Raw genomic sequence first — 70,115 nt, 5'->3', positions numbered from 1 at the left:
GCTACAGGAGAAACAAAGGATTCCTTGATCACCTAAGTTTGGGGAACATTGCTTTGTTTTGCCCTCCGTTAGGGTCACAGTTCACTTAATTGAATTAAGGGCTTTCAGAAATACTGCAGTACTGTTCCTACGGCTGGTGGCATGTAGCATTTGTTAACACCCAGAAATCTGAGTGATGAAATGTTGGTCTTTGCTGTCCATACAAGAGCGTCTTAGATAATGGTACCCATCCCTTCATTGTGAACTGGGAGGTTACTGGGGTTTGTGTGTGCCTGTGCTTCTTAAAGGCAGTATCTCAAATTGGGCTCTTAGTCATAAGATATGAGAAGTCTTAAGTTGGGAAATTTGATTATAGCGTTTTCACTTCCTAGTGGTTTATCTGATTGCCCATTGTACTTCACTCTTGGTGTTTTTTTCCTGGTACATTAAACCTACCTGGTAGGATGCTGTCTCTGAAAAATCAGTCATTGGATTATTTAGAGATTAAAAATAATTCTGTTGCTTATTTCTTTTGGTTTAGCTGTTAGCAGGATCTTAATTTGCTGAGAAAGAGCAGTTAATACATATCTACGTATTTATTGATACTTAAATGTTTTCTTTCCCTGTTCCTTGAATGAGACCAACTTGGAGGCGGGGATCAACTATTTTGCCCAAGTATTTTGTTCGGTTTGGCAGACATTATTGTGTTGTAAAAAGGCTGTGGGCTCTGGAGTTGGCCATGGAGAAAGCATGGCCTTCAAGCCTGCCGTGTCTGGGTGGAAACCCAGCCGGATTCCATACTGGTCTGGAGCCACACAGCTGAATCCCACCCCCACCCCCCCACCCCTTGCCTTTTGAATTTGCTGTTTCTGAGTTGTCATCGCACGAGCCCATCTTGAGCTGGAACTGATTATGTAGGGTTCCCAGTTCAGTTCTGAAATGGAACAGCCTCTGCCCGTCATTGTGGATTTCTTTCTCTTCCTGCTTTTGAACTTTGCATGATATTTTGATTAGTTGTGCTCCAGTATTCAGAGTAATTTGTAGTTAAATCTTAATTGGTCATTAAGGTTGCCACAAGTTCTTCATAAAATGAGTGCTGTATGTACATAGTACATAAAGGTGTGCCTTTATAGACTTTTCAGTCTGGGGGGGGGAGATCTGCCTGCACGCGGTGAGGGAATGCAGTGCTGAGGGCACCTGGCGGAGAAGGCGATGCCCCACCAGAATCAAGAGTATAGAGCAGGAGAGCAGAGGAGGACACCCGCAGCAGAGGCTCGCAGACGGTGTTCGAGACCCTCCTGGATTTGAGTCCCAGCCGAAGATTGACCCGTGTTAGCATTCACTCCTATGCATGTGTGTGTCTGTTAGACGGGATGAGAACACCTACCTCATCAAGTGTAATCTTCTAGGGCCCTGTAGCAAGTGCCCTGTGGGCACCAGTGCTGGTGATAACGACGTTACCACTGCTGACAGCACCTGTAATTTGGCACGGCCATTCTGGGTAGCAGGAATTTGGGGCCAGATTTGACGTGATTCTGCACACCGCATCCAGGCAGCTGGGTGTTCACCCTGCCGGTGGGGAAAGCCATTGCAGGGCCGCAAGCAGCAGGAAAGGTGGACTGAGGGATCTGCCTGTGCAGGATCGGACCAGCCTGTGGGAGGTGGAGGGTGAAGTCATTTGGAACAAGGGAGTCAGTCTGGAGTCACTAGAATGTTAAATGTGATGAGTTCTTGGGTGGAGATGGTGGAGGGAGAGGGATACATTCAGCGTAGATGTTATTTTATCCAAATATTGAGACTGTAAATGAAGATACCAGTGAAGCATTTTTTATACCATTTTAGATGTCTTTAGATTATAGTTATGTCTTTTGAAAAAGGGCAGAACAACTTTGTTTAAACATTCAGATATTATTTATTTATAATAATTTTAGTTTGCTTATAGTTATATTCCTTTTTAAAGATGTTTTATTTTTGAGAGAGAGGGAGAGAGCGCGCATGAGAGGGGGAGGGGCAGAGATAGAGGGAGATACAGAATTGGAAGCAGGCTCCAGGCTCTGTGCTGTCTGAGCTGTACAGGGTTAGATTGTTGTGAATTGTTTCTCTTTTGACCACTGTGACCCATGGGTTTTGGTATAGTCTGTTTTAATCCAGTAGTCCTCATTCTTTTTCATCAGCCTTTCCTAACTTGGGCGTGGTGCCGTCCCTTCAAGCTGGGTCTCTTTGCTTGGTGCCGTCCCTTCAAGCTGGGTCTCTTTGCTTGGTGCCACCCCATTAACTTTAAACCATTTCTTGCTTTCTGATACTAGAGGTTTATGACTCACTTTCTGCTCTTCCTATCAGCCAGTTCTTTCAGCTCCTTTCATTGGAGAGAGGAAGTTAGATACCAAAATCTGGTTCTGTGTTTCCTTATTGCTACTGGGACACCCCTACTTCAATTAGATGCGGGAAATCCATGCAACTTGATTTTGTATTGATGTTTTCAGTTCATACCTAACAACACCTGTGTTTCCTATGAGTTCATCCTTTTTTCTCTAATCTTTTTTAATATATATATATCTTTTTACGTTTTTTATTTATTTTTAATACAGAGAGAGACAGAGCATGAGAGGGGGAGGGGCAGAGAGAGAAGGAGACACAGAACCGGAAGCAGGCTCCAGGCTCTGAGCTAGCTGTCAGCACAGAGCCTGACACAGGGCTCAAACCCACGAACGTGAGATCTGACCTGAGCCGAAGCCAGAGGCTTAACCGACTGAGCCACCCAGGCGCCCCTTTTTTTCTCTAATCTTGAAAGTTTGCATTCTTTGCAACATTACTTCCCTTTGTTCTGCAATGTGAATGATGTTCGAAAACACCATTAACAGCATAATGGTGGTTAGTATTTCATTATAGTTTTTTGGTTCATAAGATGTATCTACATAAGGTGCACAGTCGACATTTGGAATTATAAAATGATCTGAAAATATTTTCTGATTCTTACCAGTTTATTAATTTGGTTTATTTTCACAAAATCGTTAGCGCTTAACAATTGCATTCATTTTGTTTAATGTATTTTTTCAATCTATAAAACATTTATGCAGTTCAGAAGTCAAAGCCATGTTACAGAGGTAAGGTCACATCATTCCATTCCTGTCCCCTGCGCCGTCCCCCAGGTACTCCCTTTTTATTAGTGTCGGTTTATTCTTCCAGTGTCTTGTTTTTGCAAATATAAGCACTGGCATATTTTTATTTACTTTCCTTTTCTAAACCAAAGGTAGAACTCAACACCGTTCTGTTTTTGTTCTTGTTTTTTTTTAGTTAATGTGATATACCCTGGAGATTGCTTCACATGAGCCCTTTTCCATTCCTTTGCATTTGTAGTTTCATAATGATGAACACTGGTTGTTTATATTCTGTTGCTGTTATACATCCCGCTGTAGGGAATAACCTATGTTGTTTTGTGTCTTGCAGGTATAGGTTTAAGATAATGATTGTTGGGTAAAAGGCAAATATGTTTGAAATTTTGTTAGTGTTAAAAAAATTCCAGTTTAAAAAGATAGGTCTGATTATGTCATTTTTTTACTTAAGACTCTCAGTGGCTTCCCATGGCTTTAAGGATGGAACGTCCTAACACGGCCTCACAGGCGTGCGTCATCTTTATCCTTCGGGCCTCGCCTCACCCTGGTCGCATCTCCTGTGTTTCCCTTGCTCCCCTTGCTCCAGCCACGCCCGGCACCTTCTCCATCAGATCACGGGGCGCTGGTTCTTTCCTGCTGCCTAGAATGTTTGGTTTTCGTTCTGGTTTCAGTTCTTCCAGGTCTTTTTTTTCCCCCCTAAGTTATTTATTTTTGAAAGAGAGAGGGAACCCCAGGCAGGCTCAGGGTTCTCAGCACAGGGCCTGATGCAGGGCTTGATCCCTTGAACTTTGAGATTATGACCTGAGCAGAAAATAAGAGTTGACGCCAACTGAATGAGCCCCCCCCCAGGCATCCTTCCCCCCCTCCCCAAGTCTGTCTTTAGCATCTGTCTTAAGTATCACCTTTTCATGAAAGTCTTTGGTGTGAGTTCACAGATTTTTATAATAAAGTTAGAATAGTCCAAAGAACTCTGTGTATCCATTACCTGCTACCACAGCCCTCAATTTTCTGAAGTTTTTGAGTTTTTCCTTGACTCCACTGTAGTTAAGTTCTCCTATTAGAGAGACTGCTGTTCTCACTGCTACTTCTCGAAGTTACACTGTAAATAAATGTAGCTTAATGACTTTTCATTTTCTTTAGAATGTTGAGGTTCATGCAAGAGACTGTTCCTGTTTTTGCCCATGCTTAGTTTTAAAGTATTCAGCTCAGTGCTTGGGTCCCGCCTCCTGGGCAGTTGTTGGCCAGATGCTTTGTGGGTATGCCTGGTCTGCTGTACAGGATGAATTGAAAGTTGTGTCAGTTCTGTTGCCTCTGAACTTGGTGGCGTGGGTGGCCTAAACAAGGTGGGCCCTTGTCCTGGAGCTGACCGCACACTTTGCAGCAGCCTTGCAGGGCCGAGCCTGCCTTGCGTTAGTGAGGGCGACCAGAGGAGCAGCTGGTGCAGGCTGCGCGTGTGCTGCCGCAGGGGCTGCGCGAGGCCCTCCTTCGAGGCCCCAGCCCGAGCCGGAGCCGGGAAAGGAAATTCTGCAGTGTGCTTCAGTCTGGCCAAGTTAAAACAGAGCGAAATGATGAGCTTGGGGTTTTAAAGTCCAGTTGAGGGTCCACGTAAGGGACATAGAAATTTCTGTGACTGCCTTAAAAAATTCATCTTGAATTCCAGATTTGTAAGCAAGAGCATTGATTGACAAGGAATGGGATTCTAAGAATTGGATTAGGGACATATGGTCAGATTCCTATTAAGTTAGAGACTTAAATTCTGCTGGGTTTTCTTTGCTAGTGGAAGCAGCTTTTCTATCCCCTGCGTGAGGAACTTGCTCTCCCTTTGCCTGGAAAACCTGTAATTTCCTTCCCTCCCCTCTGGGTGGTCCTAGCAGGCCCCAAAGTTGGAGGTGCAGAGTGTGACCCAAAAGGTGGTTTGGTTTGCCACTGTGTGGGTAGGAACCTGGGGGAATGGATCTTAAGGAGCGGGACCATGGTGGAAGCGACCTGAAGGCGGGTTAGGCTGAGTCTGTTGATGTGGGCTCATCAGCACACCTTCTGGATCCGTGTTGCAGCTTGAAGGGTGAGATCCTAAGCCAAGCCGAGATGCCAGCGCTGTTGGTGCGCCGTGGAGGAAGAAGGCGTCCGAAGGCTTAGGGAGATTGGACTCTCGTGAAAGGCCTGGTCACCCTCTCCAGGAGGACTCGTGCTCAGGCCCTATCCTGCAGCTGTGGGGGGGGGCCCCAGTGTCCTCGAGGGCTCTGCTCACTCTGCTGTGTCGTCAGAAACCACAGTGGGAACTGCAGGACCGTGAATGCGCTGGGGAGAGTTGGGTCCTGGAGTGGCAGGTCTGTGGAATGGTCTTAATTTAGGATTAATCTCTGTGGGGAGTGCCTGGCTGGCTCAGTCAGCAGAGCATGTGACTCCTGATCTCGGGATCATGAGTTCAAGCCCTACCATTGGGTGTAGAGATTACTTATAAAAAATGTTTTAAAAAAAAAAAGAAAAACTTTAAATTTTGGGTTGCAATTGCTAGTAATTTTAGTTTACCCTGGTGTTGTTTAATCCACACCAACTGTGGAACTACCATTCATTTAATCATGAATTTTATGTGGTCAGCAGAGTTGTTTCTTTATTCATGTACGAATTGTGCTTTTCATGGCTCTTCATTCTGTTTTTGATGAATATTGGGTTCCTGGTTTGATACTGTTGGTTCAAGTCTCCCAAGAGCCAGAAGACAGCAAGTTTGGATCCTATTTAGATGTAGCAGAGGAAATACGTGTGAGGGTGCTATCAGCACTTTGCAGGTCTGTTGCATGTGGAGGAGGAAGGGATAGAGAATGTTTGGTGGGCAAAGTCTGGGGACTGCAGTGGAGTTCTAAGAAAGTTTAATTTCAGCAAGGCTAGTGAGGAGTCTTCCAACCAGAGTTGGGGGTCCCAGGAGTCCCTTGTCCTGCAGGAGTAAGCCTGCTTTCATATCCTGCCTGCGGCTGATCTTTGGCCCGAAACAGCCTTTGGGAAGTGTGGTCCTGGTGGGGGAGGTGATGGTGGGTTCAGAGTGGAGCATCTCCCCATGGTAGGTGATTCAGGAGGCTCATTTTCATGGCTGTCTCAGGACTCAAAGAGTGGACTTGATGTGAACATTCAGGTACATGTTTCTCGCATGCTTTACTGTTGAGAACACTTCGGAGTAGGATTGCTAGGTCATATGTGCTGTCTGCCCAGTAGTAGTAGATAATGCCAAAAATTTCCAAAGTGAACATACCAGTTTATTTTCCTACTACAGTGAATAAATCCTTGTGGGTTTATATCCTCACCAATATTTGGTATTGTTGGTCTTTGTAACTTTAGACATTTCAGTGGGTGTATGGTAGTATCTCATTCTGGTTCCTGAGTTAGATACGGCCATGCATTTATCTTGGTCAGTGAAATGTGAGAAGAGAGTTAGCACATAAACTTTAAGAGCAGTAGTGAGATTTACCACATCCTTTTCTTCCTACCAGTAATCATGTTTCCAGATATAGCTTTTTACAGTGCTGGTCTTTCATGTATCTGTAGTGGACAGAGAGCAGAGGGAAGTACTGGAGAGGTGGGGTGGAGAAAAGAGGAGTTGGAGGGCAGGGGTGGGGAGTGGGAATTATTTTGTGTTAAATTTTCTTAACTAAGGTTTCTGGGGTTTGTAACTAAGGCATACCTAACATATCCTTACAGATTAATCTTTTTAAAAAGTAAACTATATTTTTAAAAGCATTTTAAGTTCACCATAAAATTGAGCAGAAAGTACCGAGTTCTGGATCTCCTGATCTCCCATCCTCTCTCCCCAGCTTTCCCCATTAGCAGCATCCTGCACCTTATTGAACATTTGTTTGTTACAATTACTAAACCTGTGTTAGCATAGCACATCATCACCATTCTGAATCTATAGTTTATGTTAGGATTTACTGTTGATGGCGCATATTCTATAAGTTTTGATAAATATGTGATCTATGTCCATACAGAGTCATACAAGTAGCTTCACTACTGTGAGAATACCGTGTGCTCTACCTTTATTTCTACTTTAATTCCATTGTGGTCAGAACACTAATTAAAAGCTTATAAATATCCAGTGTGTGCTTGAAAAGAATGTGCTTTTGCATTTGGTGAATTTGTCAGTTCAACTTGGTTAGTCATGTTAAATTCTTCTACGTCTTTACTTGTTTTTCCTTTTTGTCTGCTGGGTATATTGGTTTACAAAATAAGTGCATTGATACTCAAATGTATTGCATTTGTCTGTTCCTTCCTAGTTCTGATAGTTTTTGCTTTATATATTTTGAGGATATGTTGTTAGGTGCATATGTGTTTATAGTTGTATATATTCTTCATCAGTTGAGTCTTTTAAAGTCATTAAGTGTTCTTTAAGAAGAAATATTAGAGATGAAGTTTACTTACATGAATATTAATGCAGCTGCACTATTTTTCCTTTGGTTAGTATATGCAGTCTCTTTATTTTCATACTTTCTGTGTACTTATATTTTGAATAATTCTTTTGTCAAATTGTAGTTGAAATTTAAAAAGTCTACTCTGACAATATTTCTTATGTATGTTAAATTTAGTCTGTTGACATTTAACAACATAACTGACATAGTTGGGTTTAAATCTTAATACATGCTTTCTCTTTATTAAACCTGCTTAAAATGCCTTTTTCCCTCTTGTTTTCTTTGGATGATCTTTATTTTTTTCTTTGTTAACTTGGAAGTTTTTTATGTTTATTTAAAAAAATTTTTATCTTTTATTTACTTTTGAAAGACAGAGAGAGACAGATCATGAGCAGGGGAGGGGCAGAGTGAGAGAGGGACACACAGAATCAGAAGCAGGCTCCAGGCTCTGAGCTGTCAGCACAGAGCCTGATGCGGGGCTCGAAATCACGAACTGTGAGATCATGACCTGAGCTGAAGTCGGATGCTCAACCGACTGAGCCACCCAGGCGCCCTGAAAGTTATGTTTAATGTTTATTTGGGGGGTGGGGCAGAGAGACAGAGACAGGATTTGTTTTTATTTTTTGTTTTTTTTTTTTTAATTTTTTATTTATTTTTGATACAGAGAGAGACAGAGCATGAGAGGGGGAGAGACAGAGAGAGAAGGAGACACAGAACTGGAAGCAGGCTCCAGGCTCTGAACTAGCTGTTAGCACAGAGCCCGACGCGGGGCTCGAACCCACGAACGTGAGATCTGACCTGAGCCGAAGCCGGAAGCTTAATCGACTGAGCCACCCAGGCACCCCGAGACAGAGACAGGATTTGAAGCGGGCTCTCTGCTGGCAGCACAGAGCTCTCCCAAACCATGAGATCGTGACCTGAGCTGACGTCAGGTGCTTGACCCACTGAGCCACCCAAGTGCCCAGTTAACTTGGAGATTACTTAAAACCTGCATTTTTGACTTCTCAAACTATAATATTTGCGTATATCTCCCATTTCCTGGGCACTTAAACTTCATTTATCTCATTTTCATTGCCACTGTTGTGCTGCTTTAATTCTGTATCTATTTTATCTTAAAGACATTATTGTATGATCAATAGTCATTTAGAATTTACCCTTTGTATTTTCATTCCTTGCTGTAATTCCAGTCCCCCATCTTTGAACATTTACCTTCTGCCTGAACAACACTCTGTGTTTTACACGTGTTGTATGACTGCTAAGAGTGAATTCTCTGATTATGTTAGCTAAAAATTCCACAAATTGATTTTGAATGATAGTTTTGATGTATATAGAATTTCCTAAGTTGTTGTTTTTCTGAGGTGTTGAAAGAAGTTACTGAATTACAGCTTCAGCTTCCATTTTCTCTATGAGAAGTAAGTTGTCAGTTTAATATTTGCTCCCATGAGTGGAATCTGTGTTTTTTTACTTAAGATTTTTAAGACTTTGTCTTTGGTTTTCTACAATTTTACCATGATGTGTTTAGGTATACAATTATATATATTTTGTTTTTGTAGTTCTTACTGAATCTATCTGAACTAAAGTCTTTTTCATTCTTTGCAAAGTTCCTAGGCACCATCTTTTAATAAAGTATTTCTGCTGCCTGCCTCTCTCCCCTTCTCAGAATCCTTTGAAAGCATATTAGACCCTCTCAATTTCTTACCCTCTGCATGCTTTATTCTGGATATTTTTTCTTAAAACTTTTAATGTCTTATTTATTTTTGATAGAGAGACAGAGCATGAGAGGGGGAGGAGCAGAGAGAGGGAGACACAGAATTGGAAGCAGGCTCCAGGCTCTGAGCTGTCAGCACAGAGCCCGATGTGAGGCTCGAACCCATGAATGTGAGATCACGACCTGAGCCGAAGTCGGAGACTTAACCGACTGAGCCCCCCAGGCGTCCCATTCTGGATATTTTCTTCTCATCTCTCTTTGTTCGTTAATTTTTAATAACATTAGTCTACTGCTAATGTTTTCTGTTGAATTTCTTATACTTTTTTCAATTCTGGAAAATTGGGTTTTTTGATAGTATCAAAGGTTCAAAATAGCCAGAATAAGACCAGTGAATAACTGAAGTAGTAATTAGTAAAAAAAAGTTTGATGCGCACACACCAGAAAGACCGTTTGCACACACTCAGATCAGAACATAGAATGAGGCTTAGGGGTATTTTGTTATAAAGGAGCTTATGTGGTGAGAGGGCAGTGACTGTTCGCAGAGATTAGTTAGAATGTTAGGATTCCCTTCCGTGGTGCGGAGTCGGTCAGTGGTTATCTCATCAACCTTGGGAAACCATTCAAGCTTTGTTTGTGATTTCCAGAGGCACAAGGACGTAACGTCAGGTCAAGTCGCCTGGCCGGTCAGCTGCGGTAAGCTTTGCCTGCACGAGCACCCTGGTTCTGCCCGCTTGGGGAGCCCTGCAGGCTGACCTTTGCCTGTCCCTCATTTTAACAGTTCCATCCTGATCTTTGCCTGTCCCTGTTGCTCCTTGGCTTAGCAAGCTGAGTATGACCGACTATTCTGCTGTTATTCTTGATTACGGCTGCTGAAATCGGCAGAACGATGAGCACATTTGCTGTTTCCACAGTTGAGTCACCAGGCTGGAGGCCGTATAGTCACTGTCTTCCTTATTCATATGGTTGTTGATATCATCCAGTTGTTTGATTCTGACGGATACCATTTGTCATGTGAGTGGCTGCCAACAGGCAGCTAAAACGTTCGAGAGGGGGCGCCTGAGTGACTCGGTTGGTTAGGCATCTGACTCTTGATCTCGGCTCAGGGCATGATCTCATGGTTCATGAGTTCGAGCCCCATGTTGGCTCTGCGCTGACCATGCGGAGACCGCTTGGGATTCTCTCTCCCTCTCTCTCTTCCCCTCCCTCATGTGTATGCACTGTAATGTGCACTTTCAAAAATAAATGTTAAAGCTTTAACATTTTTGAGAGAATATAGTGAGGAGGACAAGCCAAGGATTGAAAAACTCCCCACAGCAGGGGATTCCCAGGAGTTAAGATTTAACCAATCAAATAAATGGGTTATAATCAGATTCAGGTTTTACCTGTCAGTTTGCATTTTAAAAAAAATAGTTACATAGGCACAGCATAATGTCCTAGCAAACACGTATTCTCAAAATAAGCATGACAGGGTGAACAAGAGGACATTATATTGCCGGGGTGTGGTGTTGGAGGCAGGTTTCCACCTAAATGAGGCCTCTAAGATGTGAGCACTTAGGTAATTTCATGAGAGTCATTTCTTTGGTAACAAAAACAAAGGTTAGTAGTTTGAGCAAATTATAAATTCAGTTTTCTGAGTTTTGTGAGCAGCCAGTTAAGGTTCCTAAGTGTCGGGTTCTGAGCACCTTCAGATGGAGTGAGTGCGGGCATGGCGGCCTGACACGCTTTCCTGGTTTGCAGTGCAGCGTTCTGGGAACAGTTCTGAGCAGCCGCATAGCGACAGGTGCGGTGGCGACTGACCACGCGTGAGCAGTTGTAGTCCCTGGAGTTGGTATCAGCTTGTCCCACTTGAGCTTACATGGCTTTGAGGAAAAGTGCATTCTGGTTTCATAGTGATTCCATGTCAGAAAAGTGGGAGGAAGTTGGAAATGTTAGAATTCCAACCGAATAGTGGAGGAAACTAGAATTTGGGAACCAGGCCAGTTTACAGGTAGAAAACACCTTAAAGACCGCAGACTACAAGCTGATACCATAAAAGGTGTATTATTCAGTGTAATTGTTGTCTTTATAACCCTTCTCATTTCCTTTGAAAAAAACAGGGAGGCTGATTTTTCAAATTAAGTCGAGTTTTGATCAACTTGGCTTGATTATTACATAAGTGCAGCAAAAATAGCAAATTGACCATAAAGGCTCTTTTCAAATCCACTTGGTGGAACTGTTCATAAGGAATCTCAGATTGAACTTTGAAAGTCTCTTTCGGGGGGAGCTGGTGGCTCCCTTGGTGAAGCGACTGACTCTTGGTTTTGGCTCAGGTCATGATCCCATGTTTCATGGGTTCAAGCCCTGCATCAGGCTCTGTGCTGACAGCATCGAACCTGGTTGCGACTTTCTCTCTCTCTCTCTCTCTCAAATAAATAAACATTTAAAAAAAACGCTTTTAAGAAAAAAAGGTTTTTTAGGCTAAAACGGTAAGCCGAGGACTTGTTTGTTTCCTGTTACGAGGAGAAGAGATTCTTATTGAAGGTATGCAGAGACATATATTGTCAGCCTCTGTTGTGAAGAGAAGCTTTATGAAGTTGCTGTTAAGCTATAGATAGTTCAGAAGAGAGGAGAAAAGGGAGTCCTTTAAATCAGGAAAACAATATTAAAGAGCCAGCAGTGTTCGAAATGAAGTCATAAAAATTAACGACTGTCTTTATCAGCCTTTTTAGACTTCTGTAATTAATGTTTGCCTTTATTAGCAGTTTCATGAATTGATCAGTTTTCACTTCGGAGTTTCAGAAATTCTTACTCTCAGTTCAGTTTTACGATTTCAAGAGGTTCAGAAATCTTTATTGTGGACTAGTGTCAGGGTCTGTTTCGTGAATCTCAAAGATGGAGCGTCGTGCAGGCACAGGTTTCTGAAAGCATCGGAATGAAACAACTGGGGTAAAAGACAACATTCGGTGACGGTGAAGGTCAGGTGAGACGCTACGATGTAATTTGGTCATTTTTGGGATATGTTATGACTTACAACGTGCCAGGACGTTTCAGATCTTTAAAAGCGTTCATTTATTTTGAGAGAAAGAGAGAGGGAGAGTCAGAGTTAGAGGGGCCGAGAGGGAGAGAGCGAATCCCAGCAGGCTCTCAGCAGGGCCAGCAGACCCCCCCCCGGGGGGCTTCATCCCACCGACTCCCAGGTGACCTGAGCCGAAAGCACGAGTTGGATGCCTGTGACTGAGCTGTCCAGGTGCCATAATGCTTCCCGTACAATTTAAGAAGCCATTCCTGTTTTATTGTGATTTGCTTTATTGTGCTTTGCATATACTGTTTTATTTTTATTTTTAAGTGTGTTTGGTTACTTATTTGTTTTGAAAGAGAGTTAGCTGGGGAGGGGCAGAGGGTCCAAAGCAGGCTCTGTGCTGGTAGTGGGGAGCCTGCTGTGAGGCTCCAGTTCATGAGCTGTGAGATCATGACTTGAGCCAAAGTCAGACACTTACCCAAGCCTGCCGCCCAGTTGCACCTGCTTTTTTTTTTTTAACAGATTGAAGACTTGTGGTAACTCTTTGTTGAGCAAGTTTATTGGTGCCTTTTTTCTGTTTGTTAAAGGCTTTACTTGTTTTTATGTTTTCTAATGCTTTTGTTTATTTTAAGAGAGCAAATGCAAGTTAGTGGGGGAGGGGCAGAGGAGGAGGGAGAAGTCAAGCCCTCCGCCAGCAGCACAGAGACAGAGCCCAGGGAGGGGCCAATCTCCTCAACTATGACCTCATGACCTGAGCTCAAATCAGGAGTTGGACATTTAACTTCTGAGCTACCCAGGCACCCCAGAGAGTTTATGTTTTTAAGCAATCTGTACACCCAACGTGGGGCTTGAACTCCCATTCCTGAGATGAGGAGCCACGTGCTCTACTGGCCACGCCAGCCAGGCTCCCTGGTGTCGCTTTTCTAACAGTGTTTGCTTACTTCCTGTCGCTGCGTCGCACTTTGATAATCCTCACAATACTTAATGTTTGTGTTAGTTGTGGTATCTGTTGTGGTGACATGTGACCGGTAATCTTTGACTTCACAGTTGTTACTGTTTTGGGCACCGTGAACCTCGCCCATGTAAGATGGTCAGCTTTAAAACGTTTTGTGTGTTCTGAAGCTTTAAAAACGTTTTGTGTGTTCTGACTGCTCTACTTGCCGGCTTCCCCTCTCTCCCTCCCTTGGTTCAGGCCTCCCTCCTCCCTGAGACACAGCAGTATTGAAATCAGGCCAGTAAGTAACCCCACAGTGGCCACAGTGACCTCTGCATGTCCATTGGAAAGGAAGAGTGACGTGTTTCTCACTTTCAGTCACAAGCTAGGATTGATGGAGCGGAGTGAGGAAGGCATGTGGGCGCCCAGATGGGCTGAAAGCTCAGGCTCTTGCACCAGCCCGGTTGTGACGCAGAGGAAGTCTCTGAAGGAAATTAGAAGTGCTCCTTCAGTGAGCACACAAACCCAAGCGCAACAGCCATACTGCTGATACGGGGGAAGTGGCCATCGTCTGCACGGATGACCAAAAGAGCCACAGCATTCCTGTTGGCCAAACCTGCACCCTGAGCAGAGCCCTGACTCCTCACTTCTCTGAAGGCTGAGGATGTAAGGAGGCTACAGAGCAAAGTTTCAAGCTAGCGGAGGTTAACTTGATTAGGTCTCAGGGAAGAGGCCGTCTCTGTGACCGTAAAAGTGCAGGTGACGCAGCAGGTGCCGACGTAGAAGCTGCAGCGCATTCTCCAGAGCTTCTGGCTGGGAGAGTTTGTGAAGGTGCCTCTACTGAGCAGCAGATTTTTGGTATGGACGGAACAGCCTCCCAGTGGGAGAAGATGCTCCCTGTGACTTTGGTGGCTGGAGAGGAGTCACTGCAAGGCTTCAAACACACCGACTCACTTGAGGCTACTGGCAGGTGGTGACTTGAAATTGAGGCCAGTGCTCATTTGCCATTTTGGAAATCTTAGGGATCTTAAGAATTATGCTAAATCTCCTCTCCCCGCGCTCTGGAAATGGCACAACAGAGCGTGGGGACAGCACATCTATTTACAGCCGTGTTTCCTATTTAAAGCCCGACATTGCTCTCTCCTCCAGCCATCCAGGATGCCGAAAGGGAAGAAGGCCAAGGGAAGGAAGGTGGCCCCGGCCCCGGCTGTCGTGAAGAAGCAGGAGGCCAAGAAGGTGGTCAATCCCCTGTTTGAGAAAAGGCCCAAGAACTTTGGCATCGGACAGGACATCCAGCCCAAAAGGGACCTCACACGCTTTGTCAAGTGGCCCCGCTACATCCGGCTGCAGCGGCAGAGGGCTGTTCTCTATAAACGCCTCCAAGTGCCTCCTGCGATTGACCCGTTCACCCAGGCCCTGGGCTGCCGGACAGCTACTCCGCTGCTGGAGCTGGCCCACAGATACAGGCCGGAGACCAGGCAAGAGAAGCAGCAGAGATTGCTGGCCCGGGCTGAGAGAAGGCTGCTGGCAAAGGGGATGTCCCCACTAAGAGGCCACCTGTCCTTCGTGCTGGGGTTAACACCGTCACCACTTTGGTGGAGAACAAGAAGGCTCAGCTGGTAGTGACTGCACACGACGTGGGTCCTATCGAGCTGCTCGTCTTCCTGCTGGCCCCGTGTCCTAAGATGGGGGTTCCCTACTGCATCATCAGGGGAAGGCCAGGCTGGGGCGCCTGGTCCACAGGAAGACCGGCACCACTGTCACTGTCACACAGGTCAACTCGGAAGACAAAGGAGCTCTGGCTAAGCTGGTGGAAGCCATCAGAACCAACCAGAACACCAGTTACGATGAGATCCGCCGCCACTGGGGAGGCGACGTGTGGGGTCCGAGTCGGTGGCTCGCATCGCCAAGTTGGAGAAGGCGAAGGCTAAAGAACTGGCCACCAAACCGGGCTGAGCGGGCGCTGTTGAGTTTTCTGTACATAAAAGTAATAAAAGGCTCTCTTTCAGCCAGTGCCAGTCGGCAAAAAAAAAAAAAAAAAAAAAAAGCCCAACATTAAGACCTGCCTAGGAAATACAGTTCCTTTCAAAATATAACTGCTCATTGACCGTACACCTGGTCACCCAGGAGCTTTAATGGAATGTTCCATCAGATTAATGTCTTCATTCTGGTACTAGAATGTTCATCCTGCAGCCCGTGGATTGAGGAGTAATTTTGACTTTATTATTGAAGAAATACCTTTTGAAAGGTTATTGCTGCCATAGATAGTGATTCCTCTGGTGGGTCTGGGTGAAGTCAGCTGAAAACCTTTTGGAAAGGATTCACCATTCTGGATGCCATTGAAAAGGTTCTGCTCCACAGCAGAGGCCACAATGTCAGCATGAGCAGGGATTTGGAAGCGGTTCACGCCAGCCCCCATGGATGGCTGTGAGGGGTTCATGAAGTGGAAGTTGTGGTGGAGACAGCAGGGGACCTGGGACCGGAATCGGGGCCTGAAGATGGGCAGGGCTGCTGCAGTGTCCTAGAACTTGAGCAGGTGAGGAGTTGCTGCTCACGGATGCGCACAGAAAGGGGTTTCCTGAGATGCAGCCTGCTCTTGTGCAGATGCCGTGAAGGCTGTTCTCATGACGATTAGAGATTTAGGGTAGGACGTGCACATGGACTCCAAATTTAGAAAGAAGTTCTGTGGGTAAAATGCTACCAAACGGCGTCACGTGCTGGAGAAACTGTTCCTGAAGACAGAGTCAGTTCAGTGTGCCAGACTTCCGAGTGGTCTCATTTTCAGAAATGGCCCCAGCTGTCACCTCCCTGTGGCCATCAACACTGGGGCAAGATCCTCCACTGGCAGAAGATTATATCGTTAATGTTTTTCTTTCTTCATTCAGAATATGATTTGGGGAAGTTTATTAAAAATGCCAAAAGATTTAAAATGTTTGAGCAAGCAGGATTATAGGTCTCTGTGAAGCAGTACTTGGTTGTCCAGTCAGTCAGTGGTGAATAACAGTGGTGAGAATGGACATCCTTGTTTTGTCGTCACCGTGGGGGAAAGGCTCTGTTTTCCCCACTGAGGATACTAGCTGTGAGGTCATGTTCTCTCTAGACCTACTTTGTTGAAGGATTTTATCATGAATGGGTGTGGTTTGTCAAATGCTTTTTCTGCGTCTATTGAAATAATCATATGACTTATTCTTTCTCTTGTTGATACTGTGTTTCACACTGACTATTTGGTAAACATAAACCACCCCTGCGTCCCAGAAGTAAATCCCACTTGACCATGGTGAACAATTCTTTCGACATACTGTTGGATTCAGTTTGCTAATATTTTGTTGAGGATTTTTGCACCTGTATTATTGAGATATTGGCCGGTAGTTCTTTTTTTTTTTTTTTTTTTTAGTATCTTTATCTAGTTTTGTTATCAGGGGGATATTGCCTGCATAGAATGAATTAGGAGATTATCCTTCCTCTTATATTTATTATAGAAATATAGGGCGCCTGGGTGGCTCAGTCGGTTAAACCTCCAACTTCGGCTTAGGTCAGATCTCACGTTCGTGGGTTCGAGCCCCGCATCAGGCTCTGTGCTGACGGCTAGCTCAGAGCCTGGAGCCTGCTTCCGGTTCTGTGTCTCCTTCTCTCTCTGCCCCTCCCCCTCTCATGCTCTGTCTCTCTCTGTATCAAAAATAAATAAAACTTAAAAAAATTAAAAAGAAATATAGGACAACCTCAACAAGCAAGAAAAATGTCAACCTAACCTTATACTTAAAGGAGCTGGAAAAAGAACCAACAAAATGCAAACCCAGCTAATGAAAGACACTAAAGATTGGAGCAGAAACAAATGATGTGGAAACTAAAAAGACAGTAGAACAATAGAACAGGTAAGTGAAGCCAGTAGCTGGTTGTTTGGAAAGATCAACAAATTTGATAAACCTCTAGCAAGGGTCATTAAAAAAGAAAAAAAGAGGACCCAAATAAACAAAATCATTGGGAGAGGAGAAATAGCATTCAACACTACGGAAATACAAACCATTTTAACAGAATATTATGAAAATATATATGCCAAGAAATTGGACAACTTAGAAGAAGTGAGTAAAAATTCCTAGAAACATACAGTCTACCAATACTAAAGCAGGAAGAAATAGAAAATTTAGATAGACTGATTACCAGCAAAGAGATTGAATCAGTAACCAAAACACTGCCCCCACCGCCCCAAAAAAGTCCAAGACCAGTTGGGCTTCACAGGTGAGTTCTACCACTTTTAAAGATGAGTTAATATCTATTCTTCTCAAGCTATTGAAAAAAAAAACAAAAGGGGAAGTATGATCTCCAAATTCATTCTACGCAGGCAGTATCCCCCTGATAACAAAACTAGATAAAGACACCAAAAAAAACAAAAAACAAAAAACAACTACAGGCCAGTATCTCAATAAAACAGGTACAAAAATCCTCAGCCATTTTCACCACTTGTATTCAACATCATACTGGAAGTCCTAGCCACAGCAATCAAACAAAAATAAAGACCTCCAAATTGGTGAGGAAGAAGCAAATTTCTCACTGTTTGCAAGTGACCTAATACTATTCCTAAGACTCCACTGAAAAGTTTTTGAACTGATAAATGAATTCAGTAAAGTTGCAGGACATAAAAGCAGCGTACAGAAATCTATTGTATTTCTGTACATGAGTAATGAAACATTGGAGAGTGTAGCTAAGAAGACAATCTCATTTACAGTTGTACCAAGAACAATTGAATATCTAGGAATAAACTTAACCAAAGAGGCTACTTGTATTCTGAAAACTGTAAAACACTGATGAAAGAATTGGGAGATAATGCAAAGAAAGAAATGGAAAGACATTCCATGCTCATGAGTTGAAAGAACAAATATTGTTAAAATGTCTAACCTACCTTTAAGCAATCTATAGATTCAGTGCAGTCTCTATCAAAACACCAATAGAATTTTTCACAGAACTAGAATAAAGAATCCCAAAATTCATATGGAGTCACAGAAGACCTCAAGTAGCCAAAGCAATCTTGAAAAAGGTAAACAAATCTGGAGATACCTCAATCCTAGATTTCAAGATACATTGAAGCAGTAGTAATTACATTGGTAAGGTGCTGGCTTAAAAAAAGATACACAGATTAGTGGAACAGAACGGGAAACCCAGAAATAAACTCTAAAGTACATGGTCAGTTAATTTTCGACAAAGTAGGAAAGCATATCCAATGGGAAAAAGACAGTCTCTTCAATAAATAGTGTTGGCAAGACTAGACAGCAGTGTGCAAAAGAGTGAACCTGGACCACTTCTGTACAACATACACAAGCTCAGAATGCATTGGGGACCTGAGTGTGACACCTGAAACCATTAAATCCCAGAAGAAGAAACAGGCAGTAAGTTCTCTGGCATTAGCCATAGCGGCGGTTTGTTTTTTTTTTTGTTTTTTTTTTTTGGATACATCTCCAGAGGGAAGGGAAACAAAAGCAAAAATAAACTTTTGGGACTACCTCAAGATAAAAAGTTAGTGCACAGTGAAGGAAACAATCAGCAAAAGTAAAAGGCAGCCTGTGGAATGGGAAAAAAGTATTTGTAAATGACATCTGGTAAGGATTAGTATCTAAAAAATATAAAGGACTGATACAACTTAATACCCAGAAACCAAATAATCCAACTAAAAATTGGGCAGAAGAGGCTGGGTGGCTCAGTCAGCTAAGCGTCCAACTTCAGCTCACATCATGGTCTCAAGGTTCGTGAGTTGGAGCCCTGCACCCTGGGCAGGCTCTTTCCTGACCACTTGGAACCTGGAACCTGGAGCCTGCTTTGGATTCTATGTCTCCCTCTCTGCCCCTCCCTTGCTCGTGCTCTGTATCTCTGTCTCTCAAAAATAACATTTAAAGAAAACTGGACAGAAGATATGACAGTTCTCGAAGAGTACATCCAGATGGTCAGCAGACATGCAAGGATGCTCAGCCTCACTCATCGTCAGGAAAAGGCAGATCAGAACCACAGTGAGGTATCATCTCACACCTGCCAGAAGGGCTCACACACAAAGCACAGGAAACCACAAGTTTTGGTGAGAATGTGGGAGAGAAGGGAATGCTCCTGCACTGTTGGTGGGAATGCAGACTGGTGCAGTCCCTGTGGAAAAGTGTGGAGGCTCCTCAAAATTCAATAATAAATCATAGAATTACCGCATGATCCAGTAGTTCCACTGTTAGGTATTTCCCAGAAAGTACGAAAACACTAATTTGAAGGGGTACATGCACCTAATGTTTAGAGCAGCATTGTCAGCAGTAGCCGAAATGTGGAAGCAGCGCAAATGTCCGATGAAGATGTGTAGATCTACAGCGAAATATCACTCAGCCAACAAAACAGAATGAAATCTTGCCATTTGAACAACGTGGATAGAGGGCTAAAGAGTATTATTTTAAGTGAAATAAGGCAGAGAAAGACAAATATATGATTTACTCATATGTGGACTTTAAGAAACAAAGCAAATGAGCAAAGGGAAAAAAAGACGCAAACCAAGAAACAAGACTTAATTCTGAAGAACCAACTGAACAGACTGATGGTGACCAGAGAGGAGGGCTGGACAGGATGGGGATTAAAGGGCACACTTAGGGTGATGAAAGAAAATTGTATACATCTGTCATGTCCGCCCCGGCCGGCGGGACGGTCGATCCTTGCGGGTTCCTGAGAGAGGGAGAGAGAATTGGGGGGCAGGGAGCACAGAGAGTGGAAGCAAGACAAGTGTTTCTGATCAAGCCCCTTTATTGAGAAAATACCCACACCTATATAGGGTTTAGGGCGGGAAGCTGACAGGGTTGGTTGCTAGGAAACAGGGTCAAGTGATTAAAGCTAGGGTAAAGAAGGAACCAAACGAAAGTTTTTAGCACAGCTCTGAAGGGCCGATACCACCCTGCCTGTAGGCGATTGATCTTTGTTCTTCTGGCTTCTCCTGATAGGAAGTGGCACTTCCCTGCCTATTTTTGTAATTCAGGTAACTCCCCTCAGGGAGTGACATTTCCCACTAGTAACTGGCGGAGCAGCTGAATCCTTGCAGCTTCCCACATCCATCCATCCAATCCATACATGATATTTGTTGGCAGTGCTAACTTTTTAAGTTCAAATGTTCTCGTTTCCCAAACTTAGGACTCTTCTATAGAAAAGAAACTTGCAAGGCAGTTGTTACAGAATAATTGCAGGTTAATTCTTAGATGATAACGAAAGTGTTTATATATTACATTGAATGAATACAGACTCCTTGTACATAATAGAGTTGAAATGAATCAGCTGCTTTTTGAAAATTGCAGTATGAAATGGTGTGTGTGGGTTTCTTATGACACCGCTCTACCAGAGTGGTAGTGACAGGACAGGCAGGGGCCACAGGGTCCCTCGTCATTGCTGAATGGAGATTTGAAAGGGGGAGGGGGTAGCTGAGCTGTACCTATTTGGGGCACTGTCCCCAGAATTCACAGGCTTGCCAGTTCACCTGACCCTCACACAAGTGTGAGCTGCTTGGGTCTTCCACGCAGGTGTTTCCCAGTAAATACAGTACTGTATTGTGAGTGTATTTTTCCTCATGACTTTTAGTGATATTTTCTTTCCCCCAGTTTTCGGTAGTGTAAGAATAGCATATGATATGGGTAGTGTACAAAGTGTGTTAACCAACTGTACGTTATTGGTAAGGCTTCCCGTCAACAGTAGCTAATAGTTAAGTTTTTGGGGAGTCAGAAGTTATATGTGGATTTTCGACGTTGCTGGCATTTGGTGTCCCAACCCCAGTGTTGAAGGATGAATTGTGATGATAAGAAATAGGAGGGGTGCCTGGTTCGCTCAATTGGTTGAGCATCTGACTTCAGCTCAAGTCATGATCTTATGGTTCATGAGTTCCAGCCCCATGTCGGGCTCTGTGCTGACAGCTCCACTCCTGGAGCTGCTTCAGGTTCTGTGTCTCCCTTTCTCTCTGCCCCTCCCGTGCTCATGCTCTGTTCCTCTCAAAAATAAAGACAGTTAAAAAAAAAAAGAAGATTTTCTTTTAAATAAAGATTGTTGCCTGGCTGTAGATCTGGAAACACAAGGCAAGAAAGTCTGAGCCTCTCAGTGACCGCTGCCCGGCCTTGGGGGTTAGCACTGTGTGTGTCACAGGGCTGAGACCGTGGTGGTGCTTGTGCTGGTCTTTTCAGCTGGCTGCACAGCAGCTTCTGTGGCTCAGTGTCCGGTGGTGAGAGGTGGCTTTCAAATAGACTGGGGCAGTCCACAGCAAAACCCACAGTGTTTGGCTCGGCGTGCATATATGTGCATAAATAACTAAAAGCTGACACGTATGAAATAAACTGACACGTATTTCCTTTTTTCAGTGTATGGCATGCCTGCATGCTTGCGCTCTTTTGTTTTAATGTTTATTTTGAGAGAGGGCCAGAGAGGGGGGAGAGAGAATCCCAAGTAGGCCCCGCACTGTCAGCGCCTAGCCGGACACAGGTCTTCAACCCACAGACCATGAGATCATGACCTAAGCTGAAATCCAGAGTCGATCACTCAACCGACTGAGCCACCCAGGAGCCCCAAAACTCTTGCACTTTTTGAAAGTTTTCTATTTGTCCGTGGATAAGTGAGTTCATAATAAATCTGCTTGTAAGTTACAGAGAAATCTAACGTGCGTCCTGCCCATTTGTGGGCATAGGCAGCCACAGTAACGTGCAGATTCTCTGAGTGAGGGATCTGTGACCGCAGTTTGAGAAACAGGAAGTCACAGATTACTTCACAGCAGGCGGAAGCGCTAGGGAGCCCTGCTGCTGGGGGTGGGCGCCCCTCACGCAGCGTGTGCACAGCGTGTGCCGACTGACTTTGTGTCATTCCCTGAGTGTGCTCAGGTTTTGTCTGGTGCGCTTGTGTTCTCAGCCCCCGTCCAGTTTTCAACAGATCCCACATAACCGTCACTCTCCAGGGAAGGCCAGAGGCCATTACGAGCCGTCCTATGTCAGCATCCTGTAGTGCATTAGGGAACCGATATGTTCATCCCAAACTTATAGAGTGTTCTGCCTCATAGCAGATTTCTTTTCAGTGTGGCATAAAATACGTTTATTAAGAGAACCAAGTATTTTTTGTCTCTATAAAAAAAGCCAGTAGTAGATAAACTTATGTTTAGCATTTAATGTTTATGTAATGTGGAAAGTGATTTAGGTATTCAGTGAATAAGCAGTATTTAGTTTAACAGTATAAACTTGATCTTCTTTACATTTAAGTTGCCTGTTTTTAACAATTATCATTGGATTAGATATTAAATAATTAACCATCATCTAAAAAAATGGTTGTTTTGAGAGAGAGAGGAGAAATTAGAGTGGGAGTGGGTTGGGGGGGTGGGGGGAGGGAGGGGGAGGGAGGGGGAGGGAGGGAGAGAGAGAGAGAGAGCGAGCGAGAGAATATGAATGAATCCCAGGCAGGCGCTGTGCTGATGCACCACCATGGGGCTCCATCCCGTGAACCGTGAGGTCATGACCTGAGCCAAAATCAAGAGCCAGACGCTTAACCAGCCGAGCCACCCAGGCGCCCCAGTAATTAACCATCATCCTAAGTGTTTCTTTGTGGGCGGGCACATTCCTGTCATCTAGAGACACTGTGAGCTCACTTAGTCAGAAGCCTGGGAAGCAAGAGTTTTCTGTTTGCCTTATATTCAGTATTGCTGACTCTGATGATGTGCCTGTGTTGTTAAACCAAGAAACTTAAACTATTTAAAAAAAATTTTTTTTAAATCAGAGATGATCTCAGATCAACTGAGCTTGAAGAACATTTGAGTTAGTATGTGTGTTTCTGAAAGTATACTTAATTTAAATAAATGCCTAATTTTCTTTAAGACAATTGAATAGAAGTTCTTAATAAAGTCTTTAAAATTCGGGCAGTACCATTCAGAGGTAAAAATATCACCTTTGTGTCATATGCGAAGACATCGTAAACGTGCCGATAGACACAGAGATCTTACCACTTTGGTTTTGAAAGATTTTATCATGTCTCAGGTGTAAAACTGAAAAGAATAGTTGAACCCAGATTGTATTTTTGGCAGCTGGACAAAGTTAAGGTCACTTGCTCAGATGGCCAAAGATGTTACTGAAGATTTTTTATTTGCGCCATAAGGACCCTTTTAGAACAGCTACCGAAGTCATTTTTGTTTTAGGAGCTTCTGCCTGCCAGTCCAGCAGCATTCCATGGTCTCCTGGGAGTTTGGGGTCCACCCGCCTCTTTTAAGGTTGGACCTCCCCTGAAACAAGAGGTTTCCTCCATTGGCCTGTTAAGTTCCAAATTACCCTAAAGTTCACCTGTTTTTCAGGAAAGGCCCAAGAACCTGGTCCAAGGACTTTGCCTTTGGCTTCCCTAAAATGTCCTAACTATGTCCAACAGCTGTTCCAAATCACTGGGAATCACGTGTTTCCCCCTTTGAACAGAATGGATGACTTACAAGTCTCAACAAAGGGACGTAGAAACCAGAAAGCGCCTATGCGCAAGGCGGAGTGCTCAGAACCCGGGGAGACTTGGCTTAACGTTCTGGGGGCGGAAGCAGGGGCCTCTGCAGGCTCTGAGGGCACCAGCACGTGTGTGCTGCCTGGCCCGAGTCGCTGGGGGCCCTCTTCACCTTCACTCCTGACACCCGAACCGTCAAGACGGAGACGACCAGTGGTCACAGCAGCAGCAAGTAGTAAGAGTTTATTGTGCACTCTCCAAAACTGCGGTTTGCACACCAGGAGACTCAGACCGGAACACAGGGTGAGCCTTCGGGGCCTACTACAGAGACGCGTCGGTAGTGATAGAATGTTCTTAAGTGATAGGGAATTGGTCCCTGGTTACCTCATACCGACTTTGGGAAACAGTTCACGCTTTGCTTTTGATTTTCAGAGGCACAAGTAAGAAATGACCTAGGTCCAATCCTTCTTGCAAAATAATCTAAACTTTGCCTTCATGACTAACTGGTTCTCTTTGCTCAGGGAATCTCCAAGGCCGTTTGCTCTGTCCTTGATTTTAACAGTAGTTTTCTACCGGTTTTTCTGTTAGGCCTTACCCTTTAGAGCATAAAGCTGATAGCTGTTTTCGTCTCCATTTAGTAATTATGTTGATTTCTGTTACCCTTTCCCTGGCCTACTTTAAAGTGTAATTTTTGCAGGGCATCTGGGTGGCTCAGTTGGTTAAGCATCCGACTTTGGCTCAGGTTATGATCTGGTGGTTCAGGAGTTCGAGCCCTGCGTCTGGCTCTGCACTGACAGCTTGGAGCCTGGGGCCTTCTTCAGATTCTGTATCTGTCTCTCTCTCTCTCTCTCTCTCTGCCCCTTTTCTTCTCGTGTTCTCTCTCTGTCTCAAAAATAAACATTAAAAAAATGTAAGGTATGATTTTGCAGCTCCAAGTACCCGAGAGGTCTGTCGGCCTGCGGTTTTCTTTCTTATTCGATGGTTCTGCCAGTCTGTCTCCTTGCCGGCTAGTTTGTACGTGTGCGCACGTGTGGATTGTTGGGAATAGTGTGGGGTCTGGGCTGCTCACTTCTGCCGGGCATCGGAGGGGGCGGGCGTCTGGGCTCCCCTCGGCTCAGCGTCGGGGGTGTGGGTGTTCTTAGCCCGGAGCCCGGCCGCCCCGTTCCTGTGAGTGGTTCGTGGTCCCGGCTCTCGGCACCCGGGTTCTCGGCCCCTCCTCCCTCTGCTGGTCCCCAGGAGTCCTCCAGTTTAGTCTCGGCTCCTCGCCTTGCAAAGTTGTCAGCCTGTCAGCTGCCCCTCAATACGTGGCGCTGCTCTCAGCGGGCCAGGCCGGGGCAGATGTGGGCTTTCCCTCCCTGGACCCTGTGTCGTGTGTGCTGTCCAGTCCCAGTCCTTTACGCTTCGAGCGTGGGCTCCGTGTGTGTGCGTGCGCGCGTGCAGGATGTTGTCATGGAGTCTGCAGTCACACACACAAGAAAACCGCACAAGAAACCCCGTCTCTTGGGTGCCCCTCCAGTGACCGCCTCCTGGCTTCTGGTATGTCCAGATGTCTAGGCTCCTGTGCATTGGCTGCGCCTGACCTGGGAGTGGCCTGGATCCTGATCCTTCTCTTTGGGGTATTCTTCTAGATTTCCTTTTGACTTTCTAGCGTTCAGGAGAATGTTCTCCGTGACTAGGCCCTCCCCACCAGGCCCTGTCCCTTCTCTCCAGAGCACTTGTGTGTGGCCTTTAAGGGGTTCAGAGGTGCTCTGGGCCCGTCGATTCTGCGGGGCTGGCTGTGCTGTGGGCCTCTTGGCAGTCTGCTGAAGCCTGTGGATACCTTTGTGTGGTATTTCTGAATATGAGAATTAAAGTAGGAGGGATGGCAACAGAAACTATATTTATATGGTTAGAAAACTATGAAAACAAATGAAACAGTCATATGGCTTCTTTATTGATAAGTTGATAAGTGGCAAGGTGATATGGGTAACTTACAGATGATGAAGATTTTACATTTTAGGGTACTTACGTGTTGGCTTTTGATGCCCAACAGAAAGTAATTTGAGGTGGTCTTTGACATGTCTTCCTCCATATATTGATCAGCAGATAATCGATGAGAAGGAACACCGGAGAGCAGTGTGGACCTGTGTCCCTGCGGCACAGCCCGGCGCCCCAGCTGCCCTCCCCGCAGCCCCAGGGCCCTGCGCCTCTGACCCGCCCGCTGCAGATTTGTGGGCTCCCACGGCCCTCGGGGCGGGTGACTCACTGGACCGTCTGGCAGAACTCAGGCAAGCCCTGTGCGGGCATCCTTCATCTTACTGAGCGTTCTTCCCTGTGCTCTGCGGGTCCCGTGTCTCCACGCATCAAGGGCTTTGTGGGGGCCTGTCGAGCCAGCAATGCCGGGTTTGCTCACTTCCGTCGCTTTCATAATTTGGTGATTCTTGCAGTATTTCAAATTTTCATTGTATTTGTAAATGGTCATCTGTGTTCAGTGATTATGACTGAGCTGAAAGCTCAGGTGGTGGTTAGCTGTTTCTGCCAGTAAACTTTTAAAATTAAGGTTTTTTTTTAGATGTAACGCTTAGTGAACTACTGCATAGTGTGAACATGGCATTTTTATGCACTGGGAATCAAGATTCCTTTGACTTCCGGTGGCTGGATGGAATCTGCAGGATCTCCAGGGTGGGTCTCTCCTTCTGATTACAGTTCTGTTAGATCCAAATCGGGACCAGCTGTAAGGGGAAACCCACAGGGTGAGGTCTGGGAGGGTCCCAATGGGAAGCTCCTAGTTCTCCTGGGCGACATCAGGAGCATCGCCTACCTTGCCTTTGGCCATTAGTGTGCAAGGTGTTGGAGCACCGCTGGCCAGGGAGTGCAGCTCCACGGCCTGTTTTATTGGGCCGCCATTGTGGAAGCATGGTTGACGGATCGCTGGCCATCAGATTGGATTCAGAACTTAGCCTCTGTCCCTGGAAGTTGGGCTGCCATCATGGGATTCAGAGCCTTGGTCCTGCGGTGCCATGGTTGGTCTTTCTGGTGTGACCAAAGCCATTCTCATGAATCATCTAAGGGCCACCGTGGATCACAGAGACTGCAGAAGCTCCAAGGATTTAAATATTTATTTTAGAGAGAGAGCAAGAGCAAGCAAGTGCTTGAGCAGAGGAGGGGCAGAGAGAGAGGGAGAGAGAGAGAATCCAAGGCAGGCCCTGCACTGTTAGCACAGAGCCTGACACAGGGTCCAGTCCCACGAACTGTGAGATATGACCTGAGCTGAAACTAAGAGTCGGACGCTCAACTGACTGAGTGCCCCCCCCGCCCCCCGGACCCTGAGAAGCTCCAAGGATTTAGAGGGACCTCCCTGAAATTTGGACCAGAAATATTCTATTTCAAGAATAGAATTTAGTAGTCTGCAGCAGCCATGTGGCATACTCCTCTGGGATCTGCAGCCCGTGCACTGGGTGGACAGACAGCTTCCCGGTCACACAGTGTTTGTCACACACATTCAGGGTGGACAGAGATGCTGTCTTTCAGGTGGAGGTTAGCAAACATGTCCCCCATCCAGATTCATGACACCAGTGCATTCTGTCTGTGCTTGCGAGGTCCCGGGTTAGAACACGTTTAGATGTGTGGTGACCGAGGCTGGTCAGTCACTTGGCTTATGTTGAAATATGAGAGTCTGGGGCTCTGGAGGCCTTCAGATGCCCACTCGGTGTTCTAGCTGAACCCTGGGTGCCTCATGGGGCTTCATTCACGTCGAGCCCTCTGTTCTAATCTTGAGGTTCGAGCCAAAGGGACAGACATCCTGCACCAGGGGCCTCTGTGAATGTTGTCTTTAGTGCCGTCCATTGGACTATCTAGTACATTCTAGGAAGTGGATTTCCAGTGAAGCTAGGATGGTTTGTGCTCCAGGGGGTTTCTCTCCACACATACAAAGTCTAAAACTGAAACCACTGACCCTTTTTCTCTCTTAACTTTCTATTGTGAAAATTTCTGGGCATATAATAAAGTTGACTGAGGTTGAACATTAATCTGTTTTTAGAAATCACATTTTAGAAAGTAAGTTACAGACCTTTGAGAGCACATACAGTAAACTTACTGTGTTGTCGCCAGCTCCAAACTTGGCTTTTCGCCTCCCTCTGCAGTTCTTTCCCCCAGACATTTTCAGTGACATTTTCTAGACACGGAAGAGTTGAAGCCGTAGCTGCGTTTCTTCCCAGCATGCACACCTTCCTCTGAGGTCCACTCCCTGTTTTGCTGCACTAATATTTTTGTTGAGCCATTTGAAAGCTTGCGGTAAGTTGCAGATATCATGATAGGTTTCCTTGTAACTATATTGTAACTAGGAAAATTGTTTCTTTCTTCTTTAGTGATTCATCACACAAAACAGTGGTTATCCCAACCAGTGTCCTCCTTAATGCCCCTCGCCCTTTTAGCCCTCCCCCTACCCAACACCCTGCTGGCAACCGTGTTTGCTCTCTTTATTGAAGAGTCTCTTAACGGTTTGTGTCCCTCTCTGTTTTTGTCTTATTATTTTTTTTTAACGTTTATTTATTTTTAAGAGAGAGAGAGAGAGACAGAGCATGAGCGGGGGACAGTCAGAGAGAGAGGGAGACACAGAATCAGAAACAGGCTCCAGGCTCTTAAGCTGTCAGCACAGAGCCCGACGCGGGGCTTGAACCCACCAACCATGAGATCATGACCTGAGCTGAAGTCAGCCGCTTAACCGACTGAGCCACCCAGGTGCCCTGTCTTATTTTTGTTTCAAAAATAATTTCTTCTTTAATATTTAGACTTCGATTTTAGTGATATATCATTTTTCACATAAATATTTGCGGTAATCCACACTTCCTTGCCTGTTGATCCACTTGTGACAGCAGCTCAAGGGCCCCTGTATTCTGGCCGTGAGGGCTCGTGTCTGCTTTTCCAGTAGTGGTCCAGGTGGTTGGGGCCTCTCTGGGAATGAACATCTTCGCTTAAGCAGTTTTGGAGATGTATTTCTCTTTTTACAAATAGCACTGTTGGGTGATGGCAGCTGGCCGCAAATAGTTTGATAATGTAATTTCTAGTTTATGTTTATTGCTACTTCTATACGTGAAATGTGATGGTCATTTCTTACCCTTTTTGGAAAGAGGACATGCTGTCATTGGTTTTGTGGCACTCTGTCTTCCTTTCCGGCAACAGTCCGCCTGTTTGTTGTTAAAATGGGAAGTTTGTCTCTGCAGCACCCCTTGCAGTCTGCAAGCGACCTGTAACTCCGTGCTGCAGTTTTCAGGTTTCCAGAATAGTGTGATCACCATGTGTGCCTCCTGGTGGTTGTGAGGCGTCTGAGCAGGTGCACGCACGGCATGTGCTCTGGGACTTCTGTCCCAGAATATTGTGGCCCCTTCAGGATTAGTACAGAAGGAGAATTTTAAGTTTGAAAACGAAATTAATGGCACATTTTATTTATTAACAATTATTTTAATGTCTATTTTTAAGAGAGAGAGACCGAGTGCAAGCCGGGGAGGGATAGAGAGAGAGAGGGAGACACAGAATCTGAAGCAGGCTCCGGGCTCTGCGCTGTCAGCACAGAGCCCGACGTGGGGCTCGAACTCACAGTGCGGCATCACGACCTAAGCTGATGATGCTTACCTGACTGAGGCACCCAGGTGCCCGCTAGCGGCACGTCCTAAAGACTGTTTAACAGTATTGCAAGACTGGACAGTTGGCTGTATTTACTAGAGATGGATTCAGCAAAAGAAAATCCAGGATTTTGTCTTTCTCAAATTTTTATTATGAAAAATTTCATATTGAAATAAAAGTTCAAAGAGTAAATGCACGTCACTACGTTTCAGAAATTAGTAGTTTGCTATTTTCACTTGATCCTACAGATTTCATTTTGTTCTCCTGAAGCATCTGTAATTCCCTTGCAGACCTGACTGTCCACCTCCAGAAATCTCAGCACGCACTTCCTGCAGGGAACTGCGCTCGGGTGTGTGACCCCAGGTCGCCCGTGTGTGCCCCCGTGGTGTCCTCTCCGCTCGCCCCAAGTGTCCCGTACAGCTTTCCCTTCCCGACCGCGTCCTCGGGGGCCATGCCTCCTGCTGGAGCCGTCCCCGGATGTTCCAGAGCGTCCGGCCTGCTTGTCTCCTGGGCACTTGGTGTGGCTCCCGAGTCACCTGTTTACTGTATACTGCAGACCGGCCCAGAGGCTCCAGTGACCCCGAGGCTGGGGGTGCGCTTGCTCCTGTTGGGCAAGCTGGCCTGGTGCCCCTGTGGGGACGCCCTTCCCCCCGGCCTTCCCCCGGTGGTGCCAGCGCCTGCCAAGCCTCTCCGAACCTAGCATTGCCTTTCCTGTGCCTTTGACAGCATTTCCTGTAAATACTTGCAAGGAACTTTGATAATTCCCACTTTCCTAGAAGTGAGGCTTTGCTGCATCGGCAGGTTTTTTTTTTTTTTTAATATTTATCTTCAACTTGTCTTCTTTATTAAATTAACCATTAATAAGTAACAGTGTAAACGTGGTATGTTTAAAAGTTTTTTTTCCCCCACCAAGTTTTGCCCTTTCCAGTCAAGAGTGAGATTGTGTTTTAGGCAAGTTTTTCGAAGCATTGTACGGCGAGTGTGGGAACAGCACAGTGTTCGTGTTGGTGAGCGCTGGGTCGTGTGCCCCTCTTGCTCGGGCTCCCCGTTTGTCTCTGGATGAGATTATGCAGCTGGAATATTCACTGTTACTCAGAAATGGGAAAGGACTTTGATCTAGAATTTTGCTTCCTTATGTTATTCAGAAAGCCCCTCTGTAACGCCCCCCCCCCCGCCCCCCGCAGCGTGCCTTGCACCTTTTAGAAGAGTGACAGGTGGCACACACTTGTCCCGAGGAGAAGCTTGGACGTGCCTGTGAGGAGGGCGCCCCCGGAGCACGAGCGGGCGTGGTCCCCCGTGTTGGAGGACCCGGGCGGCGCTCTGACCCGCCGATGTGTGTTTGGGGCGGTGTTGGCCGCTCTTGGAAGCAGGTAGTGGGGCACAGCGGGGGTGGGGTGCGTCGGGTGACGGGGAGCGGACGGGGAGCGGACGGGGAGAGCAGAAGAGAGCAGAGGGCCCCCTCAGGGTCGGACGGTGCGTGAGCAGTCCTCTCGTGTGGGGCTGTCCCACTACCGGTGGCCGCTTGCCCGCCCGGGCGGGGACTGTTGAGTACTCACTCCAGGTAGCAGAGTGTTGGCCTTGCCGAATGGCTTACGCCGCGGACACCATAGGCAGGGGGCTGGTTTTGCCGGGAAAGGGACAGGATGAGAAGAGTAAGGAAACAGAGGAAGGCAGGGGAGGCGTCATGGTGGATGTCCAAGGAATCTGAGCGGTGGGGGGGTGCTTTGTCCCTGAGGAGGACCACGGACAGTGGCATGGTGGTTGAGGCCCTGGAGGGAGGGAAGGGTGGCAGCCGGGAACTGTGGGGCCGGTGTGTCCGGGTGGTGATGGAGTTGAGGGTGTTGTGGTCCTGGGTGATGAGAAGGTGCTGTGACCCCGGGGGCTGGGGACTGGAGGGGCAGGTGGTTTGAAGCCAGAATGTCGAAGACCCAAAGGGCGAGCTCCAGGGTCTTTGTTGCCGAGAACGCCGAAGAGGCAAATGGGGCCTGGGTCCCTCGGTGGCTGGAGGACCGGCTGGCAGGGGCCGCGGCACGCCAACCCCACCCCTCACCCCCGGGGAGGGTCCTGGAGCATCTGGCCTCCTGGAGGTGGGCCCCGAGGGGTGATGGATGCCGGTGCAGCTGGGGCTGCTGGCGCCGAACGAGGCTGGGGAGCGAGGATGAGTGGCCACGGGGATGCCGGGAGACGGCTGGCAGCCGCTTGTCAGGCAGCCTTGGGCGGCGAGGCGGGCAGAGCCCGGACCTCGGGGAAGAGCTGTGTCCGGACACAGGCGCCGCCTCCGTCCTTCCTGAGCCCCGCACGGTGGGCCCAGTGCACAGGGTCCCCAGTGCATTAATCCGGTTATTTTTAAGTATATCTTCCTCGAATAATGAAAAAGCTTTATATTAGAATTTTTAGCAGTAAAATGGATTATTCTCCGCTACCCCCCCCCACACAAATTAGGCCTTTTAATTTTATTGTTTTGTTAATTTTTGTCTCTAGAAAAGTAATTAAGCCTGTAAACGCAGAGCCGTGGTTGTGCGCATGAAGACTGTGTACACGGGAGCCGAAAGCAGTGCTGTGCGCCGTGCCGTTTGCAGCGGCTGCGCTTGAGGTCTGGACGGTTCGTGTCCGCACAGGAGTTACTTTGGCTCGGAGGATAAGCTGCTTACCTCGCTGGTCTCTTCCTCTGGTTTCTGGAAGCCTGAGGGGCGGAAGGGGCACCGCGGTCCGTCTCGTGGGCTGTCTGCGTTGTCTTGCTGTGCTGCCAGCCTGCTGGCCCGGTGCCCAGCTGTGCTTTGGACCTGAACTTGGCTCCTGACCTGCCGCTGCTCTGGGCATCCTGCTGCTCTTCCCTCCTGTGACCGCCACCCCCATGGGTCCGGCTTTGTGTCCCGTTGAGGACATGGGCCATGACAGTGTCTGTGGTCACTGACGCCCCAGCCTCCACCCTTTACTGATCCTGGTAGCAGGAGGGGTGTCGGGGTGCGGGGAGGGGTAGGCAACTCCCCCCGCCGCCGCCCGCCCCGTGTCCGAGGAAATTGGGCTAATTTAGCTTCTGGGCAGAGCACTTCATAGCTGACCGCGTGTTTAAAGTTTGATGTGAGCTGGTGGCTCACTCGAGTAGATGCTCTCGTAACGAACTATTCACTGTTTTACAGAGTCCTTATGTTCACACATGTCTCTGCTGCACTTGTGAAAGAGGCACTTGGATGATGGACTAACAGGAACGTTGAGAGTCTGGGAAAAGTGTCAGAGCGGAGAGTTTTCCATTTTCACCCTAGTCCAGCAGCTGTGCTGCTCACGTACATACAGATGAATGAAGACCCCATTCGGGAAGACACCTGGCCAGCGGTCCAGAGCCGATGCAGGTAGGCGTGTGGCCCGGCGTTGGGCAGGCAGCGTGCCACGGCGGGGGCTCCCGGGGGTCCGGCCACATGCTGGGGGGGGCCCTTCCTCCAGCCCCGCGCTCGCCAGCGCTTCAGACACAGGCGTGCCTCTCCTCTCGTGAGAGGCAGGGAGCGCGTCAGTTCTGTTCTCTGCGGCCCCTCCCCTCCTGCCGGTCAGACCTCCAGCGGGCTCCCCAAGTGCAGCTAAATACCTGCCTATCGGGGTTGTCATCGGGAGGATTTGTCATTTCTTTTTGAAAGAGGAAGTGAAAGGGGTTTGACTAGAGTAGATTTAGGGTATTTATAGTAGTTTTAAGGAAAAAAAGTTTTTGTATGTTTATTTGGAGGAACTTGATTAGAATGAAATGGATGGAAATGAAACAGATATTGAACAATAGAAATCGCTTCCTACGTGGGTGGCCCGCGGTTCATACAACTAGGACGGCAGGTGAGGCTTCGTGTGATCCCCCCCCCCCCAAACCAGGATAGTGTAGGCCGCACTGTGAAATGGTTAGGTACTGCTTTCTGTAGGACTGCAAGTCCTCTCCATTCCAGAAATAAGTCTGTCGTAACATTTAAAAAATCTTTGACAAATGAGAATTATGCTAGCAAAACTAATAAATCTGCAGAATGGTTGCTGTTTGATTTAGAACTTTTTTTTTTAATGTTTTGTTTATTTTTGATAGAGAGACAGAGCATGAGAAGGGGAGGGGCAGAGAGAGAAGGAGACACAGAACCGGAAGCAGGCTCCAGGCCCTGAGCTAGCTGTCAGCACAGAGCACGACGCGGGGCTCGAACCCACGAACGTGAGATCTGACCTGAGCCGAAGCCAGAGGCTTAACTGACTGAGCCACCCAGGCGCCCCTAGAACTGTTTCTTGTATTTATTAACTGTAGTATTTGGAATTCTTTTGTAGAAGAGCCACAGGGATTCAGATTTTTAAGTCCCCTTTATCTTTTATTTTAGCTTCTCTTGTAAAGATCACATGGATTCCACTGTTGAGCATTTGTCTGTAGGATTACTTTGGGTCAGAGATGACAGATGAAGTGTAAGCCATATGCCAGTGTGTTGTTCCAGTCCGGGCCCTCAAAGCCGCGTAGACACGGGTGCGCGTCCCGTCTTCTTGAGCCCTGGCATTATCACCAGTGCAAGGGTGCGCTGTGGTGCGTGCCCGCCAAGGTTCTGAGGAGGGTAGGCGAGCTGTGTGCCAGGGCTCAGCCCAGCGCCGGGCGCCTGGAGCCGGTCTGCGTACAGGCATTGTTCCCGTTGGTCGCGGTATTTACAACACAATGTTTTTATTTTACTTGGTCGATTGCGGAACTTGTCCTCAGGTGTTTTGTTGATCAGTGAGACCTCCCATGTTTCTGTCATTTGAAACAGTAATTCGTTTTCTAGAGTTCTTTGTTATGCACACCATTCCAAATTCAGCACTCTTGTTTTCTTCATTGATTTTAAAATTAAAAAAAAAATTTTTTTTTATGTCTTTTATTTGTTTTTGAGAGACAGAGAGACACAGTGTGAGCAGGGGAGGGTCAGAGAGAGAGGGAGACAGGATCCGAAGCAGGCTCCAGGCTCTGAGCTGTCAGCACAGAGTCTGACACGGGGCTCGAACCCACAAACCGTGAGATCATGACCTGAGCCGAAGTCGGCCGCCCAACCAACTGAGCCACCCAGGCGCCCCTGATTTTAAAATTTTTAAGTGTTTATGTTTGAGAGACGGAGAGCACAAGCTGGTGAGGGACCGAGAGAGGGAGACACAGAATCTGGAGCAGCTCCAGGCTCTGAGCTGTCAGCACAGAGCCCGACGCGGGTCTCAAGCCCATGGGCTGTGAGATCGTGGCCTAAGCTGAAGCTGGACGCTCAGCCGACTGAGCCCCCCAGGCGCCCTCTTCTTTGATTTTGAAGTCCTCGTCAGGGGGGCAGCAGATGACAGTGGCGTGTCACGTGGTGCGTCACGTGGTGTAAGAGCCTGAAGGATCTAAACCCAGAGAGGCTGCTGTTTCTAAGGGAGAGAGTGCTCATCCTAGCCAGTACTTGATCTTAGGTTTTTCTCGTTCCTCGACATTTATAAGAGCGCGTGGCGTAGGCGGAAGACAGCGGGTGCTCTGGGTGTCGCGGGGGGCCCCGCTGTTAGACACGTTAACACGAGACCACGGAGTCTCTTGTTTCCCGCTGTTGTGTGCTGTCTGATTTTGGAAAGATTGCTGATCCCTTGATCAGTTTTGTTTATAAAATTGTTTTAAGCCATTCTTCCTATTAACAGAGACTCAGACTATGTTGCTTTTAGTCTCCTGTGTCTGTTAGGAACGTGCCTATTTACAAGTAAAGAAAATTCATCCAAAAGGGGGTTTCTTTCTCTCACGCATGTACTGTGCTGGATGAAGGGGCACCCAGGTGAGGAGTCTGGGGCCTTAAAGCCGCCACGGCGGTGAATATAGATCAGGAGGTGGTTCCCAGTTCTGGGATCTGTGTTTGACAAAGAGCGTAGGTGATCAGTAGCAATTTGGAAGTTGAATATTAGTGTGCTCTTTATCTAGTTCGGCATGTTAGGGATTTTCAGGTTTTTGTTAATGTTTGTTTTTGAGAGAGAAAGAGAGAGAAAGAACATGAGTGAGGGAGGGGCAGAGAGAGGAAGACACAGAATCCAAAGTAGGCTCCAGGCTTTGAGCTGTTAGCCCAGAGCCTGATGCGGGGCTTGAACTCACGAACCTCAAGATCATGACCTAAGCCAAAGTCAGATCCTCAACAAACTGTGCCACCCAGGTGCTCCAGAGATTTCTATTTTAAAGTAACTTATTATCTGTATAATTGTTGGAATTTAAATACGAAAGTTGTAATTTATATATACCTAATGACAGCAATTCCTATCATACATATACGGTACTGTTTTATATAATTTTATATACATGCACACTGTATTACATTGTACTGTTTTTCATGTGTTTTTCCCCCTAAGGTGAGCCTCCAGATTTTACTGGTTTATCCAAGGGTGCAGTTTTCCTGCTGTGTGACTTACGTTAATCGTACTGATAGGTACAGGGAGTGGTAATGGTACATAACCATGCATGTAATGCTCAGATTTATTTAGCAGCTACTTTTGCTCTGTTTAACTAAAGTAATTTTAAAACTTTGATTTTATTTTTATCCAATTACTAAAAATTCATTGTTGAAAATGTCAAGTAGTGCCAAAGACTTGTAACAAAGAGCAGCACTCTGTTCCTTCTGATATTTACCTTCAGGGTTTGTAAACGCTCCGTGGAGATACATTTCTCTGGAATTGGACAGGGCTGGACCAAGTAAGGCAGTGCAATGACTGCTTTTTCTTGGTACATTTTATTTTCCTGGAATTTAGTGGTTACTTAATTTTTTTGTATTTGCTTAAATTTGTTTGCAACTTGAAGTCTCTCAGACCCTCCAGCAGCTTTATAAAACTCTGTGTGCTACGCCCCGGGGCCAGTGCCCCACTCGGCCTTCTGTGGGCGGCGTCCTCTGGCCGCTGCCGCGCTGTGGCCCCAGGAGCTCCGCTTTCTCTCCGAAGCCGGGTCCCGGGTCTCTGCCTGCGTCCCTCCCGGAGGCGGGGTGCGCTCCCGCGGCCTCAGGCAGCTCGGGCGTGGGCCGGGAACCAGCGGGTGTTTAAAGTGGCAGGTGGCGCGTGTGGTTGTTCATTCGCATGCATGGAATGGTCTCCGATACGGTTTTCGAGAAGTGCGCCTAGAAGATGAGATTCTCCCTGAGACCCTGCATCAGCGTCGTCTTCATGCTGCCCCCGTGCAGGCGCGGCCTGGGATTCTAGGTGGAGATCACTTGTCACTCACACTTCTCCAGCCCTTGCCCCGTCTGTGGTTTCCACATCTCACTGCTGCCATTGGGGACGTTGGATGGTGTTTCCAAACTTGTGTGTGTATTCAGTGGTCTTTGCCTCTCTTCTGGAAACCTCTAGACTGGTGTTTTATGTGCTGTGAGCTGTATGGCCGTGAATGTCCAGCTGGGTCTTTTTACCTGGCGACTTCTCCACTCGGTCCGTCCTGCCCTCGGGGGTTCGGAGACCCTGCCTCGATGCTGCCCGTCCTGCTCTCCGGACGCGCGCTGCGTGCATGTTCTGCTTCTTAGCTTGGTCATCATCTTTTTCCCCTAAACTTGGCCAACTGTTCGTTTGCATTTTCTCATTCTTAGGAAGTTACTGACTTTATTTTCCAACCTTTTAAAAAGCATTTTAAATTTCTAGGAGCTCTTTTTTGTTCTATTTGTTATTTCATGGATGCAGGTAGCTTATACTTCTGAGGGTATACATTTCATTTTTTCTAAATATATTTTTAAGAATTTATGTATTTTGAGAGAACAGGCAGCACGAGAGAGCGTGCACGCCGGAGCCAGCAGGAGAGGGACAAAGAGGGAGAGAAAGAGCCCAAGCAGGCTCCGTGCTGACCGTGCGGAGCCCGACGTGCGGCTCAAACCCACGAACCATGAGATTGTGGCCTGAGCCAAAGCCAAGACTTGGTCGCACAGCTGACTGAGCCGCCCAGGCGCCCCATAAACTGCATTTTTAAAAAGACTTTCTTGAACTAGGTTGGCCTGTTAGGAATGTCTTTGTGTCTATTTGCTTTTCAGTCTTTTTCGTCTGCAAGTTTTCCTTAAATCTCTTAAGACCCGAGGCGGGCCCTCCAGCAGGCCCAGAGGCGGTTCGGGAGCCGCGGTGTAAGTGAGGTGCTCCCTTCTGAGCTCCTGCCTCTGCTCAGCAGCAGGGACGGGGGCCGGTGACAGCCTCCTGGGGGAGAGAGGCAGAGCTCCCGCAGGGAGGACTGAGTGAGGTAGCCGGTCTGGAGGCCCTGCGTGCCGTGTGGACAAGATCGGTGGGGGCCCCTCATCTGAAGAGGTCGCTGGAACAGACATGGGTCTTTGTCTTCGGAAAGTCTGAGTCCACACGAAGCTGACTGCTGGTTACAGGCACGTGCTGGAGGCATTGCGGTTCTGTTCCAGACAGTGCTAACGTGGATTTCCCCGCAGAACGACTCAGATGAGTATTTGGGATTCTTAGTGCACATAGAAGTTACGTTTACACCGTACAGTAGTCTGTCAAGAGTGCATTATGTCTAAACAGTGCACATACAGTAATTAAAAAAAAGTTTCTTGCTGAAAACGGATAACCATTAACTGAGCTTTCAGTGAGTTGGATACGCTGGTCGCTGATCACTGTAACAAATATAAAAACAATGAAAAGGTTTGAAATATAGTGGAAATTACCAAAACGTGACACAGAGACACAAAGTGAGCAAATGCTTTGGATGAAATGACTCTGATCAGACTTGCTTGATTCACGGTTGCCACAGACCTTCAGTTTGTAAAAGCACGGAGTATCCGCAAGCGCACTAAAGCGAAGCCCAGTAAAGTAGGTTTGAGTGTTTTTGGAACATGGGTCCGAATGAGCTTCTGTTAGAACAGTTTGAATGTGTGTAGTTTTGTCACCCATCATGGTTTAGTACTATTTAAATCACTTTTGAGAGTCATAGAACAGTGTAGTTTGTAAATTATGGCTCTATTTCTTGTCACATTTTCATCAACAAACAGTTGTGTACCTAGTAAAGGATGTCATTCTGTTTTCTACTGGGAAATCTGTGATCCTCAGATGAGTGATGCCACCCACTTCTGGTGACAAACTGGTATCAGCACCCAGTGAATCTATACCCACCCGCCTGCTTCTCTTGTTACTCTTCCGCAGAGCAGCGCGGTGACCCCTCCCCCACACGCAGGGCACCTGCTCCCCACCTGTCACAACTGAACAGTACCTTGTTTTACTTATGCTGAGTTGTTTGGACACTAGGTTGTTCCCGCTCTTCTGTAGTAGAAGCGATGGTGCTGCAGAGATTAAGCCTGTCTGTTCTGTCCTGGAGTGTCCTCGCTGGGACAGGTTTCTAGGAGAACGGAGTTAGGTCTTAAATGCATATGTAATTCTGTGAAGTGTTCACAGGCTTTGTGCCTTTGTGCCTTTTACCAGCAAACGGTATGTCAGCGTGTCTCTCTCCCCCATCTTGTGCTCTTAGTGTATGAATCTTTGTCAGATGGGTGAGAAAGGACTCTGTAGTTTCATGTGCGAGGCCTCTTTAGCCTGCCTTTTTTGTTATCTCCCCCAATTTTCTTCTACCTTTAGATGCTCTCTTTTTAAATTTTTTGTTTATTTTGTGGGCGGGGTGAATACAAGTGAGGGAGGGTCAGAAAGAGAGGGAGACACAGAATCTGAAGCAGGCTTCAGGCTCTGAGCTGTCAGCACAGAGCCCAATGCGGGGCTCGAACTCATGAACCGTGAGATCATGACCTGAGCTGAAGTCGGATGCTCAATGGCTGAGCCCCCCAGGCGCTCCTAGAAGCTCTTTTAGAGTTCCTGGCCTTTGCCTGTGATTGATTTATTAAGCTTGCGGCCGTGTGATACCAGCCTCTGGGTCACCACTGTCCTTAAGTCCCTGGCCTCTTATTCCTGTCTGCGTGGGTCTCAGTCCACATCACAGATGGCGTGCGGTGGTTTCTCGGATCCTGTGTTTTATAGTTTTTTCACTTTGCATTTAGGTCTGTGATCCATTTTGAGTTAATTTTTGTGAAGGGTGTAAGGTTTGTGTGTAAACTCATTTTTTTTTGGTACGTGGATCTCTATTCCAGCCCCATTTGTTAAAAAGACTATCTTTTCACTTTTGTGCTGCCTTTGCTCCTTTGTCAAAGATCAGTTAACTATATGTGGGTCTTTTTCAGGGTTCTCCATTTGTTCTGTTTGTCCATTCTTTAAAGACCACAAGAATACTACTCTTGATGAGTATAGTTTTATAGGATGTCTTCAAGTCTGTCAGTTCTCCAGCTTTGATCTCCTTCAGTATTGTATGGGCTGTGCTGGATCATAGGCTTCTCCCTGTCAACGTCAGTACCAGTTCATTGATATCCACAAGATTACTCACTGGGATTTGGATTGGGATTGCACTAAATCTATAAATCAAGTTGAGAAGAATGGAATGGAATGATAATATTGAGTCTTCCTGTCTATGAACATGGAATAGCTCTCCATTTAGATAGTTTTTTTTTCTTTCTTTTATCAATTTTGTAGTTGTTTTCATGTATATCTTCTATATGGGGTCTGTAGTGATGTCTCTTTTTTGATTTCTCATGTTAGTGATTTGTATCTTCTCTCTTTCTTGTTAGTTACCCTGGCTAGAGATTTATCAATTTTGATCTTTTCAGAGAATGAGCTTTTGGTTTCATTTTTTTCTTATTGATTTCCTATTTAAAATATGACTAATTTCTGTTCCAATTTTTATAACTTATTTTGCATTTAATATGGTTTCCTAAGGTGTAAGCTTAGATTATTAATTTTAGATCTTTCTGCTTTTCCAATACATGCATTCAGTGCTGTAGATTTCTCGGTAAGCATTGCTTTCCTTGCATCCCACAAAATTTGTAAATTGTATTTTTATTTTCATTTAGTTCCACATATTTTTTAATTTGTATTGTGATTTCTTCCTTGAACAGTGTATTTAGAAGTGTGTTGTTTAATCTCTGGGAAATTTCCAGCTATTTTTCTGTCATTGAATCTAGTTTGATTTTTACCGTGGTTTGTGAGCAGTCACAGAAATTTAAATTTAAGATGTATTTTATGCAAGAATGTTGTCTTGGTGAATGCTTTCTGGGAGCTTATAAAGAATTTGTATTTTGCTGTTACTGGATGGAGTGGTCTGTTGATGTCAGTTATATTCATTTGGTCAGTGGTGGTGTTGGGTGTGCTGGTTTTCTGCTTGCTGGCTCTGTTCAGCTCTGGAAGCGGGGTGTTGCCGTGTCCAGCTGCACTAGTGGATTCATCAGGTTTCTCTTTGTAGTTCTAACAGTTTGACCTCCTTTGGTTTGATATTCTGTTGTGAGGTACATGCATACCTCACAATAGATTGATTTATCATAATGTATCTCTTTATCTCTGATGACTTTCCTTGCTCTGGAATCAGCCTGAAATTAATATAGCTATTCTCGCTTCTTTTGATCAGTGTTAGCATGGTACATCATCTTCCTTTCCACTATTTTTAATCTAAATATACCCTTAATGTGGATTTCTTGTGGGAAGTGTCCAGTATGTATGGTCTTGTATTTTGATCCACTGTGGCAGACTTGGTCTTTTAATTGGTGTATTTAGACCATTGACATTTAAGGTGATTATTGGATTAATATCTGCTATATTTGTTACTATTTTATACTCATTGCCGTTGTCCTTTTAGGAGACTGCTATCGAGTTTGCAGGGTCTGTTTACAACTAATCCAGTTCACTTATGCGTGAGCTATAATCATCTAATACATTGTTAATATTCTGAAAACAATGTCACCATTTCTGTGAAGAAAGATGATCCCTAATGATCTTTATGTAGATTCGAGTTTTTCATCTCATTTTCTTCTCTCTGAAGAATTTCTTTTAACATTTCGTGTAGTGCAGGTCTCCTGGAAACAAATTCTCTTCTCTTTGTGTGAGCAAGTCTGTTTCTCATTTACTCCTGAAGGTTAGCAGAATACAAAATTGTAGGTTTTTAATTTTCTCTCAGCAGTGAGACACTTCACTCCTCTCTGCTTGCATGCTTCATGAGGAGAAGGCGGATGTGGTGGTTTGCTCTTGGCGCTGCTCCTCTGTACATAGGCGTGCTGCCGGAGTCGGGCTCTGTGCGGATGGACGGTGTCGGCACGAGAGGGTGATGAGAGAACCCCAAGTTCCTTTCTTGATCACCAGGCAGGCGTCTCTGCTCTGGCTGCTGTGGTGTCTCTTTTTATTGGTCAAGCAGTAACATGACATCAGAAAATAGGAATTGTGTACAGTGACTAATTCTTAGTGATAAGATGTTTTAATCATTGGAAGTGATGACATCAGAAAAATAGAAATTTTTTATAATGACTGATTTTTTATGATAAGACGCTTTAATCATCGAAAGTATACAGAGAACTATCTCATTCATTTTTGCGTCAGTCCCCAAGATTAAGAAAGTGACAAACCTATCTCATTTAGTACGGGTTGGTTTTTTGCCAATAATTATGACTTTGTTTTTGATTAACAAGTTACAGCCAAGTCGTGTAACGCCCTTACAGTGAGGTTGAGCAAATCCCACCATCGAGAACATGACAGGACGTCTTCAGCGAAAGACAGGGTGACACACGTATCATTGAAGCTCGTAAAGCTAAGATTAAAACACAGGTCAAGCCGTGCACAGGCCGGGAGCCATTTCATTCGGCTCACAGACCACGAGAAGAACGCTTGCGAACAGGCTGAGGAAGCCCGTTCTTTGACCAGGCCCGATGGGGCCTGTGTGTGTGGGCCTTGGACCTGGGTTCCCACGTCCTTATCCGGCCCCATAACTGGAGTCAGCACCAGGTGGAATGCAGACCTTGGGGAGGCACTGTGCCCTGTCCTTGTCTTCCACTTCTAATCTCCAGCTTACGCTCCAGTTCTCTTGGGACCAGACTCAGATGGACTATGTTTTTGACCTTGTTTTTATTTCTCATCTCCAAATTAGGCTCCTTTTTTCTGGGCCAGACTCCAATGCAATTTTTGGGCTTTTAACCCCTTCAGGTTTATGTTTTGGGTCTGTAAGGCTCATTAGAAGAGCTTTTTGTCAAATATTTATAATGTTTTGATCTAAAATCTCCTACGCAGGGACAGGAAAACATTTCTTCTCATCGGGTAACTGTGTGGGGAGTATCGGCCTGATTCCGAACGCTGTGAGGCCTAACTAATGACAGCAGGTGCATCTGCAGCCTGAGCAGCAGTAGTGGAAGGAGATCGCAGCTTCGGCTCCCCCGGCAGGGGCCGTGCAGACGTCCGCCATCCCTCGCAGGGGCTGCGTTGTCCGGCGAGGCCGCCGGAGCTCCCAGCAGTGTGTTCGCTGGGTTCTTCCAGGAGATTTTCTTTGTCCTTGATCTGCGGTGTGAACGTGATACACTCACCTGCGGTTTGGGGGCACTTAGCCTGCTTGGCGTCCTGTGGCCTCCTGGGTCTCTGGTTTAGTGACTGACATTAATTGGGGGAAATTCTTAGTGATTGTTGCTTTAACTGTTTCTTCTGTCCCTCTGTCTCTGTCTTGTCTTCCTGCCACTTGCAGTCATCCCGCTGTCCTTGGGTATTCTGGTTTGTTTTTTCCTGCCTTTGTTTTCTCTCTGCTTTTCAGGTTTGGACGTTTCTGTTGCATGTCCCGCAGCTCAGAGACTTTCCTCAGCTGAGTCCGGGCATCCCTGGATTGACGTTGGCCGCCTTTCTCATGTGCCCTGTTCCCTGCCCTGTGTTTTCTTCCTGTGTTCTCTTCCACTTTTCCCTTCTTTTTGTGGTTTTGATCGCACTTTCTCCATCGTGAGTTCCTCCACAGTCTTCATTTCTTTTCTGGTGCTTTGACCTCCGCCGCATCATTTTTTTTTTCCTGATCATTTCTACCTTTCTTTTTACATTACTCATTTTTTTCTTGCATGTTGTCTACTTTTTTTTCATTAGAGCCTCTAGCTTATTATTGATAGTTACTTAGGATTCTTGCACCCATCATTCCGCCACCCCTGTCATGCCAGAGTCTGGTTCCTGGTTCTGGTTGGCTCTTCAGACCGTGTTGTGTGCTTTTTCATGTGCTTTGTAATTTGTTGACCAAGTTGGACAGGATGTGCCAGGTGAGAGGAGCTCATGAGCCTTTAGTGACCTTCGATGGGGTGTGGGGGGGGGCGGGTGCGTTCTGTAGTGCTCTGACTGGGCCCCCTGTCTTGAGTCTGTGCCACTGGCTGACCCTTGTGTCCTCCTCCTCCTCCCCCCCGAGGGACAGGACCTGCCCCGGCTGGATGTTTAATCTCCCTTCCCTCGGGCCGCTTGGGCTCCTGGGGACCGGCCTTGCCAAGAGTTCTGTCTCTGAATCGGTCGTTGCCCCTCCCTCTGTGGGGACTGGAGGCGCTCCTGGCTGTGAAACCAGGACCGTGGGCCCTTCTTCCTGCCGTGATCGGCCACCTCAGCTGGGCCCCAGCTGTCCCAGCTCTCCCCCTCCCCCATACTGCCTGAGGCGGGCCTGTCTCCGGTTTGGGGGCGGCCCTTTGCCCTGGGACTCCTCTGGCCCCTGGAAGAGGCATTATGGGTTCCTGATCTTGTGCAGCTTCTCCCTTGTGCAGGCGGAGGGAGGACTCGGCTCCTCACGCGCAGCGCGATTTCTCGGTTTCCCAGAGCTCCTGCTGTCCGTTTCCTCCGGGTGGGGACCATGTCGGCCTCCCTGTCCATGGGGCTCGGGGGTCCTCGGCACTCAGTGGCGCCCCTGGCCTGTAGTGCTTGTGCTCAAGGGGTCGCATCTCTGTGAGAGTGGAGGGGTCACCGGGAGGAGCTTGCCTCTCCAGGGTTCCTGCCACGGCCCTCCTGTGGCTGGGAGAGCGAGCCCCGTGGGGACACGTGGGGACAGGTGGGCCCGAGCGTTGCGTGGTGCACGGGGGTGGGGGCAGACAGATACAAGGCTGCTGCCCTGTCCTGGTGAGCTCTGCCCGGGAGGCGAGCTGGCCCTGGCCCTGGGGGGAGGAGGGTCCGGGGGCCCGAGAGCCCTGAGCAAATCCTGCACTCCAGGTTGTGTGTCCGCCTCCTCATCCTGTGCACCCCAAGCCTAGAGACGTCCAGGGGGCTCCAGGGAAGTTTGCTGTCCTTCCAGGCTGTCGTCTGTCATCTCTGAGCTGCCTGCTTGTCTGTGTGCAGGTGCCTGGGCCCCTGGGGACAGTGGGGTGGGCCGTGCTGGGCACCTGGGGCCCGCTTATCTTATCTGCACCGATGGGTTGGCCACGTTTCTGCTTGTTTGCTCCACTTTGGAATTGAAAGTGCACTGCTTGTGAGGAAGTGTGTAAGCACGCACGCCCTCAGGAGGCCAGGGAGAGAATGTGCGGGCGACCAGCAGCCTTCTTCCGCCCGCCCGGGGACTGCTGGGCCGGGCCGGGCTTGTGGTTGACGCTCTTTGTTTTCCTTGTAACCCGCTGCTGGCGGGGGCGTGGATCGCCGCAGCGAGGAGCGCGCCTGCAGGTGGCTTCTCCGGTGTGATTTTCTTCAAGGTAAAATTTCAGTGTGATTGTGTCTTTGAATTGTGGCTTAAACAGGATTGCGGCCTAATTTTCGAAAACAGGTATCTCCAGATATTATTAATTTGTGGTTCAATTCTGATGGGGTCAGAGAACAGACCTCTTAGGACTTCACTTTGCTTCAGGCGTACGGAGGGTTTGCGCTGCGAGCGGCAGGCGGGGTGTCTGGGGGGACGTCTCGGGTGAGCTTGGGGGAGACCCGGGGCAGGCTGTGTGCGCTGTTCTGGCCTTGGGTCCCGACCGGCCCTCTCCCCACCCCTCAGTCTGACTGAGAGAGGAGAGCGCACGTCTGAACGGCTGCTTGGGGGTGTGCCGATTTTCCCGGCCGGGCCCTCCTGCCTTGCTCCACGAACCCCGGGGTTCTGACCAGGCCCAGGCTGCCAGCCCGTTAAATGTGCCGGCTTCTGGATTCATGGACTCTTACCATTTTGAAATGTCATCTTGATCCTTGATAATTTTGTCCTGAAGTTAAGTTGCGTGATGCTAGGAATTGTCCTGTTCATTTTTATATAGTTTCTGAATGGGTGTGTTTGGACTGTTTTCATTTGATGCCGTTACATGTGCTGTGCAGGCTAGAAGCTGCCTTGGCCTGATGGAGTGCTCGGAGTCCACGAGGTTTACTCCGTCTTCTGTTCTGGCTCCCGCTGTTGAGAACCATGAGTCGGGAGCCACTGTGGTCTTTGTTTCTCTATGTGTGTTTTTAAAATTACTATTTATTCTGAGAGAGAGAGCGAGCGAGCGCGCGCAAGCAGGGGAGGGACAGAGAGCAAAGGGACACACAGAATCCAAAACAGGCTCCAGGCTCCTTGCTGTCAGCACAGAGCCCGACCCAGGGCTGGGACCAACGAACTATGAGATCATGACCTGAGCTGAAGTCAGACACTTAGCCCGCTGAGCCCCCCAGGCGCCCTGTTTGGCTGTTTGAGAGTCTTTTATGGGCGTCTGGTTTTCAGAACCGGGCTTGGGCTGAGCCCGCTGGCCGAGGGGCCGTGTAGCACCTCCGAGGTCTCTGCCACTGCTGCTCCTGGCTCTTTCCTGGAGCAGCCTTCTCTCCAAGCTGCGGGGTTCCGTGCGTCAGGCCTGTGTTGTGCGGGTCCCCGCGGTGGCCTCCATCCCCAGCGTCCATGGGCCTGGGCCCCTGATGGCCGTGTCCACTCATCTTCATTTCAGAGCATGTGTTCTCACCATTTTCGTTTCTTTCCCTTTTCCCTCACGTTTTTCTGTTTTGAGTGTTGCCTGTGTTGTCCTTTAAATATTGGAGCGGATTATAGCTCTTTTAACATCTTTGCTGTTAATTACGTTCTGGTTGAAACCCACTTGGTGTGGGGTAGGTCGGCCACTTTCCTGCAGGTCGAGTGCTCTGTTGGGGTGCTGGCCTTCCGAGCTGGGTGGTGGCGCATCGGGACTGTGCGGCCGTGCTTGGACTTCGTTCTGGCCACCAGATGCCCGGGTGGGTCTGGAGCAGCCCTCTTACTGAGGGGTCACCTCTGTGCGGTTTTTACCGACTGCCCCACGGGCTCGAAGCGGTGGCCAACCAGGCTCTGAGCAGCTGCTGTCCCTTTCCACCCCCAGGTGTTTGGAGCCGCTCCGAGGCCCCCGATGCCCGCCCTCTGGCCTCCGCCGCCTCGTCCTCCCAGGCCTGCTCTGGCTCTCCGCCTGGGGCACAGCCCCCACACCTCCTGGTTTCCTCGAATTGCTCTCCGACGGGGACCGGGCCGGTGCCTCCCCGCCTCCAGTGCCTGGGTCCAGGTGTCTCACGTCTGCCCGCTTTCTGGCGGCTTGTCGTGGGCACACGGCCTCTGTAGCTTAGTACTTCACTGCCAGATTGTCACTTCTGTTGTGATTTTTGTTCCATGGGATTTGGGGTTTTTCTGGCTGATCTGGGGAGAAGAGCTCTTGTCCTGTTATCTTCCTGGAGCCTTTTATTTCTTTCTTAGCAATTAAACACATGGCTTCCTATAGGTGGGCTCTTTATAGCTTATTTTCATTTCATGCCCTTTTTTTTTTTTAAATGTTTATATTAGAAGGGAGAGAGTGAGGGAGGGACACACAGAATATGCAGCGGGCTCCAGGCTCTGAGCCGTCAGTACAAAGCCCGACACGGGGCTTGAACTCATGAATCATGACATCATGACCTGAACCAGAGTCAGAGCCACTTAGCCGACTGAGCCACCCAGGCGCCCCATGTCATGCTTTGTATGGCAGTTTTTCAGAAGTTCCTTTTTTCCGAGTTCTGCAGTATTTTCATCTGGTTTTTACTGACCTCTGCTCACTTTTCTTCTAGGCCATGCTGGTGTGTCTGCAAGCATGATGAAGAAGAGGACGTCCCACAAGTAAGCGACTCTGAGACTTGCTTTTTTTTTTTTTTTTTTAATTTATTTAAAAAAAAATTTTTTTTTAGTGTTTTATTTATTTTTGAGACAGAGAGAGGCAGCATGAGCGGGGAGGGGCAGAGAGAGAGGGAGACACAGAATCTGAAGCAGGCTCCAGGCTCCGAGCCGTCAGCACAGAGCCTGATGCAGGCCTCAAACACACGAACGTGTGATCATGACCTGAGTCGAAGGCGGACGCCTAACCGACTGAGCCACCCAGGCGCCCCGAGACTTGCTTTTAGGTAGTAGGTTGTGGCCTTCCCTCTTCCGTGCGCTGAGCCGGCCACGCCCCCGTCCTGTGGCCTGCGGCTGAGGCCTGGCCTTGCGCCCCTCCGGGCGGGGATCTCCCCTCCAGCGCCCCAGGCTACACACAGCACAGAGGGGGCCCGCGGGGCCCAGCTCTCCCACACCCCCCTGGGGAGGGCTGCCTGCTCTCAGCACGCGGGTTCTCTGCGGGTCCCCTGCGGGTCCCGGATATGCTGCTGACAGGAGGTCCTGGTGGCCAGAGGCCTCCGCTCCTGCTGGAGGGCCTGACTAGCACACCAGCGGCTGCTTGCTCACTGCTTTTTACCTTTTTCCAGTTAATGAGAAGCTTGAAATTCAGAGAAAGCGTATGCCTAATGAAAATCATTTAAAAAGCCGTGTATTTTAAGTGACCCGTATGTTACAAATCCTAAATTCTGTAGGTACCGCAGGGAACAAGCCACTTTTCCCTCCCTTTAATCTTCGTGTATGACATAGTTATATTTATAAAGAAAGTTGAGGTGCTGTCTTAATGCTGTGCTTGTGCTGAGTCACATCGGAGTAGATTGCACCCCGGGCCTTGGTCCCTGCTGCTGCACCGCGACGCTGCTCCGGCAAGTCGGTTCTGATCATTTGAACCTTGACTGGGGAGTGTGAACTGTGGACCAGGCCCTCTGACCCTAACTGGCATCTCCTGAGCTTCCTTTCCAAGTTGTTCACACCAAAGTTCCCACCCTGTGTGGACGGAGAGCACAGGCACCTTGGGCCGTGGTGGCTGCGGCAGGTCACATGCATGCACGTGCCGTTAGGCGATGGTCGCTGATCTGGGCACACGGGCCTCCCATGTACATGCGTACGTGCATGGCAGTGTCAGTACGTGTCAGGTTTGGTCCACGGAATGACCTGCAGTGTAAAAGCGAAGTTGCGGTCTCAGTGTCCCTGAGGGCTGCTAAAGCATTTCCCAGATTTCATTGATTTGCCCATGACGTTCGTGGTTCTGCCACGCCCACTGACCTGGTAATTTCTCATTCTCATGTTGCACCATTGCCGGGAGTGATCAACCGTCTCTTGGCCCAGGTGGGAGGTAACAAAACGAATACAACACCAGGTGATGATAAAAACTTAAAGACAGTGGGGAGGAGAGGCAGGTTACATGCTAATTTGTGAGACCGGAACAGTTCATGCAAAACAGATTTTACCAGTTAGTTTAAAATCCTGCTTTTCAGAATGTAATGTGCATTCAGTTTTACCCATTTTTAGAACATTCCTGGGTATCTCTGGTTGGAAGTTCCTTTGTTAGGATTTCAGGCATTCTTGGGTTTGTGCGAGGGTCTTGCATGCCTGCTCCTGGGCGCTGCTTGCCCTGAACTCGCGGCTCTGATGTGCTCGTAACCACCCCTCCTGAGCACAAGGGACACCGCCTACCTGTCAGAACGTCTGAGCGTCTGCTCCGCTGTGCTCTGCGATGCAGGGGGCTCGGTCTGGTGCTTGTTTCAGTGAAACAGGCCTTCAGTGGACGGCCTTTAACTTGGTACTCTGTAGCTGGAGGGCACCACGGGAAGAGAGGATACTCCGTCCCATTCCCATCTTCTGATCTCTGCGCACATCTGGAGACGGAAACAAAGAGTCTGCACGGTTCGGGACAGGTGGCCACTGCTCGCTGCCCCTGGAGGGGCCCTCGAGGCTGCTGGCTGTGCCCCTGTGCAGGGGCTGGCTCGGGGCCGGGAGCTGAATGGCACGCCGGGCACCTTGGCACGTTCCTCCATCTGCCTGGGACTATGCTTACTGCACCTCAGCATCCTGGCCGGACCGGAACGGTGGGCTGCCGGCTTTTCCGTAGACAAGCCTTTCTGCCAGCAAGATGGTCATGGGAGCCACGAGCCGACAAGCAGACCCGGAGCGTCACTCTGCCCTTGCTGCCCCCGCCGTGGCCCAGTAGCGGGCGAGGAGAGGCACGAGGGACCGCCGCCTGCAGCTGCTGACCTGTGGCCTCGCCTCCTCACCTCTCATCTCTCGGGGGCAGTGACCGCACGCGCAGAGGGACCCACGGAGCACCCAGCGGATGAGTGCTGCAGCCCCGTCCCCGGGGGCACTAGCGGGACTCGGGGAGTCAGGTCTGCGGCGTCGGGGGTGCTGCTGCAGTGGCCAGAGAGCTTGTGTGGCTGCGGCTGGTTCCGGTTTTAAAGTGAAAGGAGCGCGCTGCCGTGCCTCCTGCCGGCCTTGCAAGACATGGTTTGGGACGTGTGCCCGCAGGGGAAGTGCACTCGGCCCTCGGACCACACGGGGTTGAGCCGCATGGGGCCACTTGTACCCAGATTAAATATGGGACACAACTGTAAGTGCGTTTTCTGTTCCTTATGATTTTTTTCTTTCTTTTTAAAATGTTTACCCATTTTTGAGAGAGCACCAGTGGGGGGCCAAGAAGTGGGGACAGAGGGCCTGAAGACAGCCTGATGCGGGACTTGAACTCATGAACCGTGAGATCATAACCTGAGCTGAAGTGGGATGCGTAACTGACTGAGCCACGCAGGCACCCCCCACTTGTGGTTTTCTTGTTCTTTTCTCTGACTTCCTTGATGGTAAGAGTCCAGCGTAGGGTCCACACAGCATACAAAGTGTGTGTCGTTCATGTAATTGGCAAGGCATCTGGTCAGGCTATCAAGTTTTGAGGGAGTCAGAAATGTACCCAGAGTTTTGACTGTGTGGGGTCAGCGTCCTGACCCGTGCCCCGAGGGCCCGCTGTGCATCTCGAAGGGAAGGTGGAGTGGGGGCACCTCAGGCCCGGGTAGCTGCCGCGCGGTTCTTTGTCGCAGTTTTCAACCAGAAATCTGGTTCTTTGTCTTCCTAATGTGAACAGTGGATGCCTTTCCGTTTCAAGGCGCTGTCCGGACACACAACTGGATTTTGTTGTATTTCTAGAAAAATGGGCCAGGGCTGGTACACACTAAGTGGAGGTATTTCCAGCAAGTACATTTCCGTTTGTTAAGTCACAAGTCCCAGTCACGGATTGAAACAGTGGCAGAGACGCCTCCCCCTCCTCTCTCTCCTCCCCCTCTCCCCCTCCCCTACCTTTCCTCCTCCCCCTCCCTCCCCTCCTGCCCTGCCTCTTGGAGTCCCTGCTGTGGCATCTTTGTCAAGGAGGAACCACGGGTCCTTTGATGCAGGCGGTGAGCGGACTGGTGGGCCTCACAGCGGAGCAGTTGACCAGTGAGCGGACTGGTGGGCCTCACAGCGGAGCAGTTGACCGGAGCAGTTGACCGTGCCAGGGCCCCTGCAGGGGCGACAGGATTCTAGAGCACACAGCTGCCGCGCGGCTGGTCTCACATTGGAAAATCGGGTTTTTCCGCCGTAAACACGAGGCCTAGACCACAGTGGAGCGGGCATCTGCAGGAAGTGTGGTGCTGTCTTAAATTGGTCAAAAAGTATAATACGTTTGATTGAATCGACTTGTGAGTAAGCGTCCTTTGGGAGGCCTCGGCGTCGGGAGGCTTCTGCGGACAGCTCTGGCATTCTCCGGGCGCAGTGTGTAGGCAGAGCAAGAAAGAACCCATCGTGTGGGGTGAGACGGGACCCCCGTCCTGTTTTCATATTGTGTTTTCAGTCGGCACAGCTTGCATCAAGCGACAGGCGTCAGGAAGAACTTTCTCCTTGCTGGTGTGCACCTTGCGAAGACAATTATTTTGATCCAGTCAGTAGTTTCTTCTGAAATCTGCTGCAACACGATTAAGGGGACTGCTTTTATAAGATGGTACTAAGTAGGATAAGGACCGTGTCAGCAAGTAACTCACACAACGTAGTCCGCAGTTTCCCGGTTCTCAGGAGGGTGGTGCTAGTTGAAGTGTCCCTTTAAGTCCTGGCCATCAAAATAAGGTCTTCCAGGGTGGAGGACGTGCTTTGAACACAGAGTTGGTGTCTGCATGACAGAATTGTGAGCCTGGTAGGTCCCGAACTTAGGTCAAGCGTTGAGCGAAGTTCAGTCTCCGCTTACGGTTTGGAACCACAGGTGTGGTGTCGGCTCGACTCACACGCCCCAAGGTGTGCAGCCTGGGGCCGCGGCAGCCCAGAGCGGGTGCTGGACGGTCTCGGGTCGTGGGACCTGCGGCCGGGCTGGGGCCTTTCCCACGAGCTCCGGTGGTCGTCCACCTGCCAGCGCGTCACCCAAGGCCATCCGAGAGCTCAGAGGCTTGTGTGCGAGTCTGCCCCTGCTGTGCAGGGAGAGCGGCTTTCTGCCGAGGGGCTGGCCGGCCCATCCGCTCGCCGAGTGAGCACAGGAGCCCGCCCAGCCGGCAGCTCACCCCTCGGAGGCCCGAGATGGCCCCCGCAGGGCAGGAGCAAGGAGAGTGCTCGCGGGTGTTGACTCCGGTCTCTAGGCTGTCCTGGAGCTGTTGGGATTGCGCAGCGGTGCTTTCCGTCGGGCTTGGCCGCAGGCTCGCCTGTCCTCCCGGAGGACGCGTCTGGTGTCGGGCTGCAGCCGCGCTGTGTGTGCGTGTGTGTGTGCGTGTGTTTCGGCCTCTGGAGAGTGGGCGTGGAGAGCGCCCTAGACTTTCTGGGGATGCACACGAGCTTAAGGGCTGTTACGAACAGGTCTGTGCAGGGAGAATCTAAGTCCTCGTCCCCACATTCAGGGAGCGAGAGTGAGCAGGGGGCGGGGCAGAGAGACAGGGAGACACAGAATCCCAAGCAGGCACTGCTGAGAGCCTGGAGCCTGCTTCGGACTCTGCGTTTCCCTCTCTTTGCCCTTACCCCACTTGCACTCGGTGTCTCTGTGTCTCTCAAAAGTAAATGAACATCAAAAAAAAAGCTGAGCTGAGGAGCTCTCTGCCATTTTTAGTTGAAAAGGAAGCCCTCCGAAGAGTGGATGTCCAGAGCGGACCCTGGCGTTGCGCAGGTTGGAGACCGCAAGGTCCGGCTGCAGCCCAGGCGGCCGGAGGAGAGGTCCGCCTGCTGCTCGTCTCGTCCCAAGGTCTCTGCCCCTGGCCACCGCGCTGCCCCCTAGGCCCCTGCTGCTTCTCAGATCCCGCACCTCCTGCCTGGACACCAGGGCCCCCCGGGCCTGAAGTACGCCCCAGCCACAGACGCCGCGGCCTCAGCTTGCACAGAGCACAGGAACGCTGGGGACTGTCCGGCACCGGGGAGCACTGGCTGCGTGACCGAGTCACGACGGGAGCGCTCCCAGAGTCTGCAGCCGGCCCCGCCACACCCAGACCAGGCCGACCCGCACGGCTCGTGAGGGGTCCGGAAGGGAAGGGCACGCTTCCCCCCGATATTGGAAGGTTGTTAATTAAAGAGACATGGTTCAGGAAAGGGGAGGAAACAGTTTCTGTTGTTTCAATAGATAGGCTGAAATTCACAAGACTGTCCGTTTTACCTAATTAAGGAGAACTTGGTCTGAGGCTTTTCTGGAAGGTGAGCAGTGTCGGCGAAGGGGTCGTGGAGGAAAGAACGGGAAGTTCTGTGTGTCTCTGCTGAGGAAGGGATGGTGGGTGACGGGTCAAGAATAAATGTGGGGGAGAGGCGCCTGGGTGGCCCAGTCGGTTAAGTGTCTGTGTATCTCCGCTCAGGTCACAATATCACAGTTTTGAGCTCAAGCCTCATGTTGGGCTCTGTGCTGGGTGTGAAATCTGCTTATTAAAAAAAAGAATAAATGAGGGAAATAATTTTTAACAGCTCTCTTTCCATTGGCCAACTGCTAATTGAGGGGTTGAATCCAGGATAGAAGCTTTTCTGGTTGTGGTCTGAATTCTTCAAAGAGACAGACCCATGATGATTGTGTGTGTGCATGTGTGTGTGCATGTGCGCGTGCACGCACGGAGAGAGATTAGAGGTCCCCAGTAGAACTGGTGTTGCAGCTCCAGTCCGAGGGCAAAAGTGTTTCCAGTGAGAACACTTTTTCTTAAGACCTTCAACTGATTGAGTGAGGCCCACCTGCATTATGGTGGGCCATCTGCTGATTCACATGTTTTTCTAGGCAAATGCCTTCACACACAACAGCTAGAGTAGTGGTTGACCAACGAGTGGGCACTGTGGCCCAGCCGGCGTGACAGACTCGGAAGCGTCACACTGGCACAGATGCAGTATGGGCTTACAGTTTGGGGTTTTGGCAGTTATGGTGGAATGTTTGTGGGAATTACGAGGCGGTGCATGTGACTGCACTCCTTACTCTGTGAGGTTGGGAACCGGCCTCTGCCCTTGCTGTGAAGAAAGCCTGATCCTCTGCTAGCGGGAATTGCTAGGGCTTCTGCCCAACTCTCACAGATGGGTAATTGCTGAAGGTTCCGGGTCTCTCCCAGTGACACGTAGGGGCCTGAGGTGCGCCGTGGATGGGTGTGAGGGTTGTTGGTAGTTACAGGGGACAGACTTGATGGCACCCAGTACTGGGCCTTCTCTTTGCACCGGGACGCACCTGCCAAGTCTCTGGGCGGGCAGCGCGGAGCTGAGCGCTCAGCCCCGCCCCTCTGGCCGCCAGGGGAGGGTGATTGTCCCAAGGACTCTGAGTCCGGCGGGCGACCCGTAACCTGTGGCCTCCGTGGTCCATGTGGAGTCTTGGCTCACATTCCCCTTCCTGAGAACCGGAGCTCGGCTGCCTGGTGGCCCCAGTGTCACCGTCACATCCTCCCGTGAAGTGGCCCTTGTGCCCAGAGGCCCACCAGAGATTTTCCTCAAAGGATTCGTTTTACTGGAAGATGTTTGTGTCCGGAGTTGGGCTCTGTTTTCCCAGGGCTGCCTGTGCACACGGACCCCGTTTCTTTCAGGGGGGTTTTCCGTGAGTTGCACCAATGTCCTGTGACAGCTGGAAGCTGTGTCCCGCCCTCCCAGGCGCGCCCTGCCGCGTCTGTTGGCCATGCCGCTCCAGGTCCGTCCCCATTTCGGGTTCTCACCCCTGCTCTGGCCTCTGGTGTGTGCCGGGCAGCGCCGGGCGTGTCGGCCTCCCTCGTGGGCTGAGGGTTCTGGGCGTGCCTCTGGCGGCTCCGTGTCGCCCCGTGTGCGCTCCTGCCCCGGTCCTGGGCCCCGTGAGTGAGGAGCGCTGTGGCTCCCCGGATGGCCGTCCCTGCAGAGCCCAGGGCCCCTCTTCTCCGCGCAGCCTGTGGGGTCTCCCCTTGTCAGCCTGTGAACCCCTTCCTCCTGGGGGCGGGTCTGCTGGGCGCCTGCACAGAACGCCCTCGGGACCTCGGGAGCCCTTTACCGGCCGGCGCGCACGGTCTTGTCTGGGGTGACCCCCTGCTGCCGAGGGAGAGGGCTGCGCCAGCAGATGCGGACCTCGGCGGCGGCCCCCCGCGGGTCCCCTGGGCCACGCTCGCTCTAGATTTACCAGCTCTCCTCCTCAAAGTACATGCATTGTGGCTTAAGTATCACCGCCTACAATAAATTGTTTTTTTCAATGTTTGTGTGTATGCCAGTCGCTCATGACTTCTTGTGTCGACGAGAGCTCTCTTGCCACCGATGTTCTGGGCTGATCCCGCGAAGTGCCCGTGGGGCCTGGCCGCCTGGCTCTGTCCACGCGCAGCCTGGTCCCTCGTCTGCGGACTCCTGGGTGGAGCCCAGATGCCTCCCTGATAGCCAGGACCTATGTGTATGGCCTGTAAACACTGCATGTAGATTTTCCAGTTGTTAATAATCTGGAAAGAATGTGGTTTGGTGCTGCTCCAGCAGTTTTTAATAATACATTCAGTATTTGTCAAAATTCAAATGTGTAAGATTGTACGATTCCTAGAGGAGTTCTAACTGTGTAACGCCTGGATGCCAGCCGGCCTGGACTGCTGGTTAAGGAGATGCTAAGTGTCTAGTGTTTTCTCCTTGATTGAGGTGGTGGGGGCTCTTCGTGTGGGCGCCATAGTGGGCGAGACTGGGCAGCTGCGGGTTCATATTCAATAAAGCCATGTGCATGTGTCTGCATTTTATGCGGCCAGCCCCTCTCTGTGGTTAACTGGAGTCACTGAGAGTTGACTGCAGTAACACACTCCGAGCAGAGAAGGCAGTGCTCCTGCTCTGCCTCGGGGTGGAGCTGCTGCGGCCAGTGCCGCCCCTCTGCGTGCCCCCAGGGTGCGCGGGGAGCAGGGAGGGCCCCTGCGGCACCTGGCCCGGGACAGCACGCTAGCTAGCTGGCGGTGGGGTCGGGGGTCGGGGTGCTTGCTTCTGAGATGACCCCTTACGTGTGTACATGTGTGAATGCAGAAAACACCGGAGCAGTGTGGGGCCCAGCAAACCCGTTTCCCAGCCCCGGAGGAACATCGTAGGCTGCAGGATTCAGCATGGGTGGAAGGAGGGGAATGGCCCTGTCACCCAGTGGAAAGGAACCGTTCTGGACCAGGTGCCTGTAAACCCTTCTTTGTATCTTATAAAGTACGATGGATTTGACTGTGTTTATGGACTAGAACTTAATAAAGATGAAAGAGTGTCTGCGCTTGAAGTCCTCCCGGATCGAGTCGGTAAGTGCTCTGTACGTGTGTGTCGTGTCCTTTACAGACGCTTGTCCAAGTGATTGCTTTGTGATTGTTCTTTTGCATCATGGGTATTTGCATATTTCCTACACACCCAAGTTGGTCACCTGAAACCACAGTTCAGGTGAGGGTGTAAAGATGTGTGAAATGATTGCTGAACAAATTGACAAACTGGTCGTTTCTGACACGGTTCTTCCCCACAGTTCGCTCGCTGTGCGTGTGGCCCTGACGGGGAAGAGTGTCTTCTCACTAGCTCCAATGTCCTGTGTGCTTCTTTCATCAGATTGTAGTAGTTTATGCACCTACTTTAGCCAAAAATAACGGTATTTTCAGCCAGAATGCAAGCAGCCAAAACGTGTGGGCATTATTCTGCATTCTTTAGATGGTCATTTGCACAATGTGGAAATGAATGGTCCTTTCTTTTTTAAATATCCTACAAATGTGTCCCCTGTATAACTTAGTTCCTTAAGGCTTAAGGTGTCAGTGAAGTAATGACGACTGATTTTACTTTTAAGCATAAGGTAAAATTCCGTTGCGAGGCTGAGCAGGACGCACGCACGGTAACGTCCTTGCCTCCACCGAGCACTCGCTCGGCAGCGCTTCCTCTCACCCGGCGATGCCGCTCGCTCGGGAGTGCCGGCGGCCGCCTGGAGGCCTCTGTGGTACGGCCGTCTCGGCAGGTGCGCCCTTGAGGGTGGGCGCCGGGACCAGAGTGTCAAGAGGGGAAACCACTCTGTCCCCTTGTCTCCTTTGTCTTTGCCATCGTGTTCTTGGGACACACGTGCTTCCGCAGCAAGTTAATTCTTTGCCAGAACAGCAAGTTTTTTTTTTTCACTTTTCCTGTAGATAATGATGCTAAGTGTGTATTCATCCTGTGTAAATACAGTTCTGTTTGCACAGAAATCTTTGTCTTTGTTATTATCAAAGGTAACTCACTGTGTAATGTTACATCTCTGGCATTTGTCACATCTCTACTTCTTCTCGGTCCCACTGTACCTTCCTCCTTCCTCACGAGGCACACCCTCTGACTCCTCTTGATCTTGACATTAGTTCATTTCCAGCATACGAAACTAACATGGAAGAGTCTTACTACTAAAAACAAAAGTATCCAGACCATTGTTTGTACTAAGTAATTGTCATATATTCTTTTTCTGATCTGGATGTTTAGTCTGTCCCCTTTGGGGAGAGACTGCCAGCCTGTGGGAGCCTTTCTGTCATCATAGGACAAAGGAGGTCTTTTTCTCTTGACAAAAACATGATTGGACCAAACCAAGATACCCCCAAACCCTTAAGTATCTCTGGCGATGGACGCAGCCTGCTTACCGGTTTTCCTGTCGTTCCCAGCGGGAGAGCAGGCTTGTTTTTGTAAACAGCAGACCATTTCAGACACCAAATCCAAAGGCGTCTCTGCAGACCAGCAGTATTTCACATGCCGAATTTAATGAATAGTGAATTCTGGTGCCTCCTGAGATGCTTCAGTCTGGAAGATTGTTTGCCCTTACATTCCATGTAGGAAGGAAACTGTCTTTCATGATCGGCTTCAGGTCACAGGTCAGACTGTCCTTGCAGTTTTGTCTCCATAAGCTAAGGAGGGGGCAGAGTCAGCCAGCCCCAAGGCCTGCGGTGCACAGTGTAGGGCGCCCCGTGTGCGGTTGGGGCCCTGGAGGTTAGGAGGCTTGTGACCTCAGTAAAAGCAATGTGAAATTTATTAGCTTGGCTGTTTTTAAGTGTTGAGTTCAGTTGGTGTTAAGTGCATTCACAGGGTTGTGGAGCAGATCTCCAGAGCGTTTCGGTCTCGGAAATCTGTTGCTCCGTCCCCCTCCCTTACTCCTACACTTCCTGTTTCTAGGAGTTGGGTCCCATCAGACACCTCCTAAGTGGAATCGCGGAATGTTTGTCTTCGGTGACCGCCTCCTCCGGCAGCAGTGTGCTCAGGGCTCACCCACGCAGCACATGACAGCACCTCTCTTTCTTCAGCACGCTCCGCCTGCCCGCCCCCCCCGCTGGGCTTGCCTCCGCCTCTCGGCTCCGGTGGGTAGCGCTGCCGTGAGCGTGGAGGTCAGGCACTTCCGGCCCCTGCTCTCCTGTCTTTTGAGAACAGTCCTGGAAGCAGAATTGCCGGAGCCCGCAGTGACGCTGTGTTTAGTTTTCTCAGCAGCCCACGTACTGTTTGCCACGATGTTTGTAACATTTCACGTTCTGACCCACGGTGCACGGGGTCTGGTGTCTCCACGTCCTCGCCAGCACTTGCTGGTTTTGGTTTGCCTTTCTCTGAGGATTAGTGAGGTTGAGCACCTTCTCATACTGCTTTTTGACCACTTGTGTGTCATCTTTGCAGAAATGTCTGTCTGAGTCCTTTGCCTGTTTTTCAATGAGGTTGCTTGGTTTTGTTGAATTGTGGGACTGCGTTGCGTGTTTTGGAGATATGTGAGTTTTAACAGAGCAGCGTGACAGCTTTACTGATCAAGATTTCAGATGCTGCATTGCAGCGAATCTTTAACAGCCACTTGCTGAGCTGGGGGGTAGCCTCACAGGAGAGTGTCTGGAATTATCTGACAAGACCAATAGAACACTCCCCCTTTTCAACAACACATCTTTGTGAGGCTGGGTTCTGTACGTCACGCAGAAGAGCATGTAACAGAGTGAATGCAGAAGCCGATAGGAGAATAGCTTTCCTTTTGTAAAGTTAGACATTGAGAGATTTGAACAAATTTAAATCACACCACTATAAATAAATTTTTGTTAGAAAATATGGTTATTTTTCATTAAAAATGCTTTGCTTATGTAAGTATTTAAAAATTATTTTAGACTTATTTGTAATTTTTAACAGCAGATTTTGGTAAGTGTCCATATAAAGAATTGCTGTTTAAGATCCTCAGAAATTATATAGGAGTCCCGAGATCAAGAAGTTTGAGACCTTCTGGTCTGAAGAACCCAGTGGGCTTTTAGTGAACAATGGGGAGTTTTGTGTAATTTCAGATAATTATCACGTATGTAAGCGAAGAGAAGCACCATATGGTTTGGAGTGCCCTTCTGATAAAATCGGCTGACAGTATCTTCAGCAAGAAATTCTGATCTGTGTTCCTTTGAATTTTAACAGAAATAGAAGCACTCATGAATGAGTAAAATAAAAGTTGCCTAAAATGTGAGGAGCAGAGAAACCTTAACATCATTAGGATCCTCTGTAATTTTTCCAGTATTAAAAAAACAGGAAGGTTGTGATTTTCCACCTGCCCCTTAAACACAAAGCATAGCCATCAATTAGTTTGTATGGCGGGTTTTGGAGTGTGGTGCTCTTGGCATTGGGAAGCAGACAGGAGGGACCTCTGCTTGCACCCCGGTGTCTGGGTTCAGCATCACCACTGCTGCCATCAAGGAATAAAGCCGGAGGAGGTGACGGTCATTGGCGGGTCTTTAGCTGTGGTCCCGGAGAGCCCCTGGGAGGAAGCCTGGGGAAGGAGGAGGCTGTGCAGGCAGGGGCGGGGCAGGAGGGCAGGAGGGAGAGGGCGCTGGGTCAGCACTGAGAAGCAGTTCCTCAGGTGCTGAAATGACGCCCTGGGCCTTCGAAGCCAAAGCACAGCAGGAGTGGTGTGAGCGCAGGTGGACACCCGCGAAGACTCAGGCCTGGGGTTGGGTGACCTCTTAATTTGAATAACTGGCCGGTGGTCACTTAAGGTGTTGCCGGAGGGAAGGTGGGTGAGGAGTGCTTGGGATGCTCCTGTTCTGCAGCTCCAAGCAAGCCTAGAAGTGTCTCAGAGTTTAACGTAGCCCCCCTCATACCCTGGACGAATGATTGATAGTTCTAATTTAGGTACAGCACTGAGCAGGGGAGTTGGGACAGCAGGGAGGAAGGAAGGCAGGTTCTCTGAGTGACTGACCGGGACCCCAGTGTGCCCTGGGCGCCAGCCCGCTGCTTCTCGGGCCGCCCCCACGCCAGGCAGTCGCCCCGTGCGAGTTCCGTCTTCACACCCGGCCTGCGCCGGTCAGACCCCGTGTGACCCGCCATCTGCTTCTGTCCCCAGCAAGCTCTCGCATCAGCGACGCGCACCTGGCCGACACGATGATCGGAAAGGCGGTGGAGCACATGTTTGAGACAGAGGATGGCTCCAAGGACGAGTGGCGGGGGATGGTCTTGGCCCGCGCCCCTATCATGAACACGTGGTTCTACATCACCTACGAGAAGGACCCCGTCTTGTACATGTACCAGCTCTTAGATGACTACAAAGAAGGCGACCTTCGCATCATGCCCGATTCAAGTAAGTGTGGGTTTGCTCTTAGTTTTGTGGTTCCCAAGGAATTTGGAATTTGGATTTTTAGAACAAGGTATTTGGTTAACTGTTTTGTAGATACTTTTTACAAATTTTGATTACTAGGGCTAAGCGATGATTCTTTTAGTTGTGCACCAAGCATACGTTGTGAAATTTTGCACCCTTTGCCAAGAGTAATGTGCTTTCTCTATAGATGTGTCCTCGATTGTGGTCTTGAGGGTGAGGGGAGCGTGTGACTTGGCTTCTTCGTGAGCGGCTTCCTGCACTCAGCGCGGTGTTTTCTGGGCTCCTCTGAGCTGTAATGTGTCGGTGCCTCATTCCTTTCCTGGCCGAGCGCCGGAGCTCGGGGTGCGTGCGTGTCCGCCCGTCTGTTGACGGACGGGGGGGCGGCTGCCTGCCTCTTGCGCGTTCCGAAGGAGGCTGCTCTAATCTGGGCCCCGGCTCTGAGCGGGCGTCTGTCTGCGCTTCTCCTGGGTGGACATGGAGGCGTGGGATCTGTGGGTGGAGGTCACCGCCCCCTCCTGCGGGCTCCCGCCCGTGGGATGGTTCTGATCCTCCGCGCCCTCTCCGCCTCGTGTTCCCTGACGCTCAGCTCTGGCCATCCTCATGGCTGCGAAATGCCAGCTCGTCGTGGGTTCGGTTTGCGTCTGCCTGGTCCCTGGAGACGCTGGGCGTCTTCTCATGTGTTACTGGCCGTTTTTGTGTCTTCTCTGCAGAAGTGTTCGCCCCGTCTGCCTGTTCAGTCTGGCTGCCTTTCTGTCACTGACTTGTCCAGGTCCTGTCTCCGTGCAGGCCTCTCCCACATGGTGGACTTGCAGACACTTTCCCCCGTTCTCTGGGTTTCTTCTCGCTTCGTTGATAGTGTTCTTTGAAGCCCAGAAGTCTCTGATTTTGGCAAAGTCCAATTTATTTTTTCTCCTGTAGTTCGTGCTTTTGGTGTTTCCTCTGACAGTTTTTGCCAAATTCAAGGTTGTGAAGATTTACCTCTTTGTTTTCTTCTACGAGTCTTTTAGGCGCCACTTTTACTTGCGGGTCTTTAGCTCTTATGTTTAGATCTTTGATACGTTTTGAGTTAACTTCTACAGTGTGGGGAGAGGGTCCGCCTTCATTCTCCTGCCCAGCGTCTGAGCCCCCTGCCTGGGAAAGACCGTCCCCTCCGCTGGTGGCTGGTTTTGCTGCCTCGCGGAGACGGAGTTGGCTGTGGGGGCACGAACGCCCTTGGGCCTCAGTCCCACTGTCCCCCAGGCTGTGCGCGTGCTGCGCCTGGTCACACTGCCCTGGAGGGACACTGGGAAGTGTTGATCCGTCCTACTCTGTTCTTTTTCATCATTGTTTTGACTCTTCAGGGTCCCTTGCAATTTCATGAATTTTGGAATCAGTTTGTTAATTTCTGCCAAGAAGTCAGCCGGGGGTTGTGTTGGAGCTCTGATTACTTGGGAGGCGGCTGCCAACTGTCTTTATACCACAAAGCCTCTGACCCACGAGCATGGGCAGCTTTCCATGCTTTACTGTTACTGAGATTTAAAGATTCCTATCAACAGTGTTTTATAGTTTTCAGAGTAGGACTTTTGTACTTCCTTGGTGAAATTTATTCCTAAATATTTTACTCTTTTTGATGCCACTATGAATGGAATTATTTTCTTAATTTCATTTTTGGGTAAGCCTGTTCTTTTAAAAAGTACTCCTTAGCCCTTTGTCCAACACGGGTCCCTGGGCCTGAACAGATGGCGCTGGTGGGTGTGTGACCATTAGCCGTGTGACACCCGTCTTGGGCTTGAGTTCTGCTGCTGCCAGGCCAGTCTGTGGAACTGTTCTGCCCCATGCTCTTCTGGCCCGACATTCTGCCTGGTGTTCATTTGTCACGGGCAGTAACAGGAAGTGTTTGTACAGTAGGAACTTAATTCTCATGAGCATGAACTTAATTCTTTAAAAGCATTTCTCCAGCCTGTGGCACCTGGGTGGCTCAGTCAGTTAAGTGACCAACTTAAACTCAGGTCATGACTTCGCGGTTTGAGAGTTTGAATTCTGCATCGGCCTCTGTGCTGACAGCTCAGAGCCTGGAGCCTGCTTCAGATTGTGTGTCTCCCTCTCTCTCTCTCTGTCCTTCTCCACCCGTGCTCTGTCTCTGTCTCTCTCAGGATAAATAGACATTAAATAGTTAAAAATAAAAACATTTCTCTAGCCTTATGAGGTTGATTTTTTACTTTTCTGTGGAGAACCCTCCTGTTAGAGCTGCTGTCTGGCTGTTGGAAACGTGACGGCGTATGCACCGTCCCCAGTGCCTGCCAGCCCCTCTTAGCTCTCCCCCGTCTCCCCCGCCCGCTGCCTGCTTCTGCCAGAGTGCAAGTTCAGCGGCCCTGCCGCGCCGGCCCCCCGGCCCCCGTGCCAGCCCCCGGCCCTCGGCCTCGCTGCCGGGGCCTGCCTGCTGGTCACGTCCTTGAAACTTTGTGAACTTGAAGGGCTCCGAAAGCATGGCGGCCGGTGCCGCTGCGGAGGAGGAAAGGACTTCCGTCCTGCGGTCGGCATCGCTGCCCCCCCACGCCCCAGCCCAGAGTGGATGACGTCGTACTTGGGAGTTGTGTGGCGCCAGAGTAGCAGGGTTAGGATTTGCACCCTCAGGCGAGAGGACCTGCCGTAGCCAGAGAGGCAGACCTGCCCCAGCCTCTAGCGGGCTGCGGCGCCGGAGGGCCAGACCCGAGCTCCTCGCCTTCCTCGGACCCAGGAGGTTTTTATAGGCAGGACTGTAGCCTCCCAAGCCCCATCCCCCCGTGTCCCAGCTGGAGGGGCGATGGACGGCTTGCTCGCGCGCACTCCGGGGACTCCGCGTTGCGGAGGTCCGGGGGTCCTCGGAGATCGTGACCCGGCTGGGGAGGGGCTTCCCTCTGCTGCTCTTTTCCGAGCACGACAGTGTCCTGTTGAAGCTGAGCCGGGAAGACCACGCGCAGTGTGATGCGGGACGATGAGCTGATGGAGAAGGACGCTTTAAGGGTTCACAGGGAAGGACCAGGGAGCAGTTTGAGGGAGCAGCACTCTCTGTATCACTGTAGGTGTTAGTGTGTCTGCTCTGCAGGCTTGTATCGAAGGGACGTCACCTTTAGAAAGTTGGGTGGACTCGGGTTTCCCTGCACTTCCCGGCCGTAACTAAACACTGGCTACAGGGGTAGCTGGTTGTGATTCTCAAAACCCTTTACATGCCTCCGGCAGCAGGGGGCCCGCACAAAGCCTTTGTGTAAATAAAGTTTTATTGGCACGTGGCCACACCTTTCTCTACTGCTGTTCTCCCTTGAGGAGGCAGAGCCAGTAGTTGGTGCAGAAACCGTATGGCCTCAGTCCTCACATGTTTATTGTCTGGCCCTGGAAGAAGTTTGCTTACTCTTCTTGGGTCTAGATAATTGAGATGAATTGGGGGTGTTAAATTTTTAAAATTTATATCCCAGTTAGTTAGCATCTACTGCAGTAATGATTTCAGGAGCAGGTTCCACTCACTCAGCCTTCATGTATAACACCCAGGCTCCTGCCAACACGTGTCTTCAGCGCCCCTCGCCCGTTCCGTCCGTCCCCGTCCCAGCCCCTCCAGCAGCCCCCAGTCGGCTTCTCTTTACGTAAGTCTTTTATGTTTTGTCTCCTTCCCTGTTTTTATATTATTTTTGCTTCCCTTCCCTTATGCTCATCTGTTTTGTATCTTAAATTCCACAAATGAGTGAAGTCATATGATACTTGTTTTTCAGTAGTTTCACTTAGCATGATACTCTCTAGTTCTATCCACATAGTTGCAGATGGGAAGATTTTATTCTTTTTGATTGCTGATACTCCATTATATGTATGCGTGTATATATACATCTTATTTGTCAGTCCATCCACTGATGGACATTTAAGCTCTTTCCACACTTCAGTGATTGTTGATAGAGCCGGTATAAATGCTGGGGTGCGTGCGCCCCTTCGACCCAGCACACCTGTATCTTTTGTATAAATACCTAGTAGTGCAGTTGCTGGGTCTGTAGGGTAGTTCTATTTTTAATTCTTTGAGGGACCTCCACACTGTTATCTAGAGCGACTGCCCCGGTTTGCACTCCCACCAGCAGTGCAAAAGAGATCCTCTTTCTCTGCATCCTCACCATCTGTTGTTGCCTGAGTTGTTAGTGTTGGCCGTTCTGACAGGTGTGAGGTGGTAGCTCATCATGCTTCTGATTTGTATGTCCCTGACGATGAGTTGATGTTGATCATCTTTTCACGTTAGCCATCTGGATGTCTTTGGAAAAATGTCTATTTAATGTCTTTTGCCCATTTCTTCACCGGATTGTTTTTTGGGTGTTGAGTTTGGTAAGTTCTTTATAGATTTTGGATACTAAACCTTCATCTGATACGTCATTTGCAAAAATCTTCTCGTTCCATTGGTTGCCTTTTAGTTTTGCTGATTCTTCCTTTGCTGTGCAGAAGCCTTTTATCTTGATGAGGTCCAGACGGTTCAGTTTTGCTCTTGTTTCCCTTGTCTCTAGAGACCTCTTGAGGAAGAAGTTGCTGTGGCCAAGGTTAAAGAGGATTTTGCCTACTTTCTCCTCTAGGATTTTGATGGATTCTTACCTGACATTTAAGTCTTTCATCCATTTCGAGTTCATTTTTGTGTGTGGTGTAAGAAAGTGGGGGGAATGTTAAATTTTTAAAAAATTCTTATTAAAATAGACATGTGAGTTGGTACATACCGAAAACTGACTTGAAGCCCTTTTTCCTCCCCCATTAATGCAGACGACTCTCCGCCAGCAGAAAGGGAACCGGGAGAAGTTGTGGACAGCCTGGTGGGCAAACAGGTGGAATACGCCAAAGAGGACGGCTCCAAAAGGACTGGCATGGTCATCCACCAAGTGGAGGCCAAGCCGTCCGTCTACTTCATCAAGTTCGACGACGACTTCCACATCTACGTGTACGATTTGGTGAAAACGTCCTAGATGGCGGCAGGGGCGTCACCGGATTTGTGGAACTATTAAATGTATAATTTGTAGACATAAAGACTTGATTGCTTTCCAGTTTACTGAAAGCTTAAATGTCCCTGCGAACCCACAATCTCTGCCAGCAGAACTGGTTTTGTTCCGAATACTTATGTGAACACAAAGCATTTTGTGTAAGGAACTCCTTCCTCTCACAAGAAGTCTGTCTGGAGGGGAGTTAACAGGCAAGTTTGGTGCAAGTTAGGCCCCATCGTCATTTCAGACTGTAGTAGATCGCCCCCACTTCCCCCCGCTGCTGCGCTCGCGGACTCTGCCGCCACAATGCAAGCATAGTTTGGTATTTTTGTTATTGCCTTTTTTGAGAAATATATGTATCCGTATCTACCTGTCTATATCTGTGTGTGTACATAGGTAATATATACACACACACACATAGATCTGTGCGTGCGCACGCACACACACTTAATTGGCAGTCCTTTCTTTGTGGATCGGGGTGGGGGGTAGATGATGTTCTCCCGTCTAACAGGAGTGCTTGTCCGAAGTCAGGCCTATTTAGCATATTACTGCGGTTGATTTACAATTACGTGGGGGCACAGGAGACACACAGGGAGATTCAGCTGCTTTTCAAAGCCAGAAGTTCAGACACCTTTTCATTCTGGAGGCTTTAAACCGGGAGTCCAGACATGAATCATTTGTGAACAGTTGCTGGACCCACATTAGGATTTAACAAAACAGGAATTTGGGTAAAAAGCTGCCTTTAATTCTGAGCTTTGTAAATTTTTGTTTACATTGTTTATCTTACTTCTTTGTTTCTAAGTGAAGCCCAGGTACTTGGTCCACACGGTGTGACGCAGGTGTATTTGGACAGCACGCCTGGTCCGTATTTGTGTGAGTCCGCAGTCTGCATTCTGGTCTGTGGATTTGAGAGGCGGCAGCGGTTTGTGTGCATGTGTGGCAAGTCCCTGGAGGGGCCGAGTGCTTCTGTAGTAGAAGCTGAAGAGTGGCATGGCCGCCTTCCGACAAGCCCTGGGACCCGGTTTTCCTTACTCTTCTTGCTGACACGCGTTTGTGCCCAGAAGGCTCTCCCCTGGCTTTTCCCCACCAGCGCTGTCCAGACAGACGACAGCTTCGGTTCCCTGACGCCTTCTGCGGCGCTGTGGACGGTTCCTGTGGGCCCCGCCACGTCAGGCCCTGTCACCACACCTGCTTTCGTGGGTTATTCCCGCAAGGTGGCTGTAACTGAAGTAGACTGCAGGAGTGCGGGAGTGGCGGCCTGGCCGTCTCTCTGTCCCCGTGTGTCGGAGGAGCCCTGACGGGTGGAAAGCTACGAGAGAGGCAGGACGTGAGACCGGTGCCCTGTGGAGGGTGGACGTCTTCCCTGTGTTTTGGGCAGAAGGCTGAGTGCGCATGTTGTCAGTCCGGTACCAGAAGGCCGCGTGGCCTTCGCCTTTGGGAAGGCCGCGGGCTGCCCCGCTGCCGGATGGCAGCCCCGCACCCACCTCAGGCGGCACCGGGCGCCTGGTCTCAGACACTCCTTCTGCTTGGACGGGCCTCCTGGCGCACCTCTTGTCCCCTCTTTTCCTGGCGGCTCTTCTAAAAGCCCTGCGTGTGAATCTCCAGACGGAGCCGGCTCCCCGAGCGCCGGTGGACACGTGTGCCCGGGGGCGGGGGCGGCACAGAGGCGCTGGGCCTCGGAGCCGGTGTCCTGGGGTGGTGTCCCCCCGGGTGGCTCAGCGGAGGCGTCCCCAGCCTCACTCACTGGCTTGCGCTGTGGTTTTTCTGCGAGTGCCTTCAGCACGTTGAGCGCCACACGGTCTGCCCTCTCCCGACGGGCGTGACGCGCCATCATCCTCCTCTCTCCAGTCGTCGGTCCTTGTGTTGCCTTTAGGGCGGAAGGAAGGGGAAGGGGTTTTTTGTTGTTTTCCTCTTATTTGCCCCATTCTCTTTTCTTTTGGTGGCTTAACTCCCACTTCCCCGGTGGCTGATCCCACTCCTTTGCCCGGGATTTCAGGCTTCCTTTTAGGCTCACGTTTCCGATCTGCATGCATTGCTTGCCTTTTCCTGGTATTGGGATGTTGGTTCCTTGTTTCGGGAGCCCAACATTAGTTTCCAAAATTATCACGGGACTTGTGACAGCACAAGACCTGAACCTGTATAAAATGTCCTGGCCTTCCTCACTGACCTGCTGTAGTGTTCTTGTGTCGTGTGCGTGTGACGTCTGGCTGCCCACGTGACGCTTCAGAGGAGAACCTTACGCGCAGACCATCCTTTTTTGCATGCTCTATCCGAAGTAGGATGTTCAATGTAACTAACTGAACTTGCATGTGAGAGATATTTAGGTTTTTTGTTTTCTATCTTTGTTTTTATTTGTTTGCAGCTGTCTGTATATTTGCTTCCTGTGCTGTTGTCGTGGTCGTAGGATACAGAGGCACTGGTGAAGCAGTGCAGTGCCAGCAGAAGGTGATTTTCCGGCCCTGTCTGTCGTGCAGCATTTGAAGGGACTGTGCATTCTTGAAACTCTCACAGTTACTTCTAAGCCAGAGTTCATTCCTATTACTGTTTTACGTGCCAAACCCCGAAGTGCATTGGGCTTGAATCTCTGAACGCTGTGGACCCATTAGAAGACTGTTCTGATTGTCACAAATTGTAGTGCCTGGAAACATTCTTAAGCTGATTGTCTTAATTTAAAAAAAAAAAAAAAAAAAAAAAAAGAAAGCTCTCCAAAGACAAGACAAACAGGAACAATTATTATAACAGAAAATGATTATGGTCGAAATGTCTGTGGTTCCTTGGAAATGCTGCGCTTTTTGTATTTTCCACCGTTAGTGCAGTTTGAACGAATGTGTATAGTTCAGAGGTCTTCGTGTTCGCATTTTACAATTAGGTAAATGACCTCATCTTTCAAGCTTGAATTCATTTTTAATTTTAATTTTATTTTATACAATGTGTAGACAGTTCCCTGTTCTCTGCATTTAGAAGTATAAACAATATAAATCTGTTAATTCTGTAAGTAATTTTTATAATTATGATGTAACTCTATCCTATCCTTAAAACATTTAAAATAAACCCTTTATGTGCAACTTCTGACTGTAAATTTTGTGCTCATGAGCAAAATGTGATGTGTTAAACCTGCCTCTGAAAAAGGTTTTAAACTTTTACTTTAAGATCCTTTCACCACATGTAAATGTCAGCTATGCAGAGACAAAAAGAAGTCTGACTTTTACTGGAATGGTAATACCTAGTTATTCCCAAGGGGAGAGGGGCAGTGATCAATATCCCAAATACATTCTCTCGTCCAAAATATTAAAGTTTGTGATTTGCCATTAATGAGAAAATTTATCATAAAATTTTAAACTGAACTGTTTTAAATAGAATTAAATAATATGTATTTTATACTTTCACATCTAGTTCTGCTTTGTATATTGCCTGTAATGCTGTTAATACTTGAGTACCAACCGGTGGGAGTCTGTAGGGGAAGAGCCCCCTGGCAATGGCCGGGGACAGGGAAGCATAGGTAATGTGTGGACGGGGCTATGTGATGTGTTTTATCTTCCTGGGCGATTGTAATCAGCGAGGGAGAACAGTAGATTCATGATGTGCCTGTAATTAGGTTTGTTTTTGATGTTTCCCTGTTGGAGTGGGCCCGAGGACCATGTGATTAAGGCCCCGTGGGACCGGGCTGCCTTCTCGCGGCGGCGGCGTGGCTGCAGGAACGCCCCGCCCACCCCGCTCTTGGTGGAGCCGCCCGCCTGCCCATCTCCTGTCCTCATCGTGCTGCACATCGGCCCTTGTGCAGCCTCGTGTGCAGCTCAGGACGCGTTTCCCCTAAAACTGACAGCAAGTCTTCGTTGGAAGGTTGGTGGTCACTGGCCACTGTCTGTAGGCCAGCGAGTGGGTCTGCGCGGCTTGGAGGATCCTGGGTGGGCCGGCCGGCGCCGGCGGTGAGCGAAGCGTGGCAGAGGCTCCGAAGCCCTTGGCCGGCACCGCGTGGGACTGATGTGGGGGCGGGGGAGGCGCACCTCGTCTCCGTCACGCCGACGAGGGAGGCGTGGAGGCCGTGTATCTGGTACGGGGGCGTCTGGCCCCAGCACAGGGATCCCAGCCACCTGTGCGGCCTGGTTTTGTAACCTTTCTTCCTAAGTTGAAGGCAGAAAGTGTTTTATTTTTGAAATATGCTGAAGAAATAGAAAGTGCCCTCACAAGGTTGTAGAACTGTTTCATGTTTCAGAAGTATTTTAAGCGTGTCATCACGTACATGTTGTTGTAGAAGCTGGACTCCTAGGCCCACGGCGCACAGCCTCTCGCCTGAGTTTTACAGCAATTGGCGTGTCCTGTGTCATGTATTTTTAAGGCCGTAGGCTGCTGAGTCTCCGAGAATCAGGCGAGTCTGAGCTGTTTCTAGGGGCTTTCTCAGATGGGCTCTGTCCACCCTCCAGGTTAGGTGATTGCTTTTGGGGTTCTTGCCTTGGCACATCTGCCTAGAAATGACGTTGCATTCTTTCTGCTTAGTTTTTACGTGAGGACGCTGGACCAGGTGGCACGTTGATCCCTGCCCGTCCAGGCGACGGCGATGCTGGAGTGTGGGCCCTGGCTCGCGTCTCGTTTTTGCGCTGGCTGTTCATGTCTGGTGAGTAGTCTGCAGATTGCAGTGTGGGGGCATCCCACTGCCTCTGCCTCCGTCCTCCATCACCTTCAGGCTGTGCTCCGGACTCCAGTGCTCCAGGAGCGAGGCTCGAAGCAGCGTGTGAACTGCCCGGAGCCCTTTGCCAGGTCAGACATGCACGCAACTGTGAGGCTGTGCGTCGGAACCGCTGCAGCAGGTGCGATGTGAACAAGATGGACGCAGGCCTCCAGATGACGATGCTAACGCAGAGCTGCCAACGGGTCCAGGTTGAAGTTCATCCTCTGAATGGACTTAGGGTGTAGACCGCAAAGGTGGCTTCAGAGCTTTGCTTTGAGTTTGTTCTTGAAGGATATGTGAGTGATGTGGTAGCTTCTGTCCAGGAGTGTGTGTGTGTGTGTGTGTGTGTGTACTTGTGACAGGTGCTGGGTGTGTGTGTGTGTACTTGTGACAGGTGCTGTGTGGGTGTGTGTACTTGTGACAGGTGCTGGGTGTGTGTGTGTACTTGTGACAGGTGCTGGGTGTGTGTGTGTGTACTTGTGACAGGTGCTGTGCGTGGGTGTGTGTACTTGTGACAGGTGCTGGGTGTGGGTGTGTACTTGTGACAGGTGCTG

At 49.1% G+C, this 70,115-nt stretch overlaps 1 protein-coding gene and 1 pseudogene across 2 annotated transcripts; both read left to right on the top strand.

Moving 5' to 3' along the window:
• The first annotated feature begins 14,260 nt into the window (after positions 1–14,260).
• On the top strand, positions 14,261–15,173 carry LOC115277032 (annotated as a pseudogene).
• Positions 15,174–31,643: 16,470 nt separating this feature from the next.
• On the top strand, positions 31,644–68,203 carry SPIN1 (spindlin 1). Of its 2 annotated transcripts, none has more exons than XM_029921137.1 (6): positions 31,644–31,763; positions 32,311–32,520; positions 46,901–46,949; positions 55,404–55,539; positions 59,692–59,925; positions 64,681–68,203. In XM_029921137.1, the coding sequence occupies exons 2-6, from the start codon at positions 32,465–32,467 to the stop codon at positions 64,878–64,880; spliced, it is 675 nt and encodes a 224-aa protein (XP_029776997.1). In that variant the 5' UTR covers positions 31,644–31,763; positions 32,311–32,464; the 3' UTR covers positions 64,881–68,203. The 2 variants fall into 2 exon arrangements, with proteins under 2 accessions (XP_029776997.1, XP_029776996.1); XM_029921136.1 differs by having other exon boundaries at positions 31,646–31,763; positions 55,404–55,657.
• Positions 68,204–70,115: the final 1,912 nt, after the last annotated feature.

This window comes from Suricata suricatta, chromosome 13 (genome assembly GCF_006229205.1).
Source record: "Suricata suricatta isolate VVHF042 chromosome 13, meerkat_22Aug2017_6uvM2_HiC, whole genome shotgun sequence".
Taxonomy (NCBI): domain Eukaryota; kingdom Metazoa; phylum Chordata; class Mammalia; order Carnivora; family Herpestidae; genus Suricata; species Suricata suricatta.
This window is presented reverse-complemented; position numbering and strand designations above follow the sequence as displayed.

Coding starts and splice junctions, on each gene's coding strand:
- SPIN1 (XM_029921136.1), top strand. CDS start 32,469: ATGAAGACCCCATTCGGGAAGACACCTGGCCAGCGGTCCAGAGCCGAT. Junction 32,521..46,900: donor GCGGTCCAGAGCCGATGCAG/GTAGGCGTGTGG, acceptor CTTTTCTTCTAG/GCCATGCTGGTGTGTCTGCA. Junction 55,658..59,691: donor AGTCCTCCCGGATCGAGTCG/GTAAGTGCTCTG, acceptor TTCTGTCCCCAG/CAAGCTCTCGCATCAGCGAC.